Source organism: Enoplosus armatus, chromosome 3, assembly GCF_043641665.1.
Source record: "Enoplosus armatus isolate fEnoArm2 chromosome 3, fEnoArm2.hap1, whole genome shotgun sequence".
In the NCBI taxonomy this organism is placed as follows: Eukaryota; Metazoa; Chordata; class Actinopteri; order Centrarchiformes; family Enoplosidae; genus Enoplosus; species Enoplosus armatus.
In genome coordinates this window covers 6616283-6685552 of record NC_092182.1, presented here as the reverse complement: position 1 = coordinate 6685552, position 69270 = coordinate 6616283, and the positions used below count along the sequence as shown (strand labels likewise).

General features: G+C 43.9%; 6 protein-coding genes and 2 non-coding genes across 11 annotated transcripts; 5 read left to right on the top strand and 3 right to left on the bottom strand.

Annotated features, from left to right (window-relative positions):
- Nucleotides 1-16148: 16148 nt before the first annotated feature.
- Nucleotides 16149-29302, bottom strand: gata2a (GATA binding protein 2a). 2 transcript variants are annotated; one of them, XM_070902254.1, is made up of 6 exons: nt 29043-29302; nt 24544-24971; nt 23248-23817; nt 20378-20523; nt 18043-18168; nt 16149-17363 (listed from the first exon to the last, which is right to left on the bottom strand). In XM_070902254.1, exons 2-6 carry the CDS (start codon nt 24770-24772, stop codon nt 17064-17066), a joined length of 1371 nt encoding a protein of 456 aa, XP_070758355.1. In that variant the 5' UTR covers nt 24773-24971; nt 29043-29302; the 3' UTR covers nt 16149-17063. The 2 variants fall into 2 exon arrangements, with proteins under 2 accessions (XP_070758355.1, XP_070758354.1); XM_070902253.1 differs by lacking the exon at nt 29043-29302 and adding an exon at nt 25200-25292.
- An 8460-nt stretch (nt 29303-37762) lies between these two features.
- On the bottom strand, nt 37763-43173 carry rpn1 (ribophorin I). Of its 2 annotated transcripts, none has more exons than XM_070902457.1 (10): nt 42922-43173; nt 42125-42189; nt 41500-41806; nt 41199-41408; nt 40903-41095; nt 40681-40780; nt 40448-40586; nt 39209-39328; nt 38856-39101; nt 37763-38773 (listed from the first exon to the last, which is right to left on the bottom strand). In XM_070902457.1, the coding sequence occupies exons 1-10, from the start codon at nt 43171-43173 to the stop codon at nt 38591-38593; spliced, it is 1815 nt and encodes a 604-aa protein (XP_070758558.1). In that variant the 3' UTR covers nt 37763-38590. The 2 variants fall into 2 exon arrangements, with proteins under 2 accessions (XP_070758558.1, XP_070758559.1); XM_070902458.1 differs by having other exon boundaries at nt 37763-38764; nt 38847-39101; nt 42922-43162.
- A 928-nt stretch (nt 43174-44101) lies between these two features.
- On the top strand, nt 44102-44174 carry trnaf-gaa (transfer RNA phenylalanine (anticodon GAA)). The gene has a single exon. It is a non-coding gene; the product is annotated as a tRNA-Phe (tRNA).
- Nucleotides 44175-46043: 1869 nt separating this feature from the next.
- Nucleotides 46044-51353, top strand: rab7a (RAB7a, member RAS oncogene family). The gene is made up of 6 exons (XM_070902397.1): nt 46044-46351; nt 48095-48157; nt 48334-48460; nt 49095-49313; nt 49510-49638; nt 49725-51353. The coding sequence occupies exons 2-6, from the start codon at nt 48105-48107 to the stop codon at nt 49818-49820; spliced, it is 624 nt and encodes a 207-aa protein (XP_070758498.1). The 5' UTR covers nt 46044-46351; nt 48095-48104; the 3' UTR covers nt 49821-51353.
- Nucleotides 51354-51364: 11 nt separating this feature from the next.
- On the bottom strand, nt 51365-53395 carry hmces (5-hydroxymethylcytosine binding, ES cell specific). 2 transcript variants are annotated; one of them, XM_070902395.1, is made up of 6 exons: nt 53207-53395; nt 52911-53054; nt 52587-52811; nt 52107-52261; nt 51827-52019; nt 51365-51718 (listed from the first exon to the last, which is right to left on the bottom strand). In XM_070902395.1, exons 1-6 carry the CDS (start codon nt 53393-53395, stop codon nt 51533-51535), a joined length of 1092 nt encoding a protein of 363 aa, XP_070758496.1. In that variant the 3' UTR covers nt 51365-51532. The 2 variants fall into 2 exon arrangements, with proteins under 2 accessions (XP_070758496.1, XP_070758497.1); XM_070902396.1 differs by having other exon boundaries at nt 52107-52245; nt 52649-52811.
- A 1485-nt stretch (nt 53396-54880) lies between these two features.
- LOC139282976 (tubulin monoglycylase TTLL3-like) lies at nt 54881-60086 on the top strand. Its single transcript, XM_070902904.1, has 13 exons — nt 54881-54989; nt 56144-56247; nt 56346-56517; nt 56610-56650; nt 56789-56917; nt 57015-57129; nt 57261-57365; nt 57448-57640; nt 57739-57887; nt 57966-58209; nt 58959-59218; nt 59305-59480; nt 59595-60086. Exons 1-13 carry the CDS (start codon nt 54881-54883, stop codon nt 60084-60086), a joined length of 2289 nt encoding a protein of 762 aa, XP_070759005.1.
- Nucleotides 60087-61556: 1470 nt separating this feature from the next.
- uqcrc1 (ubiquinol-cytochrome c reductase core protein 1) lies at nt 61557-67100 on the top strand. The gene is made up of 13 exons (XM_070902290.1): nt 61557-61649; nt 62845-62985; nt 63135-63221; nt 63781-63910; nt 64156-64354; nt 64641-64720; nt 64830-64945; nt 65162-65305; nt 65886-66046; nt 66167-66252; nt 66323-66411; nt 66557-66632; nt 66727-67100. Exons 1-13 carry the CDS (start codon nt 61587-61589, stop codon nt 66789-66791), a joined length of 1437 nt encoding a protein of 478 aa, XP_070758391.1. The 5' UTR covers nt 61557-61586; the 3' UTR covers nt 66792-67100.
- Nucleotides 65365-65485, top strand: LOC139283516 (small nucleolar RNA SNORA26). The gene has a single exon (XR_011597320.1). It is a non-coding gene; the product is annotated as a small nucleolar RNA SNORA26 (small nucleolar RNA).
- Nucleotides 67101-69270: the final 2170 nt, after the last annotated feature.

The window sequence follows — 69270 nt, the reverse complement described above, 5'->3', positions numbered from 1 at the left end:
ATTAGGAGCCAGCCAACGGATGGGCCGCGGGACAGAACTCCCTGGTCCAACCACTTAAGACCACATCACACCAAAACAGAGCAGTGGGATGTGAGGGAACCAGTAGGCAGTAGTGGGGTGGAAGGGTAACTCATTTCCATAAAAGAAAGTGACTAAGTTGTGTACCATAAGTTACCGCCAACTCATACATCACCCTGGAGTTCATGGAAATACTTTGTAGCTTCTAGGACTTTTGGTAAAATTCATCTGGCATACAGTCAAAGGTGCTATTTTATGTATTTGTTCCCTATTTCAGAATGTTTGTTAACTTTTTATCCTTTTTTATAATGTAATGTGGGCAGAGACACCTTGTGCACCATAAAGAAATATGGACTAATACAGGAGAAAAAAGGCCCCTTAAAATATGGTCTCAATTAATATGCATTTCTCTAGTACATTACATATGACTAAATAAGCTACAATTAAAATAAATGCAAATCTCCTCCATAACTTCAATAAGATCTGACTGCCCCTCATTTGTTACTAAACAACCTATGATGGATGCTCCTTGTGTAGTTGTCCATTATTACTTTTTACCTTTTTGTTTTTATTATTTTCCATCACAACCTTCATTGTGATATACTTCGTACTGAGCAGAAGGGAGGGAGGGTGGATACTATCTGGTGTAAAATGAAAATGTAGACTACGTTCTCATGTCTCACATCTTGAAACCCTTCTATAATAAAACATACTAACCAAACAAAATGTTGCTGAATTCTGATTGGTGCACAGAAGTATGTGACATCATCCCCACTGGGCCCCACCCACTTCAAACCAGTGAGAAAAAACACACGTACAGAAATCTTTAATATGAAATAACCAGATAATGTTCCAGATCTGTCAGAACGCTGCATGTTCATGTCAGAGAGCATTGTTCACATCGATTGAGGAAAGAGGTTTTCAAGGCCTTTTAAAGTAGTTTTTATTTTTCATTTTCTTCTTTTTTTGGATGACAAAAATAACTGCTTAGTGTGATCTACTGACTGAACACATAAAAGAAAGTGTTTCCACCTACTAAAACACAAAAACCCAGAGTTGTGGCATTACTAGACAAACTGATTTAATGGCAAATTGTTTCTGGGAAGTGCAGTACAACAACAACACAGAAATGACCACCTGGATACCCCCCCCCCCCCCCCCCCCACTCCCCACCCCCCAAGATTTACAAGCCACTAGTTTTTTCCTTCACATTGTTCTTCCTCATAGACAAAATAATAAGAGTAACAAAATTTATAGTTGTTTCAAATGAGGTTTTCTCTTTTGGCTGATAACATTTTTAGATAAAACCGATAAAAGTCTGTGTAATCCATATTGCACAGTAGTCACATTTCCGTCTAACTGAGATCATGCTGTCAATTTGTAATTTGGTAAAATATGTATGTACAAAATAATTCTGTATTAGCATGTAATGAAAATAATGGTAATACATCATATACTAACACAAACCTTATTATTTGATACCAGCAGAATCATACATTTTACATACAGTACGAGATGGGTGGTTCACAGGAATAAAGCCATTTGAAAGTGTCAGGTTAAGTGTTTGAATGATCACTGTCATAAACAGACTGGTATGTAAGCTCTCCTCGCATCGTCCCAGCCCTCCCTCCCTACCTCTCTTATCTGGCTCTCTCTCGTGTCACATTTTAAGACTATTCGCTGGTGATTTACATGTCTTTTCTAAACAGGCAGACAAAGATCACAGATCTCCCCAGCACAACCCCTAACACCATTATCTCCCCGTTAGATATTAGTCACATGGGACATTAAAGTGTTTTATTACATAGAAAGAAATTTGGTTTGTTTTTAACTACAATGATTCATTTGTTATTATTAGTCATCTGAACATGTTTTCATAAGAAGGTTTCGTAAGAAGAACTAAGTCAAACTATCAGACTTTTTCCCCCGCTAAGTGTACCTGAGGTTTTCCTTTTGTTGAGTTAGCTACGCAGTAAAAGCACTGCGGCGCTCATCTGATTGGCCTTTTTGAGTGAACGAGGGGACAGGAGTTAAAACAAGGTCAGGGCAGCACAGACATGTAAGAATATCGTTTTCAACGTTTTGAGGAGGTAAAGGTGGGGTTAATAGTTTGAGACAGAGACAGGGTGGGACGTTCCTCAGAGATCACAGCATACCAAGAGAGAGGAAGACAGAGATGGAGAGAGAGGAAGACACGTTTTAGTCCTACACTAACAAAAATGTTGTTTGATGTGTCAGACACAGTAATTCACAACAGTAAAGTTGAACACTGTTTCATCTCCCTTCCCCTCGTTTCCTATTAGTTTGATACCTAAATCAATCTCCTTGCTCCTTTAGAGATCAACACCATATGAATTTATACACAGTTTACTTTAGGGTCCTTGAGTGTCTGTATGAAGAAATTCAGATAATTGAATTTATGTTACTGATTATTGAACTCACTTATCTTGCAGTCACATCATGGTTATTAAACTGCTTAAAAATCAAGCTAGTATGTGTGATATGCTGGTGCAATGTATTATATGAATTATATTATTTAATGTTGTTAGTTTATTACCAAAGTAAAAGCAACCCACAACAACATGGAGCCTTAGTTGACAGTTGTGGGTGCTTCCTCATTGTTGCCATGCACTATTGGTCAATTTGAATCAATTTGAAAGAACCCATCGTTGCGCACCAAAATTCATCAGCCATGCCAACACCAGACTGGCCTTACAAACATTACCGTTAGAGATGATACCCCAGGGGACAGAGGGCGGGAGAGAAAATGGGGGGGAAAGGGGGAAATGGGGAGAATAGGATGCGTTAAAAAAACCAAAAAGGAGACCCCATTGAGTCATTGAGTATCAGGGGAGTTGTATGGATCCGTTATGGTGTAGCTGTAATTAAGAGGAACAAACAGAATGTGTAGAGGGAGTCCTGCAGGGTGTAAATGCATTAGGGCCCCCTGACCACAGCCTGCTGGGATCAATAAGTCTCCATTCACATCAGGCTGGACAGGAGCTGTCCAGCTCTCTGAGTGCTGAGCTTCACTTTCTGCAGCATTAAGTCTGACTCAGGCTGAGAATGCAGGGAGGGGAATAACATGATGTATAAAAATGTGTTATGTAATGAGATATTTAACACACTGTGCATGCAGCTCACTGAAGGGAGTTCATGTCAGACACCTGTTGAAGGCAGCAGAGTATATTCGAATAGGAGAAGACAGAGGAACCAGCAGAGGAAGATAATAAAATAAAAGTGATCAGACAAGAGCGAAGGAAAAACGGGAGCCCACATTGAGGAGATGATGACAGGCGGAGGGAGGAGCACTGATAACCTTGCTGGCTTAAAAGCTTCCTCCAGACCCTAATCAGGCGTCCCAATTACAAAGACAAGCTCCCAATGCCCCCCCCCCCCCCCCCCCCCCCCCCGCCATAAATGGCATTATTAATTAAAAGGCTCCAATTGAATCTGTCTGATGGACGAGCCTTGGGACGATTAGCTACAAGACCTGACAGAGCTTACTTCTGCATGATGGAGTCTGCTGATAAAGAGAAGGAGACAAGTCAACACACAGATACAATGTCATACACACTGAGAGGTGGACAAACACACTGATAAATCGTTCACTTAAATACAAATGCTCCATGTGATACCTGATATCACAAATATCATCAATGTCACATAAGAAAATACATTTTAGGAAAAAAAGGGAAGTTTCTATTTCCATTCATCACCTCAGAGGTCTGCTTGTTACACAACAGTACAGCCTTTTTAAGATGATCTTTTTGGCCATTTTTGCCTCCATTTGACAGCTGATGGTAGAGATAGACAGGAGGCAGGAAAGAGAACAAGGAAGATGACATGCAACAAAGGTTCCCTGAATCACACTGGGGAAATTGCAAATACATGGGGTGCGTCTTAGACTACATGGCCTGTGGGACGCACCCAGTGCAGACTAATTTCATCTGTAGTCGCCCCACGGTTGCTAGTTGTCATTAGTATTTTGTAGAAAAGAAAAAACATAAAAAATATATTTTAGTAGATTTTTGTAGACTAACACTAACATTATCACCATTCTAACGTAAATATAATGGAAATAAGACCAGGACAATATTGTTCTGTCGATTACAAAGTCTGACATGTTTTATATTTTATAAATACAGTGGTTAATACATATAATTGGCTAATGGCTAATCAATTTTCAACATCATTTAAACAAACCCATCTTATGACCTTTATCACATTTTATGGCCCCTGTGGCCAAATGTTTGTTTGACGTCCTCACTTTATACCATCTATTAAAACCTTCTCACGGTTAGGTCGCACCTCTCTGGGTGAAAGTTTTGCGGTAGCTGTTTATGGGGAGGTATGTAGACATGGCTTGGCTTGGCTTGGCTTGGCTTAGGACGCCCCACCTCTACCCCTCCAGCCCCCCAGGGAGCCCTGGGGGATCAGATAAGACCGGGTTCCCAGATCAGGGTCAGATTGACAATTGAGTGCCTGAGGAAGAGTGATGGGTTTGGGATTGAGATTGGGAGGAGGGTCCCTTATACCGGAGGGCCCCTAAGGGACCTCCAGAGCCCACAAAATATGTTGACCATAATGATACAGATTACTGGTGACGATTCAATAAAAAAACTAGACATTATTATTATTCTATCAGCATTAATTTGGTGTTTGGCTGAGTCTGGATTCGATCGTGGAACTGAACTGTGGCTTCACTTTTGCTAATTAGTTTGATTGTATCCAATTGGCTCAAGCTTGTGAACGTAGTAATATGTTTGTAGCTGATGAGATTGGAGCTTGACAAGAAAACTGATTGTAATTAAAGTCTCCTGGGGACCCTTCCTCTTCCTCCTCCTGTTCCACGATAAAACGCGAAAGCTTTCCCACATATGTATCAGCCACGGATGCACCAACATGTTATAAGAAGGGTCAAAGGGTGCAAGGATTTTATCTTAAGAAAACCATTCCATGTGAGAAGTGAGAACCCCCCCCCCCCCCCCAGGAAAAAAAAGAAATGGCTGAATTATCTTTTAAAGTGAGATGCTAATGGTAGATTATAATCAGCAACAAAATGGACACATTTAACACTTTGGTTAAGTGTCTTAAGTAAACTTATAAATGTCCTGTCTACAAGTAGTGGCTTTGTGATTAACTGTTTGTGTTTGGTAAATTGCTCCTTGTTAAAGATACTTATTTCAGATAGTAAATTAAAGGCAGAAGTAGCTTAAACTAGCTTGTAAAATTCATGTTTATCGCATCTGAGAGGGAATTGTATTCTGTTTTATTTAAAATGTAGGAAAAAAAACAGATTATTCAGGGTTTCTAAGAGGCGACGCACGCTCTGAAGGCCATCAAGGACTCCTCCAGGGTTTCTGACTTAACCAGAGAAATAATGTTGCTGCAGACACAGACTGCATTATTGTTCTTAGCCTGCAGACAACCTTTCACATATTTTCCCTTTTGGTGGATGCAGCTTTGAGACTCCATGTCTCTGCTAGACACACAGACACACACTCGGTTATATACACATACATCATGCCCCTTATAACCGTGAACTGACCTATTAACCCAGTGCACATCGGCATTTACATTCAGTCATACACATTCACATATGATTACACACTCATATATTGCACTATGTACACAGGCAGAGTTATGGACGTGCACATGCGGTTTCCTTCTGCCGCACACACACACACAAGCAGAAACGCACACAGTGTCGGTCAGACAGACTAACTGGCTCTTGGGCTAATTGAGTAGAGTGTGTGGCCCCGTGTGGCCCCGGTCTGACCCCTCTGTAGCCAGGGCCACCACTGAGCCGCCACTTTGATACATTTGATACGGTTTAAGTGAGGAATGAGGGACCTAAGCCTGTTTACATTTGAACTGGGTTAGTGTTGGGGTGTCAGTGCGGTAACTAGAGAGAGAAAGAGAGAGAGAGTGAGAGTGAGAGTTGGGGAAAGCAGAAGCATTAGAGGACATGAAAAGAGGAATCAATTGCATTTATTGTAAATCTAACAGGTGGTCGTGTCAGTTTGTCTGTTTCATTTGCATTTTTAGTCATCTTTTCAGTTAATGTGCAGGCGTAAGGATGAGAAGGTTGTTTCTGCTGTCAATCCATGCTTGTTCAGTTTGTATTTTTATATAAAATGTTTGAAGTATGTGACTTTACTTTTTGTTTTCTACGTGTGCATGCTTGTATGTAAGGAAAGGCCTGTCCACAGGGAATGTATCCAGCGCAGTAACCCTTTGGTCGGTGATTTCATTTACCGTTTACTGTATTATGGGTATCATTCCGTTATGTATTAGTAAAATGGGTCCCTGCACATTATTGTAATGGAGTGACTGAGAACAGGAGACATCTGATATCTTTCTCTGTTTCTGTGTGTGTCTTTCTCGTTCTTTTTCTCTCTATTGTCATTGCTCCTCCCCACCCCATACCTCCCCACGCATCGCTCTCTCTCCCTTTTCCTGAAGTAATGATTTGATGTTGCTAATGGCTTCCTAAATTTTGTAGAAAGGGCAGAACCAGTGCTGTCTAGAGTTTCAGACATTGGAGGTCTGCCAGACAAGGAGGGAAAGTGAGGAGGGGAGATTTGGGGGGGGTGGCGCAAGCCGTGGCTGGGGTGGATACTGTAGGTAAAGAGGTCAAGTAATGAGTATGGGGATCAACAGGGTGTTATCCTCATAATGGCTTCCTTTCAAGATATTCATATTTCCTGTTTGTTCTGACATCCATACGTCACAAAATGGAGAAATCCCCCAAATAAATCAAAGCGCTTGAAGCCTAAACTGTCTCTTTTCTCAGAAATATTAATGGCAATGGAGTCGTGAAAGGACAAACCATATAAATACTTTGGAAACACTCTGATTCATGACCAGCATAAATTAACTTGTCACATAAAAAAACAAGTAACAAATCCTAGATTTGGCAAGGCTGTAACTACAGTAAGTAAGCGATAACATTTAGCCTCAAGGTGTGTCTGGCCACTGCTGCGACTAACACACATGGACACAGAGCCTCGACCTTGCCAGTAGAATGGATTCTATTGTTGGACGTCTCTACTGCTCATTCAACTTAGCCCACATGAAAGAAGTCAATGGAAGAGAGAATGACGAATGAATGTGTTGGTGCTTGTAGTTTACATGCTTGCACGTCTGCTGATGTGTGTGCGTGTGTGCCTCTGTGTGCGCGTGTTTGTGTGTGTTTGCTTGTTTGTCACATGATGTCCTGTGGCAATCCCTAACTAACCGTACAGGCGCCAGTAGAAGGTGGGGGTGGGTGGGGGGGTGGGGGTGAGAGACTGGCATGAGAAGATGCAGAGAAGGGAAGAGGAGCTATGGAGCCGCGGAGGGGGGCGCTCTGGGTGACTTCTGTCACATGATGGGCATATAATGAAGCCAAACTACATTCAAACTGTTGAATAACAGTGACTCATGACCTGACTTAGCACTGTGTAAACAAGGGGCTTCAGCTCAGTCTTCTGAGTAAACCGCCATATCAAAGGATACACTTCTGTCAGCACTGAGAACAGAATAAATTGATGTGAGCTTAACGTTTACACCCGTTAAAAATCTAATACACACTGAGAACCTTGGACACAGATTTTGGACTTGCTAATGTTCGCACTGTCCTTTGGTACTGTGTGTGTGTGTGTGTGTGTGTGTGTGTGTGTGTGTGTGTGTGTGTGTGTGTGTGTGTGTGTCTCCTCGAAACTCGGGTCTGCTGCCAGTATTCAGTATAGAGCCTGTAAAGTATAATGGAGGTATTAAAAATACTTTACCAAGGCGGAGCATTTCATCACTGTCAAATTAAAAATGAAACATTATGCCAAGGTGGTATTTCTGAGCAAAAAGCCTCGCCGGCTTGACGGGGAGTCTGGAGTCAGTGGACAAAGGATGGACACAAGCGATGGGCACAGAAACGGCTGAAAGGAAACAGAGTGGCTGTGTGTGGCTCTTTATCACACAGGCTTAGTAATGCTGTCATATCTAATGCTCACACTCCATTAATCACACAGCCTGTATGTGTGACTGGGGTTGCGTGTTGGATGGCACTCTGGGAGTGTGTGTGAGGCTCCATGTAGGCGAGGTGGTAGTGTTTACCCAGTGCATAAGCAGTGGTTGGCCGCAGGCCTGGTACGCCTTGCCATGATAGGCCACTGTGAAATGTGGCTGACAGTGGCAGCCTGTTGCCCTCTCCACTGTAATTTTGTGTGTCTGTGTGTGCGTAGTCTGCTGTGTCTTTGCATGAGCGTGCATGATTTGTATGTGTCTAATTTAATTGTAGGTTTCGTAGTTGGCATGTACAGATTGTCTCTGTCTTCATTGTACAGATCTCTATGTGTCATTCTACAGAGAGCAACCACTCACCTTCATGTTATTCCTTCCACCAGGCCAGAAAGATGCTTTTTTTAATGCTGAAAGGAACCGTGACCATGTGGCTAATGGTTGTGTAGTTACAGAGGAGAGGGGGAGAGAAACGGAGAATGGTAATAGGGTGGGAAAGGGGAAATGAATCAATGGAAGGCCTTGCCATCCTGGCTTATTTAGCAGGCCTCTCTCCCCTCGTCTGTCGTCTATTTTTTCCCCTCTTTTCGTTCTTGAGCTCTTGATCACTTCTCTTTCCCCTCTCCACTGCATTCCGCACAGTTTTGTCATCCTGCCAAGGAAACGAATCAGAGAGCCCCTCTCTCAGCCACCACACTTTTCCTTTGTCTCACTCTGCCTTTCTCTGCCTCCGTCTGCTCGTAGTTCGGTCTGCGCCCTGCACTGTCGCAGCACACTTCACTTTGACCCCACCCCCACGGCCCATGATGTCACACCGGGAGCAAGGGCTGTTGGGAAGTGACCCGAGGTCGAATGAGCTTGTGTCCAGCGAGCGTTTCTGCCTTCTAAAAGGGTGTCGTAAACTGCTCATTCTTCCCTTTCAGGAGAGTGCTTCTCTTGTTTGGAGAAAGTGTCTCCCCTTTCAAGAAGTCTCTCCTGCCCTTTTAAAGAGTTTCAAAGTGGCTCCCTGATTCCATATTTTTCTTCTAAGCTAATTTGATGTGTCTGTAAGCGCCAGTTATCGTGCCACAGAGCTTGTTATTTGCACCAATAATTGAATGAAGCCGTTTACATCACTGACTTTTAATTAATTTTCATGTGTTGTTTTCTTTTTTTTGGAGATGATCTCCAGTGAACCATGGCAGTGGTGAAATGTTTTAATCAGACGCGTAAATGGAATAATTCTATCAGTCAATTTGGTCTTGTCTTTATTTTTACATGGGTGATTAACCATGTTACCAGTTGTTCAACTGGCAGGGTGGATTAGCTGGATTAGATGCTCTGTATTTGTGTGCGTGCATGCATCGGTGCGTGTGTGTATAATGTGTTTGTATGAGTGTGTGTGTGTGTGTGTGCCAATTAATGATGGTTTGGCAGGCTAAAAGTCAATCAGAGGCATAAACGTAGCACAAAGAAAGAGAGTCGACTTCACCAGAGCAAGAGAATTTAAATTACACCTGCCCACGTGACCTTTGGCCCCTTTAACAACCTGACCCACCTGAAGGAGGAGATGGGATGTTAGACAGGATCACATGGAGCATTTCTTGTTGTTATGAATGTTGCCTTGTGTTTGTGTCAGGAACAGTGTACACGTGTGGAGAGGCTGTTTATGACACTTAAACCCCTCTCACCATCGACTCCGTCTATATTCTTTGCAACCTTTAGTGGTGTGAGCAGCTCGGTGGTAAACGTGTCGCTCTGCTGTCTCTGTCCCAGCTCTTATCAGGCCAGATAGCCCTCAGATAGACACTCATACCCGCACAGTCAGAGGCTCAGCTAGCCACAGCAGCTGATGGAACTGATGCGAGGCCGCTATGACGACAAGAGGACAGGGCTTTATCTGTCGTCATGGAAATGGCCATGATGGAATGGTTACAATCTGCTCTTGGCTTAGTATATTTTCTTACAGGACGGCATGTACACCTGTGCAGGCACGCAAGCCTGGCACAATCAGGTGTACTGTGACATCCATATGCAAGAAAACTGCAAATACATAATATCGTGCGTCCATAACTGTTGGACGCGTTTGTCTCGAACGTCTTCTCAACCAGGGAGTCGACACAGACAAGCAAATGATCATGGTCATGCACAAACTGCAGGGACGTGAGTTTATGTTGCTGGCCCGTTTTTTTTGACTCATCGCGCTCTCACCGCGGTGTCTTTTCTTTCCGACAAATATGACAGATGCATATCAAGCTGTGCAGTCTGCTCAGGGGAGATAAGGACCAGTTAGGCGCTGGGGTTGCAACATCCCACTGAGCCAATGAGTGAGCACAACGCCTTTTTCATACCGATCCTCGCCAGATAGGCCGGCAGTGCGTGTGTGAGTGCATGCGTGTGTGATGCCCCTGATAATTTCTGTCTCCACTGAATTCTGGCATCTACTGTGTAATGGTTGCACACGTCTCCCGTCCTGAGACTGGTTTAAAGTAAAACAGAAGTTAAATAAGGAAAGACAGTTGAAGAGCAGCTTGTCTGTCCAATGCATGCATGTTAAGGTTATTGATGCTACAGATGTATTTAAAACATTTTGAATTGTTAATTACAAAGTGCTAAACTCCTGCTTACTCTCAGAAAAGAATAAAACATTGGCTCAGTAATGGGTATCAAAAACTTTCTTTCTTCCTTTTTTTTTATCTGCTGTTTGGATCTAATAGAGCTCTTCACATCCACAATTTTGCCCCTTAGAAATATCACTTTCATCTTTCTCATCTCTCTCCAAAAATGTCCCTGTGGTCCTTTAATGGTTTAATCATATTACAGTAGGCTTTTTTAAAATGAAGCACACTGTGTTTCATTGATTCTTCCCTCTTCTAAAAACTGGCCTGTGTATGTGTCTGTGTCTGCCTATCTGTATTAATCTGACAAGTATTGGGCAAACAAAGCCATAGACACAACAAAATCTCGTTCGGAAGGTAAACACTGAGAAAAGTCGTCAAGGAATGCCCTCACCTCATACAGTGTTTCTGCATGAGTGACAAGATGAGCAGGACTGAAATGAGGCCTGGTCGGCTGGCGCCTTCTGTGAGGTTGAGCAGTCATGTCAGCGTTTCTCTGGTGTACCGCTGTATACAGGTAAAGTTGTCTCAAGCAGAAGTGTATTCTGCGAGCAAGTAAGCTAGAAGCACCTGAATACCTCAGTACATTAAGAGGAGCTACGCTTTGTTGTGAGGACGACTTGGTCCATGAGAATGAAGTAGGCTTGAGAGTGAATTCGGGGCAGCCACAGAGCAGCTCTGTCACTTAATCCACCACACAAGCAACCATCGTTCGTCTACAATAGCGAGCTGAACAGCTTGGGATTCTGTGCAGGGCACGGCAGGTCTCTATGGGCTTCTACTGTCCTCCACAGTCCTCCCGTTCTCTGTCTGGTCATCAGTCCCTGTGGGAGTGTCCAGGGGATCCATCCAGGGGTAGGCACCTGGGTCCCATCCTCTCACTCCTGGCCGTGGGCCAGGGTGCCCTCGACTCCCCCACTCATGCCTTTCTCCAGTTACCTGCCAGTGAAAGCGAGTGGAGCGGGGCGGGGGCTGGGAATGGCGAGGGACATTATACAGGTGCGGAAGAGGATGGCAGGTCCAGACGCCCACTCCCCTGAGCCCTCCCAGGTATTAGTACTGTGCTTGCCCCCCGGTTTGTCAATGGGAGCCTCCAGATGAATGGGCTCATTTGTCCTCAGACAGTGGGGATGAATTTGTCTGTCGGAGCAGGCGAGCAGGAGGGCCTCAGCACAGCAGAACACGGCATGAATGAGAGCTGAACACTACCTGTCCCAGGTGAACATTCTGAATGCTCCCTGTCCCAGGTGAGAGGAGACTGACCTCATTTTCAGGGTGAGTCGAGGGAGGGGTGCTCTGCATGTCCACACCCTGCTTTTGACAGCTACTGTTTTAGCAGATTACACCCTCGACTACCGTAGAAAAGAATGTGTGAACTGACCAGAATGGGATAAACGGTCAGATGACTGATGCTAATTCATAACGGTTTTAGTTCGAATTGCAGCAACTTCATATGATTAGGGGAGCTGAATGGTGTCAGGATTTTGTATCCGCCTCACTTCAGGGGGGATTGTGTGCAGACGGAAGAAGCCAGACACATTAGCATGGCAGGAACATCCCCGTCAGCAGAGTGATGCAAGTGGATACCAAGTCAGAGAGGGGGTAATCATCTGGGAGCACAACATAGCAGCCACAAAGACCTGTAACTCTATGCACTCATACTCAACTTCTTTTATTATTACTGCACTCTACAGAAACCCTTTTAAAACCACAAACTGTGGCTAAAAGGTCTATCTCCAGCCACTGATGAATGATATGAAACACTCTCCCTGTTTCTTTCCCTCTTTCACTTCTCTACTTTCTCTACTCATATTAACAAGCTATTCCACTGATGCTGGTAGTAGTCTTTCTAGGGTAAAAACTTATTTTCAAATGAAGTTGCCATTTAATTTGACATTTAGAAATTCCACTATTACATGGTAATTTTTTTTTGCTTCATGCTGAAAATACAGTAAAAAATGTCAAACATTAATTTCAATTAAGCCTAAAGATATATTGAACACTAGTGGTTAGCTTTGTCATATGATTAGCTCATGTGTGCTAGCATAGTCTGTGAGTTTCATAAAGGAAACATGTTCAATAGCCCAAATAATTCAACAAATAATTAACATATACATATTAACAAAGCCGGTGGTAGACTGATTCTAGTAGTGGGTGCTCTTACTGCGTACATGATGTTACCCTGCAGGATGAAACCTTTAAAAGAATTACCCTTAAATACTTTTCAAAGCTAGTACCCCTCATAATCAATCTCTTTTCACTGTCTCTGTCAGGCCACTATGGTCTTAATTGGTCCTAATAGTACAACATAAGTATTTCCTGTTTGAACTTCTCACTTCCTGTTTTGTTTTGTTTTTTCACTGCTTTGAAAAACTATGTCCTCAGTCAAGCTTGGTATGCAGCTGTAACTAGTGTAGCAGCCTTTCAATGTGAAAAAAAAGATGCTTTGGGGTCATGGGGGAGACAAAAATGAAGCAAGCTCAAAACACTTTTCCGACTAATTTCTGACATTTGGAGAGATCATCAGTGAGATTTGGCATTCTGGCAGGTCAGGATGCAGTTATTTCCTGTCAACAGAGGTCATCAGTGATAATCGGCTGTCAGCTCGGCTCTTCTCCGAGTGACAGTTATTACTGTCAAAGCTTTGCCGATCACATCATTGCTATGTGGTATGGTTGATTCATTTTAGAAGTGGTAAGAGTTGCTCAAGTGTCAAACGGTGCATCTGCGGAGGTTTCTATGAATAGTGTTCACCAGGTGCTTTACTGAACGTACCCACCTTTTTCCTGTTACGCCCTGATAGAGGGGTATTTCTATGAATTTCTCTTGATCCATGAAAAGAGGAAGTTCACGTGTGGGTCTTATCATAGCACATTCACTATGACTCGGTGGCCATTGCAATTCAAACAGTCCAGAGCTTAGTTAAAGTAAGTGGCATCACAAAGCACAAGTTCTCTTTTGTTTCAACAAACAAGCAACTTACTAAGTGACTGAACTTTATGGCAAATAAAGGCAGTAATACATGTTTGTATTATATAAATACTGTCCCGTCTCGCAGCTTTAATATCCTTCTAGGGGTCTGAGGAAGGAGGGATGCTTTTTTAGTTAGGCCCAGGCAAAGGTCAACCCCCATTGCAACACACACGCTAAGAGACCTGCATCTGAACTGCACTCCACTTCCTTTCATCTTCGTAGTCTCTCTCTCCCTAACTCAACTTTGTGAGGGGATGGTCGGGATACCTTTTGATTCTGCTAATTCAATTTGATGGAAAAACAAATACGCTGGGGGAGTGGGAGACAAGAAAAGAGTGGGAGTAGTAGGGCGGTGGAGAAGGGGGGGGATTAAGAGATGGAGAGTAACATGGAGCTCGGAGAGGGAATGAGTGTTTGTGTGTGTGTGTGGGGGGGGGGGGGGGGGGGGGGGCGAACGGAAGAGCGGAGGGGAGGAAGAAAAGGAGGTAGGGAGTGGAGATGAGTTGAATCATCCAGTTCCAGGTTGAAGTCGTAAAACTCTCCGTGCTCTGATCTAGGTGGCCACCATGTTCACCCCGCCGACGCATCCGAGATCTCTCCTCTTCATCACTTCTATGGAACGCCACTTTGATAGTGAAGATAAGTAACATCCTATTTTATGACTCTTTTTTCGCATCACATAATTCATGATGTGAGTTAGGAGGGGATGTCATATTCAATGTAGCTGCTGGTCTAGCGGGGCTTGGTGAGTAAAAAAAGTGCACAAAACCCTCACATTACAGAGTCGGTATGAATTTAATCGGGTAGAAAGTGGAGCAGCAGTGGCACATGCTGACTACCAAAGACTTAGCCAAGCATTCATTTCAAGAGCATGTCATGTGCCTGCTACCTAATTTCTTTTCAGGCCTAGGAGATGAAATGTCTCCCTGTTTTCCACAAACACAAACGCTGCCTCTGCGTCAGACATGAGAAGCTTTGTCACTCCCCATCCTTGTATGTGTGTACACATGCGTGTTCATGTCTGCGTATGTGTGTGCTCAGGCGAGGGTAGCTCTGGGAGTCGCTGGCCTGGCAGACTGCTGTATTATTTTTGGGAGGGCTGCCCCTTCCCTCTGGAGGGCCTCATTGAAGAGTGCTGGCTCTCTCCGTCTCCCCCTCTCAGGCTCCGGGAGTCCGGCCAAACCCGGCCAAGCAGGCTCGCTGGCTGCAGCAGCACACAACCCGCTGGAGCCGTGGCCTGTACACGGCCCAGCACCCACAGCACTACGCTACACACAGATGGCGAGACTGCTTATTGGCAGTCGAGCGTTACATTTTCGCCGGTGGTCAGCAAGTGAATCAGGGGGATCTGAAAACAGACACTCAGATGCGGTGCTCCAGTCTTGTATCCATGTGTGTACAGCCTGTCAGTGTTGTGGGTTGACGACGCAGTGGTCCAGCCACACTGGATAACAAAACAGCACCTCTATAAATCCCTGGATAAATATTATTTTCAATTTAAAGTGATCAAGCCTCTGGGAAATCCCAGCAGATCAACCTCCACAGCGGTCCAGCAGATGTGAACAGGGTGGAGGGGTTCTGGGAGGGGTAGTAGTCCACTTTTAGCCTGGACTGTTTAATCGGATGGTTTGTGCCGTGGGTGTGTGAGGGTATGCTGAACTCGGCGATGATGACCTCAAATTGGCCCTAATCGAGCAGAGTCATTAGTGGCTGGCTCTGTTCAAAGTTTCTTCAGTCCCTTTATTTTTATGTAATCGTCCAAATGGGAGGGAGAGACAGAATGACCAACATAGAGAGAGAGAATAAAAGACAAACAGAATAAATGGGAGAGTGAAAAAAAAGAAAACAAAGAGAAAGAGGACGAGGTGAGGGAGCAACAGAGGCGACGCCTGCTTCCTGGCAGCCTCAGCTGCGTGCACATCTGTGTGCGAAGGGTCTGAGCAGACCCCCACGTGTTTGCTCAGGTCGCCTGATTGCCTTTCCTTCCTCCTCTCTCTCCCACTAAAGACCCGCTGTCCTTCCTCTCACTCCAATCACTGCAGGCAGGAGAGAGGGCTACTCCGACAGACACAGCTGAACTGCACTCATGACTCAGTATTTGCCACGTATAAATTCATGAAAAATGTGGTTGTTAGAGATATATAAAAGGAGTGACTTTGCATGGGTTAAATCAGGGTGTGAATTAGCGTTTGTGTTTGTTTTTTTCCAACTGTGTGTGTGTGTGTGTGAACATGTGGGTATGTGCATATGTATGACTGAGTGTGACGGAGCCCTTCGCTGGAGCCTGCTGTCTGGGCACAATGGTCCAGCCTGGGGCCTCAGCTCCACAAAGAGGCCTTCTCTTAACAACGCGCCATCACAGATAGAGGAGGAGCCTGACCAAAGCATTACCACGCTTAAGGGATCACAGAGCTTCCCATGATGCATCTGATATCACTTATGATTTTCATAATCAAGCACTCTTCATTAGAAGGAGAGTTTAGTCCAACGGTATATGCTGTGTGCATGTATATGGATGATAGAGAGAGAGACAGACTGAACTTGCGAGGCAGCGACAGATTTGACTTTAGTATTAAACTTTATTTCCTTTACTTTTTGTGAGATGGAAAAATGATAAAAACGTACAGCTCAGGGACTTTTCATCTAAGATAGGTCAGTGTTTTTCTTTACATAATAACCATGAAATTAAAATCATAACAGTTTCCATGTGTCTTTGACGAAAGCTTAAAGAGTGAAAATAAATTATCGTAGCAATAATTATAACATCAAATATAACAACAATAATAGCAATTAAGCATTTATAAACACTCTATTTACTGTGTCTTTTTTCCATAAAAGTCCATTATTAAAAACAGGTGAGCGTTGTGGTGGTGTACAATCCAGCATGTGGGGAGAGCACTGGTTTGTGGGTACTGCAGTCTGCGTCCGACTGGTTGCTAACAGAGGTGAACGGGTGCTGGAGCTGTCTGCCAGTCTTAAGACTCCCAGCACTGAAGAGTTTGTCTGTCTGTGTGGATGACAGCCTGGGGGTGGACAGGGTGCATGTATCTCAGTATATAACGAGATGGTCATGAGGTGAAAACAGCGGTTCTTTTTAAGACCTCTCGTGAGTCTCCTGTTACAGGGTCAAGGAGAGGTGGGTACCAAAGTGACTTAGTAAAAATAAGCAAAAAGAATGACAAGCGTCTCCATTCACTCCATTCCTGCAAGCCTCAGTCACCCCGGGACTAACAAACCCCTCGTCACATTAGCTCTTCACAGAGTCCGCTAAAGTCCGGCTCTGCAGCGTCCCATCAGTGAGGTCAGGCATGACGCGACCTTCAGTCATTAAGTCCAACTGAAAGTCTCTCCCCTCCAACCACTGTACATGATGCAACAAGTCTGCTCAGCTTTCGACGTGATGTGGAGGCCATTTAGTGTTCATGGCGATGTGGTGGCTCCTACAGGCGGAGCAGTTCCGGGCCTGGAGGAGCCTCAGTGAGGCTCAGCCCAGACCGGCGAGCGATTGGAGTGGTGGGGGTGACCGAAAGAAGGGTGAATGGGCGTGGGAGTAGGCAGCATGTGTCCCGAGTGGCTGAAGGGGGGCAGGTGACCCATGTGGGTCATGTGGCTGTGGAGGCCGTGTGGACCGCCAAAGGGAGAGGCCTTGTCCTGCATGCACTTCGACAGCTCGTCGAAGCCGTCCCCTGCTCGCTTGTTCCTCTTGGACTTGCTGGACATCTTGCGGTTGCGTGTCTGGATGCCTTCTTTCTTCATGGTCAGGGGCCTATTGACCTGTGGAGAGCATCACATTAGCTCAAGGCAAGCCAGACAAAAGCTGCAGTGAATAGTACATTATAGAGGCTAAAGTTGATTTTGCTGTTCCAGTTCATAATTTCAAAATGTCACCAGGATGTGGATATGTCACATTTTGCATTGCCAATTAGGATTCTCATGCGTTTATTCCAGGGGAACCCAATATTGTGAGTTACACCAGTGTGAAATAAATGCTATAAATAATGAGCAGCTGTTTTGCATACAGCTCCATTATAAGGCAAGTCAGGGGCGTTGCTGAGCTTTTGTCTCATTTAAAACCAAACAGAACCGTCCTCAATATGAATACATGGGGACGAGGGTCTGGCTGGAGCTGAAAGGAGCAGCCTCAGACAAATCCTCATCAGTGTAACCGACGCCGTTACACTGAATGACAGTCCCACCCTGCAGCCTCTCCGGGGAGTAACGCCCCCATTGAAACAACGATGGATTAATAAAAAAAAGACGACCGGTGGGTTCTGCTCGACAGGGTGAGCAGGCTTTGCCTCCACACTCTCTCAGCTCCTCTGCTCCTAAATCGATACGAGCTGTCCGCCCACTTGACCAGTTAACGACCAGCACCGCTCTTCCCCTCCTCCTCCTCCTCCTCCCCCCCAAAAAACCCCGCACTTGAGTGCAGCGTTTTTTCCAGGCTACTTACATTGTGCAGTTTAAAGTAAAGGCCGCAGGCGTTACACACCGGGTCTCCGTTCCCGTTGCGCCTCCACAGGGTGGTGGTGGTGGTCTGGCAGTTTGCGCAGCAGGTGCCTGCACGTCTTGCAGCGGACTGGAGGAAGCAGAGAAAACACATCATGAATAACATGTTGAGGAGAGGTCAGCGCGGACACTGAGCTGCACACAAACACAGTGAATGTCACGGCTCGTTAGACACCTATAGAAGGCCAAAGTTATGTTATTAAAGCCGCAGCGCTGACATGACACGCAACGGCTTTGTGATTTCTGCCTCAGCACAAAATCAAGAGGAGAAAGAAAGTTGTTCTTAAATTAAACGGCGGCACGTGGATTTTCATGAGGTTTCAACACTGACCGCAGAACCGTGTGCACACATGCATCAAAAGAAGCGACACTCAGACTGGAAAAATGACTTAACTCCTCTATTAAATCAATTGCATGTATGCAGACCGCTACAACCATGATCACATTTTCTAATTTGCGCAATAAGATATGGGGACATTTTTTTCCTAGAGAATGCCTGATTCTTTACACGCCTGTCGGTAATTATCACATTTAATGAATTAAAAAGAAGTCCGCTGGTATTAACAGGTTATAGTGCAGGCCTCGTGTAAGCCCTCTGTTTATCCTGGTCCAGGGGGGAACTGGGCTACAAGTCGTGTAAAGACCCGGTGTCCTGCCTGGCAGTGCGCCCCTGCGTCCATTGCGGATCAATTCTTCACACATAATAAGAAACATTAGCTTTACATGCAAGAACCCTCCGGCTCTTTGCTTTGCAGGCAGCATCCAGGTTTTTCTTTTAATTAATGTCAGGTGGACTCGTTGCCATTGACCTGGAGATCCTCGACAAACCCTGGTCATTTTATTATTCGAAATCAAATATGTGACCATAGTCTTTGTTAAGTGCGCGTTAAGACTGTGCCACTGGCCACCGAGAATGACAAACAAGAGAAGAACATAAATCCATTTATTTTCCAGTCCCCGCCCCTCGCTCCGTCTCTTCACACATAAGCGGCTCCTCCAGTGTTGTGATAATCTCTTTACAGTATATGTCAGTCTGGCCATAGAGAATGCAGCGCGCTGGTTGAAGGCGGAAACAGCCGGGAGCCTGACTTCCTTATCTGGGCCGGGCAGATATCCGGATAGGAAACAACTGGATGCCCCTTTGAACACAACTCTGAAAAACACTTGAGCTGAAAATGCAAAAAGCTACAGCCACATGGGCCGGACCCAGTGGAAAATCTAATGGACGTTTCACGAGGAGGAACGACGTGGTCAAGGAACAACACGAAAAAATATCATCAAAATATATATTACAATAACAGGCTTTAGTGTCCAAAATATCTTTGCTGATCGCCTGATAGCGGCCAATTTATTTGCAATTAAAATGACCAGCTAATGTTAATGAAGACCATTAGACCCAGACTCCAGCCCCCGCAATCATAATTAGCCCGGCTAAATGAGAAAGCCCAGACCCCCTTTTATTAAAGTTAAAGGTTATACCAGTACTAAACTACCAAAAGGTTGATCATTTATGATGTTAAAGCCAGTAATTAATTCGTAATAATTTAGACACTTATTATTATTATTATTATTATGTGTTGCTGTGTTTCTGTTTACTTATTTCAATCACTAATACTTATTAAGATATAAGTAGCTTGTGCTTATAATGCCCATCATTTTTTTTGTTGACAAAGCAACAATTTCAGTAAAAAAGAAAAGAAAGAAAGAGAAATAAAACTCTTATTTCTGCAATAACAAGAAAGGATTCAGGAGTTACTGTAAAATGTCAAGCCTTAACAAAAAAAAAATAATAAGGCTATCAAAAGATTAAAATAATTAAGAAATAAACACAGATTTTAAAGGATAGTTAAAATGCTTTTTTAAAATGTATAACTTGATTTGAAAGCCGTAAAATGAATAAAGAGTGGCACAGAGAAATGTGTCCAGCTCCAGTGGGGTTAATGTCAGAAGTGTCTGCAGCAGAGGTACATCCATGGCATGAATGTAATGTGTCCATGCTGCTTTTCATTTACTCAAGCATGGTGTTAACTAAAGCAGCATGGGCATTGGTATCAGTAACAGTATCAGAAGTACCAGCAATAATGATAGCAGGAACAATGGCAATAGTAGCAGTATTGTAACAGGCCATGAAGGCGGCTCATCGGGGGGTGAGAGGGACAAACAATTCCAGGAAGATCATAGGGAAAATATAACTTTCCTGGAATTGTGCTGCCGGCATCTGCTTTGTGCTCATATTTGGGTGCCTTCTTTCAGAGTAAAGAGTGAGAAGCGGGACTCACCAGTCTGCGTTTGGGCTTGATAAGTGGTCGGTTCTGGCCGTTCATCTTGTGGTACAGTCCGCAGGCGTTGCACAGGTAGTGGCCAGTACCATCCCGTCGCCACAGAGGGGTTGAGGTGGCACCGCAGTTTACACATTCACGGCCCTCTGCATATAGTTCAAGAGGAGGAGACAAGAAGAATTTTTATATAATTAAAAAGTTCACCCTCTGGCAGAAGCAACACATAGCAGCTGCCCAGCCCAATCAGGCGACTATACACAGCACTAGACGAGCCTGGATGGCCCTGTAATATGAAGTCAAAATCTGTCTCATGATGGAGACAATGTCCATATCAAAGTGCAGGTGTGCCAAGTGTGCACGGCTGTCATGGACACAGACACCTCTATGTAAACTGATCCAGAGAGGGGAGGCCAGAGACAGCCAGAACATGTCCAGAGGTGTCCAACAAGAAGAATGAGACACACCATCAAATTAGGACTACATTATTCATCAGCTCAGTGGGCGCTCATGAGAGGAAACATAAGTGTGTGATGGCGGTGGTATTAAATGTGTCGGACGGTGTTGCAGTCTTTGATGAAAAGCTTGCGTGCCTGTTGACTGCAATTAATAATATAGAAAAGGCCAACATTATTTTGGATTGTTCTTGAACAGTGACCGAGTCTGAAACAGACTTCCTGTGCATTCTTGTGCTCTTCCATAGAAAAACCTGCTTTTTTAGTTGAGTTATTCCCACACGCTTTCCTCTCCCTTTTCAGGTTTGACTGACTTCAAACAGCCTGTTGCTAAACCGACCGACTCATTTAATTCAAGTATCCCTCTCTCCCTAGAGCATCATCTCATTATTCCTGTTATAATGCCAGCGACACCCACAGTCCCACCCTCGCTCTACAATGGAATCTGACCTGAACAAAAAGCTATGTTCCTTTTGAAATGCATCTCAACGCTTTCTTTTTCTTTTTTGTACCTCCCTTCTCTTCCTCTTAAGTGTTTCGCAAGTCCAGCAACCACATTAAAGCGGGTTCATTAACACTTAAAATATTCATCAGCAATGACTGCTGTATCATGTCTTATGCAACGTTTAGTGTTGAAATAAGATGGTCCAAAAAACATGGTACGCTTCACATGAAAAGGCAGGTTAGAGAGGAGGAGGAGCTCTGGTTTGAGGCTAGTTCAACAGGATGCCGCACCACTGTAAGGTATATGTGCTGACAACTGAAATGTCATTGTGGCATTTTGTACAACAATCAATCACCATTACTGGCACTGGACACCGACTTTGATAGATAAGAGCCTTTTTAATGCTGCAGCTGATATGTTTGTGTTACTGATTCAGGCGCAGTCTGGCCAGCTTCTTTTTAAATGTCACAGTATAACATTTCTCTGTACAGCAGCTCACATTCACTCAGATTATCAGCCAGCCAGCATTCCCCAGGTGTATTAAAAAAAAAGGCATGGGGACAACGGATGACAGTGTTGACAATTATACAACTACAACAACATTTGGAGCAGCGTGTTAATAGTCTACGATGTCTGTCTTGTCCTCTTTTTTTTGGCCATTAATTCACAGTACAACAGCTGGAACAATGTAGGGAAATTACAGAGCCATTACCAGACTGTTTTTCAAATGTCTGCACATTAATGTCAGCCATGAAGTCTAAATATTCCCCTAAATATTACTCCCAACACATGCAGTCTATTGAATCAGGTGCCTATCCAGACAGTCTGATAATGAGACTGTTTTATTATAAACAATTTCATTGGCTCTGAGAATTTTGTAATAAAATGGAAAACCAATAATGGGCATAAATGTATAATCAGGATTACCCAATGCACTTTGAGGTGATGCATATACAAACAGTGTTGTTGAATACCCTTTCATCTACACATAGGAGCAGATCTGCTGTGGGCTTGGTCCCCTCCACTTCATGTCAGTGCGCTGAGCCAAGGCCATGCTTAAAAACACAAACAGCAGGGCTCTGTCGCCTGTGCTTTGTTAGTACTGGGAGAGAGCTGTGGGCGGGGTGGAGGTCGTGATTTGTTCACTATAGGTATACAGGATATGGCAGGAGCCAGGGCGTCGTGACTCCTTCATTTTTTAAGTGCAATAAAGGCCACATTTGAAAGAAAACAAACCTGTGGCACGAAGAAGAAGCCATTCGACTGTCTGATCACAGACCTACAGTAACTCACTGAATAAGTTTAAAATAATATAATAAAAAGTCTCCGGCAAGATGGAGTCTACACGTTGTGTTGACCAGTACTCATTGCGTTTATATTTCGCCAAACCAACAACAGAAAAATAAAGATATATGAATAATTGAGTAGTTTAATTAGGTATAATCCCACTTTCCTTTCTTTTAAATCACCCCCATGATCATGCGCATAATGGCCCCAGCTGGACATTTAGTAAAATAGTTGACCCCGATTAGTCTGATGAGTTTCATCTAAGGTCGGTTCTTGTCTCTCGAGTGAAGCTTTTTAAGTAGATTGAGCTTACAAGTGGCGAGGAGTGCGATGGGACACGGATAAGACTTGTCAGGACCTGTTTTAAAGAGAAGCGCTCGATATGGAAAAGATCCCTGTTTTGTGAGTTAGAGCAACAAGCAAGTGGCCCCAGAATTAAGAATCGGCACAGAGCTGACAATTAAAAAATAAATAAGAATTTAAAACAAACAAATTCACGCACTCTTAACAATAGCAGGCTATAATAATATTACTACGTGGAGACATCTGAAACATTTTTCTGCTGATGATTGGCTGTGTAAACTGTAGTGCGTGACGCTTCAGCTGAATAAACCATAACCATTTCATTAGGCCTTATCACTTTGATCTGCCATCTGATGTGAGCAAGAAACACACGTGAGACTCACCTGAGCTCGACCTGGCTTTGCTTTTGCATTTGGGCGTAAAGCTGGAGGAGGACCCGCCGAGCAGGCTGCCGGGGTGGAAGAGGCTGCCGCTGTACTCGTGGGGTGTGTGCAGAGGGTAGGCCGGGTAGGTCGGGATGGGATGATGCGTGGCCTGGCCGTTCATCGAGGCCAGGCCGCTGCGCAGCGGACTACAGCTCTCCATTTTCATGCCGTCCGTCAGCGGCACCTGGTACTTGATCGACTCCTTCTCGTCCATCCTGGTCGAGGTGGAGGTCGGAGAGGTAGGGCCGGGGTCCGGGGACACGTCTTTCGGAGGGGTAGGGGGGAAGCTGTAGAGGTGCGGGCTGGAGTGGGACGCCGGAGTGAGCGACGACACCGGAGCGGCGCCGGTGCTGCTGCTGCAGGGGTAGCCGGAGCCGGTGGGGTGCAGGCCGGGTTTGCTGAAGTGGCTGACCGCCCATGCGTTATGGTGGTGGGCAGCGGACAGGGCTGCTTTCCCGGGGTCCAGCCAGGGAATACCGGGACTGTGGATGAGGTGTGGTCGGCAAACCTGGTTCCCAGTGAGGCGAGCTGAAACCCCAAAATAATGTATTTAATACACGTTTTATTTTAATGCTTCAGTTTGCAGAAACAGAAAGAGCTTTATCTTACCAGATAAATACTCAGAATGACTCGAGTCCGACATTTAGCTCCAGATGAAGATAAAACACTGGTAGTTAATTTTAAAAAATAGATTTTCTCACCGATTAATTATCCAAAAATGTTTTCAGTTAAGTAACAGTAGCCTCACACATCTCAGATAGAGATTGAGGCCTGTTGACTACAGAAAACACACTAAAAGTAGCTTCTCGTCAGGACGGTATCTTTTCATCGGCTGCAGCTCTCGGACTAAAGATTGTTATTAGTAAATTTGCGGTTTTTGTTTTATATCCGGGAAGTGCCTCTCTCTCTCTCTCTCCCTCCAGAAACCCCTGCCCCAACAGAGAGGGGTTAAATGACATACTTCCCTTTCCTCTCGCTGTCATTTGCTAGAAATTCCTTTTATGTTGGTGACTTGGTCCAGAAAAGCCAAGGAGGACTTTTCAAGCAAGTTACTGCACATAGCATGTTAGGATTTATGTCCTACTAAATTAATAGATCTATTCCACAACCACACAAACAAACAGACATACGCATATAATGCAGGCTTTGTTTGGTCATTGGTGAACTATATAAAGCTATCATACATTAAACATACATTTTGTTTTTCAAACATGCTCCTCGTCTCTCAGATTAAAGTCTCACTTGGCATCTTACCGTGTGCTTGGCTGTATGTGACCCTTGCCCGGGAATTGGTGTAGTAGGGGTTCCCTTGAGAGTCCAAGTGGTTCAGAAACATGTCAACTTCGTCCTGGGGCAGTAAAGGCGCCATGGGCTCCATGTAGTTGTGGCTCAGACTGTGGTGGTGGGAGTCCGGGTGCTGGCCGTTGAGCACTGCGTGATGGTGCGCCATCCACCGAGACTGATCGGCCGCTGCGACCTCCATGACTGAGCCGGCCGTCTCCTTTTCCTCTGAAGGCGTCTGTGTGCGTGTCGGGCTACTTTTAGGCTATGTTTACCTCCAAGTGGAAGTGAAATCCTCCTTACAATATAGTTCCTGAGCTGTGAAAGTCGCGGCTGTGTTTATTTACTTCAGAAATAGAATCCTTAAATAACCCGGTCTCCTTCTGTCTCCTCAGTTATACCTGCAATGAGACGAAAACAAAATGTTAATTCACAGACACCGTGGCTGCTCCACCCCGCCTTCCATGCAAAGAAAACGAGTCCTATATATTTTTATCTAGTTGACACGTGAAATAAACTTCAGGGTCCTAATGATCAAAAAACAAAGTAGTGCACAGCTGTCTCGCAACGCATCCCGTCTTGCATAAAAAAAACAACAACACACACACACAAATGATTCCTCTGGATACCTGTTGCAGTCTCGATCAGCTGACGGCAAACACAGCTTGGATGTGTAAACCTCCTGATCCATGCAGTGCTCAGGCTCATTAATGAGATGTGGCGCAGACTGATGCGGCTGGCGCCAGTAAATTCCCATATCAAGCCACGTGGGGCGGGGCCTCGGCCTGAGCCAATCACAGCCAGCCCTGCCACAATTGGCTCGCTGCATCCCTGCTCTCCTTCTTTCAATTTCCATTTCCCCGCACCGAAAAAACTAAAAGACTTATCAATCAGCGGTGTAATTTCTCGGGGGTCTTTCTCTCTCGTGAAGCTCACACTGAACGAGCAATCGGCCCCTGATAATCTGCCTTTTTAGCGGCAGTTATAAGCCTAAAGACAGACATGTAACATGAAGGGGAATTCAGCCTGCACAATATATGGCTTACTATTATGATGATTTGGAAATAATAATCTATTGTAAGTCGCCTTCACCTGTTTGAACCCATCTGCGAAATATTTTAAGAATCTAAATGATCTGAGACACATTTTCAAGACTGAATGACTAAAATGTCGCACCCACTTGTAAAATGTTTTCTTTTAACAATTAAAGTAGCTGATCGAGCTTCACATTACCAACAATAACTGTAAGTGTTGTTTTTCGCATACTGCTGTTATGTAAATAAACAACGTTTTCAGCACCTCCAAAACCAACAGAGGAGGAGTCGATTTATGACCCCGAAATTGGGCCCCATTGTTGGGAGCGCCTAATTGTCTTTAATTAGTAGCAGGGCATTCCTCTCGTGAAAACAGTGGTTTTGTCTCGGGGACAGAGCAATCAAACTCAGTTTGCATACTAATGGCTCCTCTTTCTTACTTGGCGGCACCAGGGATGGGCGCGAGGCCTCACCTATGAAAACCAGTTGGTGATCATCAAAGTGTCTCTTGACGCCCTCCTTCAAAACTCACAGTACGAATCAAAACCCTGAACAGAGACGTATTGATTAAGTTTATCATTGTTGTCATCATCATCATCATTATTTGCTGTCTTTAAGGACACAGTTCTTATTATGTTCCTGCCAGTGTGAATTAAGAAAAAAGGCTCTTATGGTGAGTAGCGTTAAGGCCAAATATAACTAATTTCACATGCACTGTTGATGATTGACAGGGAATAATTGGTGGGTGCTCGGAGCCCCAGACTGGCCGCCACGCTGACGCCTGGGCCTGACGTCACAGAATCATGGGGGTAGGTGGGAGTTTGCGGGGTGTCACGTGGAGCTTATGATACCTGAGCAAATTCTCCAGGTAAACGACCCCTCATAACTGTCTCCACAGTCTCCACCATGCAGGTCATTAGGGCGACAATCCCTCTCTGATCTGATGTTATAACTGCTGTGTAAATGTGTGTGTGTGTGTGTGTGTGTGTGTGTGTGTGTGTGTGTGTGTGTGTCAGTCATCAGTCATTAAATCACTGGCACGTTGCCAAGGGCAGTGAGTTGATGAGCTCAGCCCTTTGAGCTTGTCAACTCCTAAAACCAACAAATTAGTGCATGTGGGGCAGCAGAAGGCCGGCTACCTGGATCACTGACATTCCAGTGAAAAGAAGTATGCAGGTGGAGTGACAACACCCTCATCTTAATGGTTATTGGTTATTCCATGTCCTTCTATAAATATTGCATTAAAATACACAAAGGATCAATCATTAATAATACACTATTTGTATGTCTAATAAAAAGACGCTATTTTATGCTGCAGAGTAATTGCTGTCACATTGCTTGAACATGAAGCAACAACGGCTCCTCTGTCCAAGCATGAATGGATGACCAGTGATGCTCTTCTTCTTGAGGCTAGTAGTGAAAGGACATTTTTTTTTCCTCTCTGCACACTGTAAGATGACAGTATATAGCCTGCAGTGGTCAGTCTGTGTTGCTGTGTTGCTGTGTTGCTGTGCTAACCACTGGGCCTTGAAGAGTGGGTCAGGCTCGGGCTAGCTGCTGCAGCATGCCCATTGTTGTTTGCATGTTTGCCAAATGGATTACTCAGCAGGATTTAGCCCCTCTGTAATTTATACCTTCATTAATCCCATTTGTATCTGTGCTGGAACAAAAGATGGGAGAGGGTGACGGAGGTGGAGAGGGGTAGGGTGTGTGTGTGTGTGTGTGTGGGGGGGGGGGGGGGCTGTTGCTTTCCCTCTGTCTTTCTCAAGGACACAGCAGTATTGTTTCACTCAGGGATGCTATCCTAGACTGGAGAACACTATCCCCTCTCACAACACCTCCTGCGCTGGGTGAGAACTGTGTGCAACAACTGTATCGCTGTGCAGCCACAGCGGCTAATGAACAACAAGATTATCATTCCGATCCATGCTGTTATTAAATGGGATTGGCTTTATCTACCTGTTTGTTCCCATTGGGCACGGTCATCCATCATTATCCAGAGTGGAGGTGTGTGACTGTGCGAATGTGTGTGTGTTTGGGGGGAGTGTGAAGAGCCACAGTGGGTCTTGTGAAGATAAGCAGAGCCAGAGAGAAGAGAATGACACAAACCAGCTGAAGCATTATTGTCCCCTTTACTCACGGCTAATTAGATCGAGCCAGGGCACTGGGGGGCTTTATAGACACAAGCACCATATAACTGCTGGGAGAGAGGGGGCCTGGATGCTGCTATGAGAGCAGCACTCACTCCCATTTAAGCAGTTTTGATCTCAGAATAATAACATTTCAGAATAGGGCAGCACATAACATGCGGACTGCATGCACTTAACAAAGAGGATTATGGAACAGAAGATGATTCTTAGGTTTGCAGCCTAACCCCCTTATTGGAGCTATAAATACAGAACAATTTGGGAAAAGTTCTCTATAGCACAACTCTGGAGCGGTTCTATGTAGAAGCTGTTTGATGAAAAAGTGTCCGAGATGCAGCAACAGCTCCTCAAAGTTCTGTTCATTCATTCGGCCTTTCATTCATTAAAAATAACTAGAGATACTCCCATTTCCTACAAATCTCTATTCCCACCAACACAGAGCTTCACACAGCCCATAAAGCATCATGCAGACAGCAGCACAGGTAAGAGAGAGAGAGGTTGGTGTAAAAAGGTGGCTCCTGCGTGCCTGTGGAGACCCCCCCTCCTCTGCTGCTCCACCTTTTACATTTCTGCTCAGGTCTTTATGCGTTTTAAAGCGTGACCATTGAACACTTTTGTCGTCGCTAATATCACGCTCATCCATTGTAATCTATTTTATGATCGAGTTCTTTTTTTTTCTTCCAGGAATAGAACAACATGCCCACGGCAGCAGAAATTGGGCTTCATTAAAATTGATTATTGATAATATTTAGGAGTCCGCGAGAATTCCTCGAAATTGTAGGTTCTTTAAGTATTAATTTGTATTTATTATTAGACAAATAATATCGGTTTGACTACTGGTATGAAAATATTAAATTAAAAGCAGACTATGCCAGTGAATATAACAAAAGTAGCTCATACCGCAGTTTTACAGTGGCTCAGACGCGTTACTGACACGTTTAATTCAATATTTTGCCGCCTGTCAGATGTTATGGAGGTGTACAGTTCATATCCGAGGAGCCGTGACACACTGAGGCGGAATATAAGCTGCAATTATGAACAAAGCTAAAACCAGCAATTACCATTACTGAACAGTGAAAGCGATAACTCAAGCAATGTAAAAAAATATATATATGTTTTTGCCACAACAATGTTAATAAAGATCGATGATTGAGGAAGATTTTTTTAATCAATTATTATAGCCAATAGGTTTGGGTAGCCTACGTGTTATTTTAATTTTTAAACGGCAAAAACATTGACCAAAGAAGCCTTAAAAATGGCAGAAATATAAATGTTTGAATAAGTGACTTACCTGCTCCGGTCTTATGTGAGTCAAACAGCCGAAAGTGAGTCCCTCGGATTCACCGCACAGTTACGGCGCTTCTCTCCAAAATAACGGCGCAAAATAAACGGCCGATGGGGGAAAGGTGTCCAGACAGAGCCCTGCTTCTTCTTCTTGTTTTTTTTTTTTGTTTTTAAAAAGATGCTGCCGAGACACGTGGAACAAGCGGTGCTGTGCGTCTCGTCAGCCGGCAGAGAGCCGTGTGTGTCTGCGCTCAGCGTCTCCCTCCTCTCTCGCTGTATCCAAATATGAGCACACAAAAAAAACTTGAGTGGCCGTGAGAGAGGCTGCAGCAACACAGCAACGTAATGGCACGTCAGCCAACAGCCCCGTCTTCCGGGTCCCGGTTTAAATGGACAGAAACTGGCATCAGTAGCTACCTGTCCCCAAGAGGTGGTCAATAACTGGCCCCCTACAGAGGGTCCCGGCTTTTTTATCGTTTCATATGAAGGAGCCCAAGTCTACACGCAGCTGCAAACCCCTTCTGACAGATGTTTGCTGTTGGTTATTAATGAATGCAGAATTGCGTGCAGGCCAACGGGCTAAAGGTGCTGACATTATCTTTCACTCTTCTGGTGACACATTAAAGAAACTAAATAATTGCATTTGGTTGAGGACTCCCTGCGGTCTTTCAAGAGCCAATGGGTGTCCCAGGTCCCCACTTGTCCCAGGTGAAAGATAATACATGCACAATCACTGCGAGCAGTTTGGAAGTGAGTTGTAAACGACCAACTTTCGCATTTTGTGGCCAACAGACTGAGCTGAGGGTAAAGTCGACATTTGCAGAGCGGTTTGTCCAATCCTTCAATAAATACCCCGAGGCGAGGCGACACTTTGTTTATATTTGGTACTCTTGTGTGTTTTTTTTTTCTCTGTTTTGTTTTCATCAACATTTTGTGAAAGACTGACAGCCTCGGTCCTAATTGACTTCCCGAGATTCTGCCCCACCACCACCCCCCACCCCCACCACCCCCCCAGTCCCTGCAAGCGTTCAATGTGTTAAAGAAGAAAAGTACGGTCCCCTCCCTCCTTTTATTTCTGTGCTTTATATCCCTCACAGTGACAACAACTTTGTAAAACATGCAAAGCCCCTAAAATCTCCTGCACGCGACCAAGGGCTCGTGCGCGGCGCTGGAGCCAGGCAGGTGCAAGAGGCGCACGGACCTCTGCAACTCGGGGCTCGTGCTCCCCAGAGTGCACACGCACACAAAAAGAAATGTGAAGTCTGACTGGATTAATAACATTTGTTTCAGTGTTTAAAATCACCAGAGCAAAGATGCGAGAGCTCCAAATATCGATATGTGGCAGCTAACGGATGGAAATTCAACTTTGTTCAATATGAATAACGGAAAGAGCTTTACGGCTTCTACAAGTAGAGGCTTTTTGAGATGAAAAATCTCTTTTTTTGAAGTTTATCCAGGCTCTATATCGTTATTGTCTGGACTGTGAAAGGAATGTGAAAAATATCATTATTAGTTTGACTTGTGATTATTTTGACTATTTATGTGAGGTTCTTTATTTTAGTTACAACATGTAGACTAGTCAGTATTCATATGATTAGGCTATTCAAACTATACATTTTAGGCCACATTTATGACTTTTAAAATGAGTAGTCAATGAGAATAGAATTAGTTGAGAATTGTGACAATCAATCAGGTTAGAAGCAGATGGTCAAATGAATAAATAAAAGTTCATACAAATGTTACATCAACAATTGTATTTTAGGCATTTTATTTTGTTGGGGAATAATTACCACTGGAAATGACAACCACCAAATTTAGTCTATTATTTTATTATTATTATTATTATTATTATTGTGTTTTTTTAAATAGACCGATTATCTCTGTCAATAAATCAAATTCACACCAGTATGGCTCAATGTTATATTTGTGTCTACTTGCACTTGTTTTGTTCAATCAATTTTCTGCACGAGATTCCGTGTGTGTGTGTGTGTGTGTGTGTGTGTGTGTGTGTGTGTGTGTGTGTGTGTTTGTGTGTGTGTGTGTGTGCGCGTTTGTGCACGGTCTTCGTCAGGGGCGATATTATATGCACACTGCATTAGATGCCAGGGCCCTTCTCCTTCTGATTATTACCAGGGGTAATATTTCATCGGCACCACGCAATCTTTGTTCTCTGTGAAGATAATAAATGGCCTAATCGTTATCAGCAAACTGCTGGGGGTGTTAGCACCGACCGAGGCTGGAAGCGGGGTCCAAAGTGCTGCTGAATAAATTGGTGTTCCTTATCTCTCACTCCCAGATTATCGCCGCCTTTTCAAACTTGCACAACAAATACATTCAATGCATCTAATGCATCATTTGTGTGCGTGTGTGTGTGTGTGTGTGTGTGTGTGTGTGTGTGAGGAGGGGGGAGATCCCGCAGGTTGATAGAGACAGATAGGGGCAGGGAATGAGAAATATTTTCACGTTTTACGCGCTGCAGCGGTGCAGCCAATAAAGGCTTTCTTTGGCAGCAGAGGGAGTTTATTGGCCAGACCATCGGTACACACACTTTACATATCAATACAAGCTATATTAAACACACATCACTGTGATATGATGCCTATCTGTCTGATTAGTCCCATTACTACTCTGGGATGTATAGCCACCTTTTGGAAATATCACATATGTTGTATGATAAAGCTCATTTTGAGTTTTTACAAAAACACGACAATGTTGTCACACATTTACACACTTGGAAAACTTTTGATTAAGATGTCCATTTTTAAGTCTGCTTTCTGTATTTTGTTCTGTATTATCTCTGGATAACAGCACAACATGCAGATCACGCGATAAGCTCAATATCCAATTATAATTATACTTGTGAGAATGATTCCCTCCTAATAAACACATCGAAACGTGATAGCATTATCTTCAGTTTCACAACAGGCCAAGCCGCTCAACATGCACCTATAGTTGTTCTCTGATCAGTATAGGCCTACTTCTCTCCAGAGCAAACGGGCCTCACGTTAGGCCTGTGTTTTTATTTAAATAAACTGCTGTGGCATTTGGTTTGGTATAATTCAGGATATGAAAGACCTGCTACATTTTTGTAATTGACGTCCAGCGAGTGCAGTCTCATTGAACGAGCTGAGCATGGCCCCCTTAATTCACTTTTCTCGTGACTGACCTTTGCCTATATGTCTTCAAAATTGAATTTATAATTTCAACTTGCTGTAAATAAATAAATAAATACTGCTGCGGGCCAAACGTGGAAGAAAAAAAATGGCCGTACGTCCATAATGCAGTATTTATGAGTGACACTTGTGACAAAAAAAAAAGAAGATTTTCCAATACGCACACCCGCACACACACAAACACACGCACTCCCCTGTTAATACCGTAGCATCTCCACCGGCCCCGGTGCTCTGATGGTCTCCTAGACAACCGAGATAACGGTGCTGCAGTTTTCCATATCGGTCCCGGAGTCTATTATAGCTCGGGATTAGCTCTCTTTCCGAAAAGGTCATACACAAAGTCACCAAACCTTGCTTTTTTTTCCACCCCATATGGCCCCTCGCGTGAAGGCACATTTATAAACATGCATGTGCCATTTCATTTTAATGCCATTAGACTAATGGCACTGCGGATTTTGTCCTGCGCTGAAAGAAAAAACACTAGGAATATAAACGAGAGCCTTCTGAGGAGATAGGAGAAGAACCCAGTAGCCCCAGCACTGAGGCGGAGAGGTTCTGGCTGCAGGAGAGACAAGGTTAAGTCACGAAGGAGGGGGATGTGCTGTTATGTAGCGACCCCTGGCGAGGAGAGGATGCAGTAGCACTATACGGCAGCAGCCCTTAGTATGTGTGTGTGTGTGTGTGTGTGTGTGTGTGTGTGTGTGTGTGTGTGTGTGTGTGTGTGTGCTACATAGATGTGCATGAAAAGACCTTGAGGGATTGAGCAAGTAAGAATAATCATAACCCGGAGAGGGAGGGAGAGTGTTGCACAGCTGGAATGTTCCAGCTGGGATTCCCGGTGGTTGGACAGGAAGTTAGAGGAGCTCTGACAGGAAGTGTGTTCTCAGGGAGGGCCAGCATCGGGCGGAGAGAGAGAGAGAGAGAGAGAGAGAGGGTGATGTTTCCTGTTGGGTCTCTCCACATGTTTAGACGCCTTGCTTATTCTGTTCTCCCCCTCCCCTCTCTTTCTCGGTTCACTTCACACCCAACATGAGTACATACCACTATGCAAATGCTTTTAGCAGCATCCGCCTGTGCTCACGGTGTTAAATTATAGGAATGCTATTAGAGGACAGTGGTAAGCCAAGACAGTAGATCATGTATGCAGGGTAGGATTGTGTCACAGGATGCAGATGTCACCACATGAAGTGAAACTTCCTGCCCATCAAAGCAGTCGGTGCCAGTTTAATGGACTCACGTTCAGCAGCCCACAACAGAAAGTGGGCTCATGGAAATAATAAGGCAAGAAAATTCAAGAAGGAGAGAGGGTGGAGGAGAGGAGGAGAGAGCAGGCGGAGAGGGAGATGGTAGGTAGAGATGTGATGGAGCGATATGTGGATTGCAAGAGGAAAAATCTCTTTGTCTCTCCTGAGCTCAGTGGACAATCAAAGTTTCCTATCAGCTCTGGAGTAGGGGAAATTGGCTGCCCTGGGAAGGAGAGGGCCACTCTCACAGCCAATGGGAAGTGCCCCTGTCACTCTAATCAGGTCCAATAGACAAAGTAGGAAACGTGCGTGTGTGTCTGTGCACGCTCTCAGAAAAGAGTGGGGGGTTTTTTTTAGAGAGAGAGCAGCTTTGTTTCACTCGCCTTCATGTGATCTGAGATGATACAAAGTCCAAAGTGGCATTAGACCTTGATCTGCCGCTCATCCTCTGCACTGAGGGACATATATGAGCCACGTGGGTGCGTTTTTTTTTTGGCAAAACTTGCCCTGAGAGGCATGACCAACAGTGCTTTGATTGAGCGCCATGTGGCAGAGATCAGTGGGTCTTAGTGGGAGCTGTGGACAGTTGCACACACGGGCGGCAAGGGAAGAGGATTACTGTCTCATCGATACAAATCCATACAGAGAGGGAGGCTGACATCAATATGCACACAGATATAGGCAGAGCACAGAGGCTTTGAGCAAAAGTGAGCGCGATGTAAACATCTGCACGAGAGGAGGACGAGGCCGCCTTTGGTGCTCACCTTTTTTTTTGTGCCATCCATCTCTCCTGCTCTCCCTCTGTCCCCACCTCCCCTGTGCCAGACAAGAATGCGTCTCTCTGCACCCAGGGCCCAATCCTCTGTTTGAAGTCCCATCTCCATCTTTGCGCTCCCCTTCGCTGTCCTTCCCCTTCCTCCGTCTGTCTGACTTGTCTTATCTGTCAGCCCCGCTCCTCCCCGCCTCCTGCAGCTGCAACAAGGGCCACAGACGCCCTCATTGTCCTCCTCTTCCTCACCCTCGCGCTTCTGCGCCCGGCCAGATCACACCTGCCACCTGCACAGGACGCAGGGCCCCGGGACCTTAGCAGCGGGGCTTTCATCCGTCCCTCACCTCGCCCCTTCAGAGCCTCTCATCCCCTCATCCCGGCACCCTGTCACTGAGGAATGGCCGGTGCAGAGGGCCGGGCAGAGCGGCACACAGAGCGGCTGTTGTGAGCATGTGTGTTTTAAGCAGAGCCAGAGGGAATCACCGCAGGTGAGGTGTGTTTGAGGGCGAGTTTTGAGTTTAGATCCGAGTCATATTTCTTCTTTTCGATGACATCCTTTTATGGCTGGGTAGCAGGATTGACTGAATTGAATGAATGCATGTCGTGAGGAACGTGGGCCTGTGTGTGTGTGTGTGTGTGTGTGTGTGTGTGTGTGTGTGTGTGTGCATAATAACATGCTGACAGTGAGGGTGGTGGCTCTGTCTCAGTGATTTATGAGAGTGTGCTGTGAAGGGTCTTCTGAGCAGGATATTGTTCCCTGACTGGTGACTTCTGCCTCTCTCTTTGTGTGTATGTGTATGTGTGTTTCAGAGCGAGAAAGATTAAGAGGAAGAGTACTGCAGGTGAGCCCTCTATGCAATCAATCACTACCACGTCACAAGACCCAGGGGCTTGTGGATTTAGTTTGACTCCACATTTTTTTGCATATTCATTATTTTTCTGGCAGATAAAGAAAGAACACATTCTGCATCATTACTATACTTCAGGAAAGGAAGATAATAATCAACTTCACGTCTGAGGGGGGGACCATGACAGCCCAACCACATGGCCCAACCAGTCCAGCACCCTGCACGAACCCCCTCATCCACCTCAAACACACACACACACACACTCACACACACACACACGGTTTGCCACATCAGGATACAGTGCTGCACATGAATTCCGGTTTAAACAGTATTCTACTCGGCTTACGCCAACAGATAAACCGCAGTTCTTCTGCGACCGGTAATCACATCCTGGGCCAGAGGACAGGGCTGGGGCTGAACAGACTGAAAGGCCAAACACCAGTACCACACAAGACAATGCCCTGTCAATGATACAACAAGCAAAAGGCATCAACAAAACCATGTATGATAACTTGAGCCTCCTTCATGAAGCAGGTTATAGTCCAGCAGCATGATACTTGCTAACAGTATCACTCCAGCAGAAAATTCAAATACTTTTCAGTGGCTTCATGAAAGTGAAATGCTCAAATGTGTTGGGTTAAGTTGTGACATTGGCTCTTCAAAGGCCTCGCTTCTTCCTCAGGATCAGAGCTCATATTCATCTAAGCTTTTAAGAATTACACTGAAGAATACGCTAAAGAGACAACTGAGGAGTCAAAAAAGTTATTCGCTGAAAGTGAAGACCAAGAGACATTCATCAAGTGACTTTCTCCTACTTACAGACGATGATGATCACATGATTAATCACCTGGATGCTCTGAGAATGAAGAGCCAATCAGAGAGACAATAGCCTATTATTCTGCCCAACAAAGACAAAATGCATTAACAACAAATATGGTTAAGACTGAGACCAGAATCAGATTTTTGACATCTGTTTTACAATATTAGAAATATAATACCATAGAAGTGTGTGATTTATTTTTCAAGAATTAGAAAACTGGTAAAAACCAAACTGGATAGCCTGGAGAGATAGTTGCTAAAAGCTAACTAACCTAGTTTAGCAGGGTAGCAGTAACTGCCATCTCTGTAGTCTCTGACTCAGGTGTAATTCATGTTGTTATGATTTCTTTAAATCACATGTTTAAATAAAGATTAATTTATTACACAAGTTCATTAGCTCAAATGGACAAGAGAGCTGCTGAAACAACAAGAACATATTTTGTAAGATGTGTTTTCCCTCTGCCTTTTGGATTGAATAACAAACTGTGCAGTATTTAAATGCATTTTTTTAGGTTTTATGTAAAGACTGACAATGAAAAGAAAATAGGGATAAAAAGGCAACTTACAACTTATACATCTGTTACACATTTCGGTGAAGAGCCTTAAAACGTCAAACCTTTTTTCCTCAACTTCCCTGTTTCTGTAGTTACTGCTGTCTGCTTTTGTAAGGCAGTATCATTATTAGATTTTTTAAAAGTAATTTTATGTGTCATATTGATGTTTAGTATCTCCAGTAGCAACAGAAGAACTAAATAATCTGTATATTGATGATATATAAATATAAATAGTTGTGAAATAATATGAAATTGGCCAAATGGAAGCAGGGGGATGCTGCTGGTGGAGGTGGTGGCCTACATTAGAGAAAACAAACATACAATGAGGGTAATGTAATACTACAGTGACAAGTGTAGATCTTGAAAGTGCATCCAAAGTGATTTCAATCAAAATCAATGCCAGCTTAATTTTGTTCTCAAATGATTTCTCAGTTCCCAAAGGGATCCTTCACTTTCGTCAGTCCAACATTCAAACTCACACAGTGACCTGACGGCATCATCGTTACAGAGTGGCATGCAGACGTGAGCTCAGTGGTTTGTTTCGACACAGTCACTGGTGTTGAGGTGGAACGTGTGCGAGAAGCAGCAGTCCGCCTGAGAATGAGACTCGGTGGCTCTCCGAACTCTCGCCACACCAAATCTCCACTCAAGTACAAACACGCAAACAGAAATGCTATTGTGTGGCCTTTTCAGCAGCACTGAGCATCAGCGCTAACAGACATTGTCTTTGCTTTCCCCCCGCTGTGTATTTTCAGAATGATTATTGTATGGCACATACAATATGTTAACATTATCATTGTGAGGGGAACGGGGCTTGTTATTATGGAGCAGGAAATGACCCGCCAGGACCCCTGGTGACCTCGGAGGGAAAGCGATGACCTCAGACTGACCCTCGTGTTTGTCCTGGGCTCAGACTGGGATCGAGGCAGGTCGGCTGCTCTGCTGACTGAGGAGGAGAGGGCGATAGGTGGGGTTACTCTGAAACAAGGATTGCAACAATGTGCTGGAAATTCCCTCTGAGGTGCCAGTTTTAAAAGGGGCACCAGTCATAGTGCATATGTTATATATGATCTTTATTTTGGGATGTTAGGATGACATACTTTTATCTATATGTCAGCAGAGTATTCAACAGGGTCAAAATGCATTTTGTTTTGTTGAAGAGAAAAAAGTGGTGTTCTCGACACAAGTGCGCCCTCTTTTGATTGAACGAGGGTATTGCTTCCCCAAATTAACAAATACAGTCAACACCAGAAATACACAAAAACTCCCATCATCCATCTCCATACACCCATCATGTCATCTAAAAAACGTGCTAAATGATGAGTTCCTCAAAACTTTATTTCAAATTTGACAGTTTTCCATATCATTGCCCATTTCACAAACATCTGTGTCCCATCTCCCATGTCTTTTCTCGCATACAGCCTAATCTCATGTATTCACTAATCTCATGGTCAAAAAAAAACACCACTTACAAAACAAAACAAAAAAATCATACAAAATGTAGAAAATATGACTGATGAACATCAACGACAAGCATTTGGGATGACACAGAATTAGAGCTTCAAATTTGTTCAAATATAAACGTCAGTCAGGGGCAAGTAGAAAACATTTGTAAGTGCAAAAGAGATTGGAAAAGATTTTCACCTTCATACTCAAGAACTGGAGATGATTCAAACTCAGAAGACAGTATATGTGAGTAAAGACATGAGACCGAAAACACTTGGGCCCTTCAGCTATTTGTTTCAAAAACAGTCCCGTAACCATACATACTTAGGAGGGGGAAAAAAAAAAATACAATGTCCAGATTTGAACATGAATATGAAGTGTAAAGTCTGAGCAAAGTGTGACACAGTTTAAGTGTGGCTCAATAAACTCAAAAACAGACCAACAAGTCAAAAGTTGTGACGTAGCTGCTGTAGAGCGGAGCACGCAGTGACCTCGAGTTTATCACAAGGCACAAGATAAACCCATCACTAGCATAAGATGAGATGTTAACAGTCCATGTCTGGGTTCCAGGATGGTAAAAAAAAAGATGTTTAAGCATTTGTGTCACATTTAATTGAATTCTCATACATACAAATAGTCGGTTGTATGTTGTAGCAGGGGTGGTGTGTGCCTGTTTGTGTGTGCTTGTGTGGCAGGAGTAGTTTAGAGGGCATCCAGCAGACTGTCGATGCGGCCGACGAGCTCCTGTCTCTTGCTGGTCAGAGTCTTCTCGCTCTCGATGTAAGCCTCCTTCTTGACCTTGCCCGCCACCAGCCGCTCCGCCTCTTGGCAGGAGCGGCACACCAGCTCCTTCACCTGGCCGTCCAGCTTCTGCACCTCCCCGACCTGAGAGCACAGAGAAGGGGGGGGGTGAGCCTCTCTGTGCATCCAGTTCATTTAACACAAATTCAAAATGCACATCGCTCACCTTGTCAGCCAAGTCAGAGCCCTCGGCTTTGAGGCGGGCCTGCAGGGAGCTGATCTCGTTGGTGAGGGCGCGGTGGTCGGCCTCCAGAGTCTTCCGGCCGCTGTTGAGTGCCCCGGTGTCGCGGGACTGCTTGTAGCGGTTGACCACCTCGTCCATGTGTCGGTACAGACCCAAGCGCTTGTTGACCAGAGTCAACACCTGCTCCGTGATGGAGGCAACCTTCATACGCACCTCAGCAGCAGGGTCCTGAAAAAGAAGACAGATGTAAAAACAGATTCACAACACATAAGAGTGAAGTGACAATTACTGAATGAAGTGTAGGAGAGGATGCCAAAAGAAACCAGACTCCCTACCTTTGTGATGGCAAAGTCCAGGCGCACGTAGATGATGACAGTGAAGAAGAGGATGTAGAAGGCTCCTACAACCAAGAGAGGCTCCTGCAGCATCAGGATCTTATTGAAGTTATAATGAACCTGGTAAAAGAGGTTTATTCATTCAGACTTAAATACACATCACAGTTCATATCAAATTCAAACAACTGATAAGTAGGTTAAGAAGGTTTTTCCCCCTCACAGTACATATGAATAAATTGATGTTTGAATAAAAACATTAAAGTCTGTGCAAAAGCATGTATCACTTTATACCTTTATTAGACAGCGACAGTAGAGAGATGAGAGGAAATGAGGGGAGAGAAATGGGGAACGACATGCGACAAAGGTCCCCAGCTGTACTATACCCAGGGACGTTGTGGTCAATGGTCCTATAAGCCATGAGGGCACCCCCCCTTGTCCCTGAACTGAAACTTGAGAGCTAAATAACCCAGAAGTGCAGAAATTCAACACCTTGTTTTGACTGTTGATGCTGTGAGGATACAATACTTTAAAGAATGTATTATTATTAAGTACAGTATAGCATTAGATATATTCATAACATTATTAACATCTACATTCCCACAAGCAGCCCCTGAAGACTAAGACATTCATTAGATCCCAGAAACAAAAACATGTAATTTAGCTGTTCATAGAGGTTTTCCAGAGCCTCTTTCCAAAAAGCATGTTTATCAATTTATCTAGATAACTTTGCTCCTCAAATCTGAAACATGGACGCAGTTAAGTTATCCAGACAACTTGGCAAACCTACTGTTTGTTTGTCTTGACAATGGCTTTATAGGCAAGTTCATACAACTGTTACCACAAAGTAACTCAACTTATTCAAAGATATCATGTGTGGAAGGTTTACATTGTGGCCTGAATGTGACAGAAGAAAGCCGACAGAGTTCCCAGTTGTGAGATAATTCAATCAGACTAACATTTTGACTGCTGTGGTGCAGTTACTTTAAGTAATAGTTAAGTACATTTAATGCATAAGAGGTTTTTTGTTCAACATTTGTCAAAGATAAAAAAAACTGTCAGCAGCTCTGCAGGTTATCTGGCTACAACATATCTGGACATATGGTTGATAGCAATGCAGTAGCTACATGTTATGTTAGTCAAAGTGATCTTCTGCCAATCTGCCAGTAAATAATGCATATATAGAGTATGTATATAATAACGCATGCCCAAATTCCCATACTTTTCTACCATTTATCTCACCACAACATCCTGAATGTGATGCTCCACCAGGTTGTTCTTAGTGGCGACCAGCACCGGTCGGCCGAAGGTATCCAGGTACGTATAGTGCAGCTGGTTCGGCATGCGATCAATCTTGTAAGGTGTATCCACGTGGATGTTTCTAATAGGACATGAAAAGGTGAGAAATTAGAATCAAGTACTGCAAAAATCTCTGCTCAACCGAACATACTGTAGATTTGCTTGCCAACACTGACCTGGCTCCCTCTGGCAGGATGATCTTCACAGTGAGGGAGTCAATGACCTGGTCATCATACACGTGGTCAACTAGTCTCATCTTCAGTGCATACTGGTCACCTAGAATATGAAATGATGTGACACATTAGCAACACACCCTGGAGTGTTCCTTCAGTACATGTGTACGAATCAAATGTATCTCCAATGTCTGGGTTAGTTCGGGTTATCAGAGACCAACTAACCCAGGGTGTAAAGGTACTCGTAGCTGGGCAGATTGTAGCCGATGATGTAGTGGGTCTTCCAGCCTCCGAACAAGGGGAAGCGGGGCCTGACCTCCACCTCGACAGAGTCATCCAGAACCTGCAGATGGGAGGTGGATATGTTTCCAATCTCATCTCTGTAGTAGACGTCCTGGGCCGAGGCAGGAAGGATAGTCTGTTGAGGAGAAAGCATATATAGTCATCATCATCACCAACATCGCCATCACCTTAACAGTCACAACAAGTCAGGGGCCAGTGGTTTGTGTTTAATACAACACCTTGAAGGATTTGACAGATGAGATGCCGCTGTCTGACTGACGCTGATAATCATAACGTGAAAAGGGCCCCTTCAGGATGGCTCCTGTGTGCCTCAAGTCGATGGTCTCTTCCACAGCAATGTTACCCCAGTGAGAGACCTCAATGGTCCGAGTGATGCTGCTGATGGTGAGGAAGGGCGAGTTGTTTTCATAATGGATCTTCATTGTATCCTGGACAGTAGAGAACGTGCATAACACAAAATGTTTTAGCAACTTTCCCCCAGCTTCACCTGAAGCTTGTCAAATCTGGTCAGAGCTCTACCTCACTAAACGGAGCCACATCGCGGAAGGGTCCATACTCAATGATCTCATCAATCTTGCTGGGGTTACCCAGCTTGGTGTAGCTCTCCACCGTCTTGGAGGCCAGGCGGACACGGGTGGTCTGGCTGCGGGTGGGGTACGGGGAGTACAGGTAGTGGTTCCCCTGAAAGACCACCAGCTGGCGCTCAGCCTGGGTGACGTGTGTGGGGAAGGGCTTCAGGACATGGCTAAATGTCATCTCCACCTTCGCTTTCAGCTGAGCACCTGCTGCCAGACTGGAGGGCAGCTGCACTTTGTAAAACTGCCCACTGTACACATGAGACATGACACAGAGGAGCATGGATAAGAGACATGTGCATAATGATGTGAAGCTGATTCACAGGAACTACAAAATGCAATCTTGTTTTCAGAAATTCATTGTTGAATTCTTGAAAAAGAATTCAGTTTTATTATTTTACATTATACATGGAAAATGCTGCCAAAAATACCTAAATATTTGTTAATATGTCCGTTTTTTCATCTAACAAGTATTGTTTTATAATCAAACCCATATTTGTTCTCATTAAAAGCCACTGGACTGACATAAATCACTTGGATGACAATAGAGAAGAGTCTTTTACTCTTACCTTTGGCCCTGAATTGTTGTCTGTTGGAGTTCAAGTGCGCCATTCTCCTCCTCATCACCCTTCACCTGTGGAAACATGGTGGTTTGAGCATACTGTCTTTGAAATGAAAGATCACTTACAAGCAAAACAAAAGGACACAAGTGAGGGGTTTATAATGCAATGGATAATAGTTCCCTGAAGGAGCCACGTGTAGTGTATTATTCTGTCTAAAAACAGAGCATTGCTATAGTTTCATTCATAGTGGAGGGGGCAGGCCTGCGCAGTCACACACGGAAGTGAGCTGCCCAGCGCATACGTGTCATTCAGCCACTGACAGAGCGTGCAGCGCTGCGGAAGTCAACGTCTTATTACTCACATCCTTAGCCATTCAAAATGAATTTATCTGGTCTAGGTTAAGCTGTTTGCGACACTTATGCTCATAGAAAATGAGCTGGTGCCAATACCTTGCAGTAAGCAATATGCACCTCGAAATGGTAGCTAACTGTGGCTGTTTGACTTCCGAGCTTGCAGAGCTCACTGTCTGCAGGACTGAATCACATCACATAACCCTTAAGAAGTTAGCTAGCAACTGTGATTTCGTGCATTCAGTGAATACATTGTAACATCTCATGGTAGCATGCTATCTGTGCACTATTTCTGCTGTCAATAACGTAGATTAATGCAACATTTGAGAGCAGCAAGATTTTGCACAGCCAGGATGTGTGTAGTATACTATGAAGTGGCTAACAAGCTAAAGCTAGCGAGCCGGTTACAGGCAGCGGTGTTGGTGTTGTTTCATTCACTGATGTTCTGCTCACCGAAGCTCCGATGTATGCCAGGTGCGGGACCAAGTCATCCTCTACCGCTAACATGAAGCTGTGGACGGCGGAGTGTCCGTGGTTGGACAGCACGATCTCCGCGGTGATCTTGGCCAGATGAGTGCTCAAGTCCACGACCCTCTTCACCTCCTCGTTCACCAAACCGTCCGCCGAAACCTCCGAGCTGAGAGCAGCCAGGAGCAGCAGACACGCGGCGAGAAGTGGCGACTTTCGAGTCATGGTTAAAGTCATTACTAGCTGGAATACCGGGATAAGAGCGGAAAACTGGGGGAAGTGTAGAGCAGCAAAGAAAGGCCGCCGTGCCGCTCTACATCAGAAAGAATGACGCTTCATTCAGTCCGGCGCGATGACGTCACGTCGCGCTTTTTACAACGCGCTGTGCGTCGGAAGCGATTGTGAAATCTGACACAGAAACATAAAAACAATCATTTAATATGTTTTTACAAACGATAAAACCATTTAAACATAACCCGCGAAAAGTTTTAGCTCTGAATTTTGGTAGTTTGACTGTCAGAGCATGAAATAATTGTGGCAGTGACATTTCCCGTCCTGCTGATGGCGCCCGTGTCAATCTACTGTTAATATATCAATAACAGTTGTGTGGCGTTTGATAGACTTCTGATAATGTATTTTTTTCTGTGGCATGTTTTAGTTGTCAAGCCGAAATAAAAGAGAAAAAAAGCAAAATTTCGACACTAAATGGACTTTTGAGGGCATCGGCGATATGAAATATGATAATGTGAGGTTGTGCTTTGGGATGTAACATAGATGACAACAGTGAAGACCGAAAAAATAGAGTTGAGAATCTGCTTAAGTGGATCTTTATGCAGTGCAGACCGAGCATCATTGGTGAGAAATACACACACTACACCAGTGCGTGTTATGAGATTATTGAGAAACTTACAGTATGAAATAAATGTAACGCCACAGTTAGTAGCATGTTTGACACTATAGTGAAAGTGTGAAGATAGGCTATTGTATATTCTTTTTGTGAATGTAGCCTGATTGATTTGCAGCATTCAGTCATATGTTTAGGATTGAAAGGACATGAAACATTAATTGAAAAAGTTTTTAAATATATTATTATTTATTAGTTGAACACGACTGTTCTTCTCTTACTGACTTTTCGTCACCTGTGCTAAATACTTTTTGATTATAAGCCGAAATAGCTCAGTTGGGAGAGCGTTAGACTGAAGATCTAAAGGTCCCTGGTTCGATCCCGGGTTTCGGCAATTTGGTGAGGCTTTTAAGTGTTTGTCATAATTGTATTTAGAGATCAATATAGATAATATTTGAAAACCAAAGCTCACAGTCAAAAATGATTTAGAAATTTAGCGGCCTCAGTCAGAATCAGGTTTATTGTCAAGTAGGTTGTCACATACAAAGAATTTTCTGTGGTATTGTGGTGCATGACAATAAACAGTAAAAGGAAAAAACAAGGAAAGTACACATAAAATCCACACAAATCATCTGCTGCACATTGATTGCTGAAGATTGCGTCACCCTGTAACACTGTGACACTGTGGTCATTTATAAAGGGGGGGTACAAAAAGTTTTTTTCTAGGTGGAGGATTCGGAGCATTGAGATGTAGCTGACTTTCATGTGTAAATGAAATGTGATTTAAAAAATTTGGTATTAGAATACAATCTAGAACAGTCCATTGTTGTGGTGGTCATCATCAAATGCCCAGATGGTGTAGTAAACTGGTCACGAGAGAACATGGAAGCTGCTGATAGAGCTCTTGGAGACCTGGAAACTATTCATTTCATTCATCATTATTGCACCCAAAGTCGAGCACCCAGACACTGTACCAGCTGGAGAGGAAGCTGGACTTAGGGAGTGTCAAGGTCCACTGTCCTAATGAAAAAAGAAACATCCCTGGATACTTCAGTAAACTGGTTTCCAATGATCAACTGCTAAGAGAATGTCAGAGCTGTCTGATAGGAAGCAGCGCGTGAAGCTGGGGAAACACGTCTCAGACTTGCGGACGATCAGCACCAGTCCGTCAAGCTCCTGAAGTTCGCAGACGACACCACCCTCATCGGACTCATCTCTGGAGAGGATGAGTCTGCCTACAGGTGGGAGATTGACCATCTGGTGACCTGGTGCAACAGCAACAACCTGGAGCTTAACGCTTCAAAGACAGTGGAGATGGTTGTGGATTTTAGGAAGAGTGCAGCCCCATCCGCCCCCATCACCCTGTGTGACTCTCCAGTGGACACTGTGGAGTCCTTCCGTTTCCTGGGCTCCATCATCAGCCAGGACCTCCGGTGGGAGCTGGAGCCCCCACACACACACACACACCCACACACCCACACAAACACAAGTTATACGTTATATTAACGTACACCACCCTGTCTCCCCTGCATTACATTAACGCACGCACCCCCTACTGGTCAATACTGGACACTTTACCTGGACACTTTATTTTGGTCACTGCACTGTTTGTTATTTATCTTATGTTATTCTTTTACCTTTATATTTTTACATGCTTGTTGTCTGTCAGATTATATGTTACATGTTAAAAAAAAATGTAGCACCATCAGGCCACGGCAAATTCCTTGTAATGTCTGTTACTTGGCAATAAATTGTTTCTGATTCTGATTCTGATTCTGATTAAGAGCTAGCAAGAGAGCCACGGTGAGCCATGGCAAGCCAAGGCACTCCTTGTCTGGCACCACTGGCAGACAGCAAAGATGGCTGACATCAGGATATCCTACAAGTGGCAGTAAAAGGCTGTGATGAAGGACAGCAATGAGGCACCAGTAGCATTGGGGAGCGGGTGGGGGGTAGGTCACGTTTTTGCCCCAGACTCCCTTGCAGGTTATTCTGTTAATTGGCCCCGCGTCAGTGGAGCAGTAATTCACTGGAATTAGTCTGGAATAGTGAGCTGTATGGACTAAGTACTGAATGATGTATAGCCATGCGTATAATGTGCAAGATAGATGTCATTAAATCTATGTTAGGATTTATGACATCTGTGTTGTGACTCCTCAGCTTCTGTTGAACAAGGCGTGTCCAGCGCGTGACGTCAGCCCTCACCGACAGGGCTTGTTTTGGAGGAAGTGAGCACAGCTCGGCTAGCAGCTAGCACGTTAGCTTGACAGGAAAAGCAAGCGTCAACGGGAGCAGAGCGAAACAGACCATTGTACCAAATTGCTTGTTACACGAACGGAGACATACATCGGCAGTGGCAGCGTTGATTTTGATAAGTAGAGTTAGCTGCGAGGCTAGCTATCAGAGATTATTTAACTGTCGACGCTCTTAAGTTAAACGAGTTGTTTTCTTACGGCAGACATTTATAGGAGCTGTTAGCCAGCCAGTTAGCCTACGCGTTAGCTAACGCTTCCAACCGAGGCAGAGGAAAAGTCCACTTTTGATATTTTTCACCGCAGGATCATCGCCCAGGTTAGTTTGCGGTGACTTTAGTTATTGGTTTTCACTAACGATTTATGTTAACGATATATCTGTTGTGAACTAGCTAAGTTTCCCGTTCTGTAATAAACCTTACTTAGCTAACTGACATTAAACGTTAGCTTAAATTAAGAAGTGTCACTGATATGGTAATTGTTAGTGGGCACGGAATCCAAAACGCCTGGCTTTAGTTATTCTGAAAATAATCTGTATTTAATAATGATACTCTTCTCTGACACAAACTATGTTCAGTCGACTTCTTGCATTTGCAGAGATAGCTTTCTAGTATTTATCAAATGTAGTGTTTATTCTACCTCGCTAACCCTTTGCAAGTCTGTTTGATGTCTTTACGGTCGTTAGGTAAAATGTAGAGACAAAACTCTCTACTACAGATTATAGAGAGGAAATATTTACAACCAGGTGGGTTCACAGGTTTCACGATCACAATTATAGACTTTACCGGTATGTGTATTAGTACTACAGCATTTGCTGTGCTAATCATGCCTGCCAAGTCATGGTTCCGTTAGTCCTGTGTTTTAAAACCATGTGATCAGTCCCTGACACAGTGTCATGGGGTGTAGATTATGTGAGCCGCACCGATAGCTCTTTGCTAGGTTTGTAGCTCTGATATGGATTCAAACAGTGGCTTTTCATTCACATAAGTGGCTTTAAACGTTGAGTGATGTCTGGATAAAACCTCTGACTTAATCTTTTTTTCAACAATGCTTTCTCCAAGGTCTAACCTGAATGGAACAATGATTTAAAGCCCATCGGTAATAGAGTGTGGACTTTGGTCATTACAGCTGTATGTGGTTTATTATTACAACGCACACTCAGCTAAGGTCAGAAATGCTTGGGGTTGTCTTGATCAGCCGTGGATTTTAGTACAAAACTAATCTGTATTTCTGATGATCCAGACCATTAATTGATATTAATATGTGGTTCCAATTTCAGAGGTTGTCATTAAAGAACAGGACATATTGCATGACATTATGTGAACAGATAATGGAAAAGTTGGGAGGAGGAATTTAGTGGTGTTTATTAGGAATCTTATATGAACGAAATAGAGATTAGTCAATGGGGGGTTACATTTAAAGAGGAAGAGTTGAGGATATTTCAGGTCTACAATGAATGCACCTTTTTTCCAAATGTAATGCTTTTTATTTGTAGGCTCCATTCAGTATGTTTTTGAATAATTGGGGGGGTGTTCAGTTTTTGTTTTCAGTTTATTGTAATGTTGGGAGTGAGACAATGCAGTTTCTTTCCTTTGAATGCTTTGTCAGCAGCATAAATTTCACGAAATCAGCGCTTTACAGTATAACAAAAACAACCCGCTGCTGTTACAAAATTAGTAGATGTCATCACAGCAACCCCAGCACTGCATTGTTCAACATATTGTGGAAAAAAAACCCAAAAACAGTCAATCGTTTGTTTCATGAGTTGTATTTAGAAGCTTGTGGTACAATGCAGTGCAACACATTGTTTTACCCCTATCACTGTATTTTTCTTTGTGAAGTGAAGGAAACGCAAGTATAGGAGAGATTTCATTCCATTTCTTTTGAGTGTATTTCGAGACGCACACGGACCATAACATCTTTCACTGAAACCTGTTGGCCCTTATCAAAAGGGTCATCACTAGGGCATGGCTGGAGCCATCTTGTTTGAGCAGTTCCAGCGTTGGTCTGCTTCTATTAGGAGTATTCTTCCCCCCTCTAATCTAATTTTTTGTCTTTACAGCTGCGGCACAATGACGTCAAGGAAGAAAGTACTACTCAAAGTCATCATCCTCGGAGACTCCGGGTGAGTGATGTTGAGCTGTAACCTCAAAGAGTTGGGACAGAAATAAGGAGCAATGCCTGCTAACTTTTTTTGTAAATAAAACACTTGATTAGGGTATTGAACATAATAATCCGCTCACAGCAATCAATCCACCATCATATGTTCTGAATGTCGTCCTATGATTTTCTTTTTCCCAGAGTTGGGAAGACCTCATTGATGAACCAGTATGTCAATAAGAAGTTCAGTAACCAGTACAAAGCCACAATAGGTGCTGATTTCCTGACGAAAGAAGTCATGGTGGATGACAGACTTGTCACAATGCAGGTACTGAGGAAAATAACACTCATAAGCATGCCACACTGACGTATCTCTCATTGAAACACAATTATTTATTCCTGTTCTGTAAAAGCAGTTTGTTCAAACATTTCATCATGTTTACTGTACATTACCAATGTCATTATAATAATAACCTACTAATGTAAACTCTTTAATTGAGTCAAGGTTAAAATCAGAATTAAAGTTAACCTGATTATTAGAGCTGGACAGCAACCGGTCAGTTGGGCTTGCTTTGGCTTTTTTCTTTATTTCCCAGTATTTTTATTCAACACCTCTAGACAGAATGAACTTGTTACAAAGCTGCATTTTTCTAAACAAACAGCATTACGGCTAGTGATGCTGGATTAAGAAATAATCTTAAAAAGGCAAGCAACAAAACTTTCAATCAATTTTAGTTCCTTCATTTTCTTAGAAGTTTCTTGTAATGTACCACACATAACTCCACTATCAAACAAATAGTGTAAACACGGGTGATTAGGAAGATCTGCTTAATGTGAACCATGTAAACTCTACAGTCAAAGTAGTACCTTAATCTCTGTATTTACAGTAATCTGATTATTTTGTGCATGTAAACACAGCATGTCTTCTTTGCTGCGTACTTCCTCTCTATTCTGTACCTTAGATTTGGGACACAGCAGGCCAGGAGAGGTTCCAGTCCTTAGGTGTAGCGTTCTACCGCGGAGCAGACTGCTGCGTCCTGGTGTTTGACGTGACGGCACCCAACACCTTCAAGACTCTAGACAGCTGGAGGGACGAGTTCCTGATCCAAGCCAGCCCCCGAGACCCGGAGAACTTCCCCTTTGTGGTGCTGGGCAACAAGATTGACTTGGAGAACAGACAGGTGGGTCCCGAAAAACATATTTGTGTTTGCCAGGGGTGCCGTTATGTGCACCATTTGTTTGTTTGTTTTTCAGTCATGGCTAGTCATTTTTGAGGCCTTTAAAAAAACAAAACAAAAAAAAAAACGAAAGGGTTGAAACGCTCATTATCTTGTGTCTGATGCCTCGGAGTATAACATCTGCTCCTTTGTGTTTCAGGTAACAACCAAGCGAGCACAGGCTTGGTGTCAGAGTAAGAACAACATCCCATATTTCGAAACCAGCGCAAAGGAGGCAATCAACGTGGAGCAGGCCTTTCAGACCATTGCACGCAACGCTCTTAAACAGGTAACGGAGGCCAACAAGAGATCCTAGTCGGCAGTTTGACCCAGTCTCTAGCCGGGCTCTCGCTCAACTATGTTGTCTGATTTCAGGAGACCGAAGTGGAGTTGTACAACGAGTTCCCTGAGCCGATAAAGCTGGACCGGAGCGAGCGAGCCAAGCCGTCAGCGGAGACCTGTAGCTGCTGAGGACTCTGAAGCTCTTCAGGGGGGGTTGTCACTGCCCTCACAACCCTGTCTTGCCTTGTCTATATATCCCCTTCCCCATGGCCCACTGTGTTAATCCTTAATGCCCAACATACAAGCAGCATCCCACTCATAGAGTATACTACCACACACACAGACATGCTGCAGTCACCTCCGTATGTATACAAAACATTTTCTATAAAATATGAGTCTCCTAGCCCAAAGAACACCGTAAGGAAACATTATGGAATTCACTTGTATGATGCTTAGTATTTCCCAGTGTTTCCCTGCGTACTTTTTCATGGCGGTGGTGGTTTGGGCTAATCTCATTTTTGGTTCCGTGTATATCACTACTTTCACACCCAGTTTTGGTTCTAACTGCTTTTATTTGGATACTTTAAGTGTTAGATCCAAGCATTATCTCTACATGTTTGTGTCGATGAGTAAAGTTAGAAAACTAATGTTTTTTTGTTGTTTTTTTAATTGAAGTTTCTTTAGCAGTGGTGGTTGTTTTCTTTCGTTCACGGCCCGCCACTGCTGCATGAATAGAGGAAACACTGCGCCCCCCCCCCATTTTACTCATTTGTGTTGTGGCTTAAATTTGTGTCACTCTCAAAAAACACTTTGTTACCATGGTTTCACTGATACTTTAAACAGGGAGTCAGAACTGAAGTAGTGAAGGATGAGTGTGTGTGAAGGTGCATGTATGGATCACATTAATATGCTGCCTGCTGATTCTCATTCTAATTGGTACAGAATTGAAAATCAAGTTCCATGATAAATTCATCAGACAGGTGTGTACAGATTTTCTTTTCTTTTTTTCTGCACTTTGCGGTCATCCACAATAATTTAAGACTTGTTCAGACATCTCATTTTGGAGCCACAATAAATGCCATTGTAGCTCAGGTTGAGGACATCGTGTGAATCCAGACTCAGCTCCCTGATCTCAGTGCTGTCCCTAACACTATTTGCTGTTCCTCTATTAAGGAAATGAAGGTTCGTCTCGTAATCAGCTATTCTTGGTACAACATTTGACGTGGGAATGAACCAAATCAAGACAGTGTGTCGTTCTACCTGATAGGCTGGGAGAAGAGGGTTTTTTTCTCAAGTATAAATATCATTCATAACAGTACTATTAGCTAGTACATTTCTTTTTACTGTCAACTATTGCAAGACTTTGTATATTTGCAAACTTCTCAATCATTGTGTGGGGAAGGCAAAAAGTTGTGTTGTAAATCTCCATATCTGACTCTGCCAGTTGCTCGTGTTGGCAAAAACAATTTAAGTGCTTGACATTTCTTTTAACCGATCAGATCTTTAGCCGTCTGTTCGTATTATGTTAAAACTTTGAAATGCATTATAGATTACAAGATAGCATACATACTGTAACTTTGAAAGAAGAAAAAAAACGGGGTGGAGGGAAGTATTGGCATTCATCATTATTATATTATTAATATGATAAATGCATAGCATCTACATTGTTTCAAAAATGTCTTTGCGTTTCAAGTAATAAGGGTAATAAAAATCTTGAATAAAGCATACTGTGATCATTTCTTTTATTGATAACCTTTTGAAATGAAATAGTATCTGTGTAGCATATTTTATTACATTTAAAACAGTTACTACTGCAAAAGAAAAAGCAGTGGTAAAGTGGAATACATAAGAACTAAACGGTCTTTTAAACACTGCAGAGTTTTCAGTCCCAGTTCATATCTTCAGTTGGTTCTTGGTTTTTTATTGGCTCCCTGAAGCCACTGCTGCAGTGCTCCTGCAGACTTGCTCTGAGCCTTGTGTTCTTGCTCTTCTTTACTCTCACATGTGCTGGGCTCCTTCCTCTTTGACGGTGTGCTGCTCGCCAGCCAGCTCATCATCATCTTACTGCTGGCTGTGGGCTTGGGTTCCTAGATGTCAAGGGTTAGACTTGTTAGCTTTAAATCTTCCTACTTGCCTGACAACTGACACTATATTGCTAAATGCTGAGTAAAATAGGTTACCGCAGTAAATGATACCTTTTTGCTGTTAAGGTCCACTGGCTGAAGGCACTCTGGAGAGTTGTTGCGAGAGTTGTTTACAAGTGAAGAGACAGGATGAGAAGTCAAAATATTTTTAGACTGGAGCAGTTTCAAGGCATCTAGAGACTTCACCTCCCCAAAATCAAGCCACCTTCTCACTTCTTCCTCTCCATCCAGGATTGCTGGCATCCTAAAACACAACAACAACAACAACAACACAGTGATTTAGGATTTCATACAGACAGATGAAAAGAGTTTCCCTGTTAACTATCCTTACCTATCATGGATGCTTTGCAGGTTTGGGGAAGCATTCACAGTGATGACACTATATGTGTAAAGGGGTTCTCCGTCACCTGGGGGTTTCCAACAGTCAAACAGTCCAGCCATAGTCAGCAACTTCCATCCAGTCCACTCACCTAGTTCTTCTCCTCCCTGGCCAACACATAAAGCAGAGGGGCATGGCCATAGCATCTTTTAAATGGTAAAAAATGTGACAGATTTTGTTGGTATGGTTGTCATTTTGTACACTCCTTAGCTTGGCACTAACGTCAAAACTAAAGTAAACTATGTATCATGGCATTTTGAATGCTAAAGAAACACCTGGTGGACACATGCACATTTTTGCTTTGGCTCCTCTCCCACACAGGATATTTTCAGCCGTGGTAATTTCCGCCACAGCTGCATTCTCTCTACCTCTGCTCTGGATGAAAGCACATGTTCATGGTGTTTATATTGCTATAGAAGACCTGATATAAACCTCTGTCAAGTCTGGGGAGATCTCCTCTGGAGGGCACACTGTCTCTGAATTCTCCTTATTGCGAGCTGAGGTCATGGGGTCATCCCGACCTTCTGTTTTCTCCTGACTGGGTCCCCGATTCTGAGGGAAGTATATGAAGAAAGGCTGCTTGTCTTTTTCTTGCCTCTTCCACTCATAAAAACCATCGGCCAGGATGACACAGCGCTGTCCTTTTATCAGGGGATCCTTTTGGGGAGAAGACAAAGTGATTAGACACGCCTGTGTGCATAGACATAAAACACAGGAAAGATAAAACAGCCTAGCAGTGCCTCAAACTGTGTGCACCTTGTAAGATTTCTTCTCCAATATATTCTCACTGCGGCAGTTGCTGGTGCTGTATTGCATCTTGCTTGGGTCATTCTCCTTAAACCAGGCAGGTACCAGACCCCAACGCATCGAGGCCAACACACACTCATCCACAGGAGCAGTCTGAAGACAAACAAGGAGGGAACACAATAACATGAGCACCCAAGTTTTTTCAGAGGTGATTCTACACGTTATAGGGAAAATCTATTTGACGTCCTTCACTTGCAACAGTATATGAGTCTCACTGAGGCAGGGAAATATACTGTAGTTTTGACCTTATCGAAATGCCTCTGGGACAGCAGGACGGGACTCATAGACTGGGGGCTCTTATTGTAGGACGGTCGGTATTTGTCTGCATCTCCATCCCTCCAGCGGGGCTGTCTCCGCCGCCCTCCTCGGTTTCTGTAAGAGCAGGCTCGGCTCACCTCGTCAGGAGCAAGAGTACACGCAGTCCTGCCACACATTTTACGGCTAACGTGGAGCTTTTCAGCCACCTGAGAAAGAGGTTCAAGTTAAGCTAAATTACGTTACGTCAACACTTCTACATTTAGCATGTTAGCATAACTTCATTTCAGGAAACAAAACATTTATTTCTGGCACCGTGAAGGCACCGTTCGAAAACATTGCTCGGCTTACCTGTTTTCGAGAGTTATGATATATATATATATATATATAGATGTATATATCGTAAAGTTGCACTTAGTATGTGGATTATGAGTGTGTGTGTGTGTGTGTGTGTGTTAAATGTAGTGTGGAGATTTGCCTGGGCAGAGACTAAAGCGCAAGCACGTGACACCGTGACGTGCAACCCCCCCCCCCCCCCCCCCCCCCCCTTGTTCCCGCAGCCAAGATGGCGACAGAGCAGAGAGAAATATTCAAAATACCAACAAAAAAGAAAATATATCAATATTCAAAAATGTGAACATTAACTAAGAAGACAATATTTCGATATTCAATATGTCAGTGAAAGTTACAACACCACAATGTTTATTTAGAGGCCTTTATACTAAAATAATATAAGCAGCCTACAGAGTGTTGGGCGGAATACAGAATTGTGCATTCCATAAAATAACGTCAGGATAAACTCCAATATGGAGTCTAATATCTCCACAGAAGTAGTCTGTAGTCTGAAATATTATGGTATGATATTAATACGTCAAAATAAACAACGCCACGGTCGTGAATACATTTTAAAGTTTCGTAACCTTGGCGTCTACAGATAACGTTGAAAACACTGTCAGTGTCTGGTTGGTTTTAGCATCAGATAGCTATCCAGAGGTTGCCATGGTAACAATAAACAGGTCGAGCGAGAGTCGGACGCACCGTGAGTTCCTCCGGTGAAACTCAACCGGCACCGGAGTTAATACACCTGTGGACCTCAGCAGGTAAGAGGAGCAAACACTAAACCATGATGTCAAAGCTTTGCTTAGAATGGGATAGGTTTACTGTGACATACACTGTATGGTGGTGTAACCTGTGGTGGCTTCATAGCAAAAAATAATGAATCTTTAGTGTGTTCTGTGAATTGGCTCATGTGATTGATCTCTATGGAAAAAGTAGGATTTTAATGTGCATATCTGTTGTTGGGATATGTGTCCGGTTTTGGGCCTCTGTTCAACAGGTAACTGAAGGAAATCAGACTGAGTGTCACACCCTGCCTGGGGTGTTAGATACAAACTTGACAGGTGTAGCCAAGCTGTCTCCTGCACAGCCATTTGACCCACTTTATAGTCCACTGCACTTGGGGAGAGACTGAGCCAGACCAGTAGGCAGAGATGCATGACACCTGCAGCTGTTTACAGAGTTTTAATCACTGTATATGTACAAATCATTTGTGCACACCTTTACACTGTATGATTGTTGCCCCATAAATCCTTGACTGTGTCCTCTGCAGCAGTTCGTGTCTCACTAAACCATGAGGCAAAGCAAAAGAAAAGGTTCCCCTGAAAATGAGAGCTGATGTTAGTATGGAGGCCACCAGGTCTAGAGAGTCTGTCCAGCTGGGCCAGGAGGGACACCAGGCTACTGATATACCCTGCACACCATGCCCAGTCAGTGGTGAGAGACAGGAAGCAACAAAATGAAATGCAGTCCCTGCCTGAACATCCCAAGGAACAGACAAATAATACTGGAAATCACTTAAGTGTATCGTCTTCAAGTGTCTTTAATTTGAACTATTTCTAAACTGAAACATGAAAAGTTATTACTGTATGACTTCACACCTCCAGAGGACTTGGCCTTTGCATTTATAGAGTCGGCTTATAGATCCTGAATGCTGAATTAATCATGAGGTCACACTCAGGACAGGTGGCCAAATGTTTGAACTCAGAAGCCATGTATTAAAGTTTCATGACTTTGTTGTTTCTGGCACCAAGCTGAAGATGTCAAGCCTTAAGCTTTAGTTACATTGCCTTTGACTTTGTCGTGGTAAACCTGTCGTGCATACACATTATATCTATGTGCTGTCCATTTATATTTGGCTCATGTTTTGTGCATTTAGATGCATATACTATTCATCACATAATTTGTTTGACATTTTGTAATAGACATATTACAGTTACAGTTGCAAATTATTTGTTGCATGTTGCAAGAAACTGTATCCAGGTATTTGTGAATATTCTCCTGCCTCTCCTCCTTCATGCAATGGACTGCTACATGTTGGCATGTTATGCCACTGAAGAAGGCAACGCCATTTATATAATGATAAGCTTACAATATGGCCTTCTGGCTCAGTTCTGTCTCCCATTGGGTCTAAACATGCTTTTGGTAGATCTTTTAGGATGTGGGATGGGGCTGAGAGAATTGATTGATGCCAAACTCATTCACAGGATCCGTTGTACTGATGTAAGATGTATGACAGTGTGCTCTTGGTGTTACTGTTACTGCAGGAGAAACAGAAGGCCTGTCTAAGGATCAGAAGGATACAGCTGTGGTCCGGCAATGCAACCAAGAGGAAGGCAAAAGCCTGCAAACAAGTAGATATACCCTGCAAGACGACAGCCAATATCCTTGCAACATTAATAACTCTTACAGCAGCAGTTTGTAATATGTTTCATTCTGTGATTGAGATTGCTCATTCACTTGTTATACTAGCTATGCTGAATTAAACCTAAGATATCCTGTAACAGCATGGGCAGTTTAATCACTAATGAGCTTTATAAAGACAACTGGAAGTACAGTTTACTCTTTATATTTTCAAATGTGTGTGTCAGCTACACCTCCTGAAGGCAGAGTTCGCCGCAGTTTTGTCAGCCTACCTGTTCTTAACCCAGAGAGAATGAGGACAGCTAAAGCCCTGGCGGACAAAGCTGTCAAGGTGAGTTACATTACTGGATGTATATTAAACCTTTCCATGGTCACATTCATTTCTAATTATTGCCCATCATTTCTGTGTCTTCTGTCTTGTCTGCTCAGATGCACAAGGTGTTCTCTGTCCAGGGCCCTTACCCCGTCATCCGGGCAGCATTGAAGGCCAGAGGCTGGGTTGAACAGCGCATGCGGCAGCCAAACCGCCATGCTCACCAGCGCCATGGTGATGAGAGCAGAGCCAGCTCCAATGACGCCGGTGACAGCGATGACGATGGCGGTGAGCTAGACGCAAATTTGACTGTTTCAGAAATCATATTTCTCTGTTTGTATCCATTGATTAACATGGCTACTTCTTCTCAAACAACGCAGAGGATGTTGAAAAAGAGCAGGATGGACTATGTGATCTCATGGTAAAAACAACTTTTAAGATTGTTGCTGACCTTGATTACCATGCTTTCTATTTATTTATTTATTTATTTACCAAATATAAGGTTCAACAGCAAAAATTCAACAGATTCCCAGATCCTTTCCCTCTTCTCATTCCACAGTCTCGCCTGGTGCGGAATGAAATGGTTTATTTGTATTGGACAAACCGTAGAGACGCTATCAACACCAGCAGCTTGCAAAAAGAACAGATCACCAATCATTTTGCAAAAGCAGGCAGCTTCACCACCAAGGTACATTGATGTGCTATTATCCTTTCTTACAGCAAAAAATGACAATTCAGTGAGCTCCTGTCACGCCCACCATCAGTGTTTGTCTTTGGTTTGTCAGGTGGGGTTGTGTGTGAACCTGAGGAACCTACACTGGTTTGATTCAGCAGACCCAGACACATTCTTCCCCCGCTGTTACAGACTAGGAGCACAGGATGAAAAGCACACTTTCATTGGTCAGATCTGACTTCATGGTCCACCAAACTAGACTAAAACTTGCACTTATCTCTTTCTAATGCATCCTTCTACTTCACTCATAACGAAAGCTCAGAATACTTGCCTCTGTCTGCCTCTGCCCTTTGTGTAGAGGACTACAGGAGGACAGCCTGCACCAGTCTCTTGAAATACATTGTGGAGAGGGAGCAGAGTGTACAGGGAGACAGAACGAGCCACCACATTCGGGCTGTTCAGGGTACGACCATCTATCACATGACCATGTACTCACTCAGTGTAGCTAAATAAAGAGGGACATCACTTTCTTGCTTCCCCATCAGATCAGAGGAAACGAAGCAAACAGGGATCTAGACAAGTGGTCCTTTCCCAAATGATTGACAGCGCTCTCAAAGTATGCCAGGAGTTCCTTGAGAGTCTGGAGCATGGCGACATAGACATAAACCAGGAGACACCACCAACGCTTACAAAGGAGGAGTGGGCAGAGTTTATTGACAGTTACTACCTTGTTGTTCAGTGAGTACAGTGTGTGCCTGGGAGAGATAAAACTGGCAAATCAAAGTGCTCTTCAGTATCTCACTACAGTCCCTCCCTCTCTCTGTTTCCTCACTCAGTGGTGGAGCGGAGATCGAGAACAGTGATCATTTTGTGACCTGCTGCAAAGCCATGCTGCAGAGGCTGGTGGAGGTCAGTCCACAGCTGGACATAGACGGCATACACAACATCTGGATCATCAAACCTGGAGCTAAGTCCAGGGGCCGAGGTGAGAAATCACACACTATCAGACGGTGCACATAACATCCACCATAGTCCCAGCTGACCCGCTGCACCTGCCCTCTAGGAATCAAATGCGCCAAGCGCCTGGATCAGATCCTCCAGCTGGTGGACGGTGATCCGACCCTGATGAAGGAAAGCAAGTGGGTGGTGCAGAAGTACCTGGAGCGACCCCTGCTGGTCCATGGCACCAAATTTGACGTGCGGCAGTGGTTCCTGGTCACTGACTGGAACCCTCTGACCGTGTGGTTCTATAAAAAGTGCTACTTGCGCTTTTCTACACAGCCTTATTCCCTGCATACACTGGACAGGTAAGACAGTGATAGCCATAAAGGGATGGGAGAAAAAAAAGAAAGAAAGAAGCAGATGTGAAACCAGATGTACGGTAAACTTGAAAAACAGGAAGTGAGAGAAAGATACAGAGTAAGGAAAAGGCTACACAGACTGTGGTCATGCTTGTTGTTTTTGGTGGGAGATCTGATTTTATGTGGCTTGAAAATAGCTGTTATCCTCTGGGTATATTCAAATCTCTGTGTATTTGCTGTCCTTGACATTCAAATCAACTCCAAAACTGCAAACTGCCTCTTAAAACACCTGCTCACTTACAGTATATAAAGGAAGGGTTCTACCTACACCAAAGTTGCACAAATTATAAGCAACAAATGAGAAATATGCCAAGTAAATACTGTAAAAAAATAACTTTAATACTCTCTATAAGCAGTTTACCTATTCACTCTCTACTTTCTTACAGTTAATTTCTTGTAACGTGGTAGAATTATAGAAATAATGCATGCCTGATTACTTCCATGTTTCATTTTGAAATGTATAATCAGATTGTTGTGTTTTTATACTTGTCACTAAGTGTGTCAAAACCTTGACCACATGGTAAATATTACCTTAGCCAAAGAGGTTTAGAAGTAGCTTGATGGCAAACTGTGGAGTAGAAGTAGTGACAAGCTTGTGTAATTTCTCATACTCATTATACTTATACTATAGTGTCCATTCTGTCTCACCAATTTCCTCTCATTTGTCTTTCCAATCTTGGCCCCCATCCTTTCAGCTCTGTCCACCTGTGCAATAACTCCATCCAGAAGCACCTGAGGCCCTCCCAACAACGCCATAGAGGCATCCCGTCAGACAACATGTGGTCGGACGATCAGTTCAGGACCTTTCTGTCCAGCCAGGGCCGGGATGCTCAGTGGCAGGCTGTGGTTGTGCCGAGGATGAAGAAGGCTGTGATCCACGCGTTACAGACAACACAGGACCTAATGGAGTCACGGAAAAACACATTTGAGCTCTACGGTGCTGACTTCATGTTAGGTAGGATGGGATTACTGTAAATGGTAGAAGGACTTCACTTATATATATTTAAATTACATTTTAATATTGTTTATGTACCTTCTTAGGTTGTGACCTGCGACCATGGCTGATAGAAATCAATGCCAGCCCCACCATGGCTCCCTCCACCCCTGTGACAGCACGTCTCTGTGCTGCTGTGCAGGAAGACACAATACGTGTCGTCCTGGACCGGAGAGCGGACCGCACTGCAAACACTGGAGACTTTCAGCTCATATATAGGCAGGTAGGAAAGGGAGAGTTTTCCCTCCTCTTCAGGTTATATAGTGTACATTTACTGTAAGTGGCCCAAATTGTGAGGGTGATACACGGTTCTTGAGATATCACTTTTGGTCTCTAGGCAGCAGTAGAAGTGCCACAGTATGTAGGAGTCAACCTACTTGTTGAGGGCTTCAAGATCAAATGCCCCTGCCCACTTCCTCCACTGCGGTCCTCCAACCGTTCAGTACCAAAACACCGGGGCCCCGTCAAGGAGAAGGAGCCTGCAGCAGATAAAGTAAAGCTTCTACCTAAGATATTGTTGAAGAGTGCAGAGACTCGGCTCAAAAGCACTGGCAGTGGGGTTCCGTCACCTCCTCATCATCCTCCTGAGCCGCCTGTGCCCGTCCCTATTGAACCCTTCACACTTCACCTGCCAATGGCTGTGAAGTCCATCCACCTGCCCATTAGTGCCCAGTCTCACTCTGTGCTTTTGTGGAAGAGGAGACCAGAGGTGTCGAAAGTCTGCTCAGAGAAAGTCCAACCCTGTACCACAGAGAAGCACCAAGGTTCTTTGGAGATCACTGTTCCAAAACAGTCCAAACCACCAGCCACCAGCAGCTTGAGTGCCTAAAAATACTGTCAAAAGAAGGTTTGTTGACCAAATCATTCACATGCTCCTTCAGTATGGACTTTCAGGGACCTACCTCATATTAAAGTCAGAATTTTATAGATTCCAATGTCTTGTTTTTCACTCACTACTTTCTTTTACATTTATTTTGATATGATCATATGATTTAACACAACAGTCCCTTGTTGTTTTGGGTAATCCACAGAACAGGTTTTAAACAATTTATTTAGGGACTATTTCTTTGGTAGATAGTAGTAACTCACCAAAGTAGTAATGTCAGGTTTCTGTGTGTCTGTTGACACTGACGAGAGGACCGATTCATCTCAGTTGAGATATGGAAAGGAGTCAGTCAAATGTAGTAAGAAATTAGATGTGTCAAATTGTCAAAGTGTCAAGACCAAATAACTTTTTTGTGATAGTAGTAATGACAAGGCATTGTGGTTTAAATACTAGAGACATGAGGAACACCCAACATGTTTATGTGAGTGTCAGTGGAGTAGCCATTGTGGTTTATAGAGAGTATTATGCACAGGGCGAGATAATGAGGGCTAAGAGTCTGTTGGGGTGATTGAGGTCTCTTATGATCCTGTCAGCCCTGCACCTCCTGGTGTGTTCAGCTGACCCCACCACCCTCTGCAGGGCCATGTAGTCTTTCTTGGTACTATTCCCAGCAGAGGGGCTGCCTGAAGTCCCTAAAGGCGGCTGAGGTGGTAGAGACGCTGACAGGCTTTCTTCACCAAGGTGTCGACGTGAGGGGAACATGATAAGTCCTCTGTGATGCAGACACCGAGGTATCTGAAGCTGTCCACTATTGATCCTCATCCTCTCATGCTTCTTCCCAAAGTCCACTATCAGCTCCTTAGTCTTGCTGACATTCACAGTGAAGTTGTTTTCCTGGCACCAGGTCTTCAGATAAATCACTTCCTCTAGGTAGGCCTTCTCAACACTATCGGAGATCAGGCCCACCACAACTGTGTCATCAGCAAACTTGATGGTGGTGGTGGTGGTGGTGGTGGAGTCAGACGTGGCCACACAGTCGTGTGTACAGGGAGTACAACAGGAGACTCTGCATCCTTGGGGGGCTCCTATGTTGATGATGAGGAGGGATGAGGTGTGGCTGTCCACCCATATCATGAGATGGGTTATGGCGTTGTCTGTGGATCTGTCGGAGCTGTACCAAAAATGCAGCGGGTCCAGAGTTAGAGGTATTGAGGAGGTGAAGAAGTCCTCGAGGAGCAGGGATGAGGTTTCTTCGAGACAGTATGTTGGAATACCGGACTGGGAAGCCTGGTTTATTACTAAATAACAATAAACTCTTCAACAAAAACTAGAACAGAGTGGGCATATAGACCCAGACCCACAGACCTCACCCTCATCAACACACACCGAACAGTAGGTGGCGATAATACCCTATTGAGAAGGTAATACACATTTTCAAATGACAGCGAAGAAGAAGCGATACACGAGAACAGCCGAGACTCCCCCACCCAACTGTACTGAGAAATGGCGGCGTCCGTGTGCCGAGTTGGGAGCACCGTGGGTCGTACCCTCGCCAAAACCCGCAGCGTAAGTACAGAGTTAAAGGCTTAGCAGAAAAACCTTTTGTAATATACAATGCCTAAGCGGAACACCGGTAGTATTCTTATTTTGGCGTAACGCTGAAAGTAATCGAAGTGGATTGACCGCTTGCTAAGTTAAAGCTAACTAGCTGTCTAAGCTATCCACAGTACAGCAACGGAAAGGGGTTAGCTAACCGGTTAGCATTAGGTAGCTAGCAGTGAATGCAAGGTCAACTGTCAAATGAGGCAGTACGCCTTGTAACAACCACTTGATGTGTAACGTCCACATTATACACGTGTTATTCAGATCATCTGGTCATCGTTTCAGTTATCTTTGGTATTTCACAAGGTCAGCAGCTGTAACATTAGTCATTTGTCCTCACTTGCCCTCATACCGCGGCTGAGCCTCCTGGCTAGCAGCGTTAGCATGTTGAGAAACGGGGCTGAGCAACGTCTACCTTTACATAAGCTTTAACAGCTAGCTGTGTTTCCAGATTTTGTAATTATCTCATTGTCCCAGTATCATTGCGTCTTCTAGTATAAGTTTGCTATAAACTGTCAATGTCATCTTTGGTTGCTCTCAGAAATAATTAAAAATATTGAAAATACCATCTGAAAATGAAAATAGTTCAATAATGACATCCCATTACCCTACAGTACTGTGTGATGGATATGTCAATCTAGACAATTTTACCTGTTTTATATCTGATATATACTGATATTGTCTTCTGGTTTTGTCTATTTTTAGTCTTGCCATTGGTAGATAGCAGAAGGTGGCAGTGGTGTCAATGTCAGCTGCCGCATTTGAGTTTAGTTGTTGTCCTATGCCAAACATTTCTACTCTTGCCTTGCATGTGATCATGTGAGTCTGTTTAAACCATTCAGTACAGTCTGACTCAGACATCAGTATCCTGCTAATTAACATAGCCTCCTTTTGCTAGGTAAGAATAATAACAAGCTGTTGAACCAGCCAGCAAGCTACCGCTAACATTAGAAACCTTTCAAATGTGCACAATGCAGGGCATTAGAAATGTGCAAAATATTTATCAATAACATCTCTTAAACATTCATATTATGGAGGATGATAATATATTTAAGTGGTTTTCCAATACGTTTAATGTGAGCAGAAATTCCTGTTATTCTAACAGTATTTTTAAATGTACAGAATTTTAAAGTGACTTGTTGCCTCTTGGTGTCTCCAGCCCATCCTGCTGTCTCTGAGGCGTGGACAGGCCTCTGTCAGCTATGCCCAGAGTCTGGTGGGAGCCCCTGAAACTCACCTCACTGCCCTGGACAATGGTTTGAGGGTCGCATCTGAGGAGACTGGACATGCCACATGCACTGTAAGAACACAGCAATAGGTTTATGACCATATGGGATATTGTTATATCACTTTGTAAACTCACCATTTCACTGTCATTGAATTGTATGTGATAAATGAGAGTTGTAGATTAACATTAACATTTCCTTACACATCTTTTCACTATCATAGGTTGGACTGTGGATCAGTGCTGGCAGCCGCTATGAGAGTGAGAAGAACAATGGAGCAGGCTTCTTCCTGGAGCACATGGCTTTCAAGGTAGACATTTGTAGACTTCATGACCTTAAAGGTAACCTATGGAGTTTTCCTGTAAACAAATGATAAATTATTATTATTATTATTACACGATAACAATATAACAAGGCTATAGTCTTGAGGTCCAACAAACATGTTGATTGCATTTCCTTGCTCACAAATTTGTAAAAGCAGATTTTTCGTAAAAGTTTGAAATATGCATCCTTAACATCCATGTTTACCAGCTAGCAGGCTTCTGCTTCCCTGCCTTTGTTGGTGCATTAATGTCACCTCATCAGCTGAACAGTGTGAAACCATTGGCAGGACCGTATTGCATCACCCGCTTGCCCATACATGTGTCCTCGTGCAATGCATGAGACACAAAAACAAGGACCCACTCATAAATAACTGCTCCATAGCAGAGGAGCACTAGAGGTCAAAAACTTCACAGAATACCTTTAAGTCTCCCATGGAACTTTTCATCTGTTAAAGCTGAATGCACTTAAGCTTTAAGTATTGGTATTGTTAGCCAAACAATACCATTACACAGTTCCTTCCATTCACCATTCTTCTCGCCCCCCAGGGAACCAAGAACCACCCTCAGACAGCCTTGGAGCTGCAGGTGGAGGCTATGGGTGCTCACTTGAGCGCCTACACCTCCAGGGAGCACACTGCGTACTACATGAAGACCCTGGCCAAAGACCTGCCCAAAGGTGAGATGACCTGCTTACAAGCAGTGAAATAAACTAATTATCCCTTAGTTTTAGCAACAACCTGATTTCAGAGACATCCTTGTAAAATATAACCCATTCTTTTTTGGAAGATGAATGCATTAAGAATAAACAGATTAACATATATTCATGTCTGATGGAGAATTCCAATTACTTGGACTTGTAGCACAAAGTGTGAGCATTTCCCCTTTTAGTTGTGAACAATCATTTTCCCTCTGTTTTCCCAGCTGTGGAGCTGCTGTCAGAGGTGGTGCAGAGCTGCTCACTGAGTGAGGCAGAGATTGAGCAGCAGAGAGGTGTGGTGCTGCGTGAGCTAGAGGAAGTGGAGGGTAACCTCCAGGATGTTTGCCTGGACCTGCTGCATGCCACAGCCTTCCAGGGCACTCCTCTGGGACACAGTGTGCTGGGACCCTCCAACAATGCCAGGTTGGAGGAACTGCATGCTCTCACACACACACACACACACACACACACACACACACACACACACACACACACAATTAAATATTACTCACAATTGCTTTCATCAAAGGTACAATGCTGTCAAAACAGAAGTGAAGTGTTGTGCTATGTTTTAAGCCATAATTAGCATAACTACAACACTCTTAATTTGTCGTAACAAACACTTTCTTTCAGTATGTCTGTTCCATATTATATTAAATTCTGCACCATTGTGTAAGTTACCAACAGTACTCCTATTCAACTCTCCCAGGACTCTGACACGCCAGGACCTAGTGGAGTACATCAACAGCCACTACAAAGCCCCTCGCATGGTGCTGGCTGCTGCTGGAGGTAGGTCCTCTTCCTCTTAACACACACTGTGAGGAGGCACGCTGGTAGCTTGTGAATTTCTGCTTTTCCTGGAATGACTTGGCATTCATCTGATGTGTTTCCACTACAGGTGTGAACCACGAAGAGCTGGTCGGTTTGGCCAAATCTCACTTCAGTGGAGTGTCATTTGAGTATGAGGGAGATGCCGTCCCTGTGCTGTCACCCTGCCGGTTTACAGGCAGTGAGGTGAGATCTGTTGAGAATGTTTTGCAGGAGTATTTTTGTTGTGTTGTTGTTGTTTTGTTTTATCTCTTATTCCACTGCTATTTCACATAACAAATCCATTATTACCAAAAGGTGGAGGAATTGACTGAATGTGATGTATCTATAACAGAGTAATGCAGCAGTTACAGACTCATTTCAATTTGATTAAAGTTCTGTTCCTGTCCTGCTTCTCCTCAGATCCGTATGCGTGATGATGCTTTGCCTCTGGCACACATTGCCATCGCTGTCGAGGGTGCCAGTGCTACCAGCCCAGACATCGTGCCACTCATGGTGGCTAACTCCATCATTGGCAGCTATGACCTCACCTATGGTGGTGGAAAGGTCAGTGAAATGTGTTAGCCTGTGAAGTGAATTCATCTTATTGGTGTCCCCTTTAAGCTTTGCCCACTTTAGGTTGTTAATGTCTTGAGTGGCCATTATGTGGGGGTAGACCATGATCCTCTCTGAAAACCTGGGTCAGGGGTCTCACCCCTGCCTCTGGACCTGTTGGGAGGAACAAAAATGAGTTTTGTCATGGAGTGCCCATCCCTGGATAGAATAGCAATTTAAAATATTTTATAGTTTGTTTGATTTACTTCAAACTACTTTGAATGTTTTAATAAAAACTAGATTTGTAGGGTGGAAGATGTTTTACTTGCACAACACTTGTTGCTCCATCTTTACCGTAGTTTTTGGGCGATAACGTGAAATGTTATGGGTTTCGGCTTTAAATCCAGAAGAGCATATAAAGTATATAACTAATAATAATTTCTTCATATTCATATTTTCTGTGAACGCTGTTGCTGTACAACTGTCACACATAACACCAGAGATGTTTCAACCTATGACCTGATGCTGGTATGATCTCACAGTGATTGTGAACAGTAGAATATTAACATCCATTCCTTCCCCTCACCTGTAGCACCTGAGCAGTCGTCTGGCTCGCCTGGCAGTGGAGGAGAAACTGTGTCACAGTTTCCAGGCCTTCCACTCCTCCTACAGCGACACCGGCCTGCTGGGCATTCACTTTGTGGCTGATAAGCACTACATCGAGGACATGATGCACTGGTCCCAGAATGCCTGGTCAGTAATGACTCCAGACACACACAGAGGACACCATAACTGCATTATGTTATGTCACTTTTTAATTATAGCACAATGCACGTATTTCGTCTTATTTCCTCCACACTCTGCTCCCCACAGGATGAACCTGTGCACCACAGTGACAGAGAGTGATGTAGCCAGAGGCAAGAACGCTCTGAAGGCCAGCCTGGTTGGACAGCTCAATGGTACGTAACATGTCTGTCATGCATTTATACAAACTCCTCAGAATCACAAATCAACACACCTGTCTTTTAGGAACGACACCAATTTGTGATGACATCGGCAGACACGTCCTGAACTACGGGCGGCGTATTCCTCTGGCAGAGTGGGATGCTCGGATTGATGTGAGTTGACACTTTGAACTGGGGTTCTACCCTGGACTATTTCTACAATTGTGTGAAGCAGTGCCTTTTCAAAATCTGCTAAAATTGTCTTCTAGTCCGCCTCCATGAAAAGAATTCTGACTTCCCTCCACATCTCTCATTTCAGGCCGTGACCCCCAGGATGGTGCGTGACATCTGCTCCAAATATATCTATGATAAGTGTCCTGCTGTGGCAGCTGTCGGTGAGTTCTTTGTGGTTGTAGTCCTTTTGCTGAAAGGTCAGGGCCCATGCTGTAATCATTTCTCTAATCTCTCCCTTCTGCCTTTCTCTACCAGGCCCCGTCGAGCAGCTACCCGACTACAACAGAATGCGCAGTGCCATGTACTGGCTGAGGTTTTAAGATGAATTGTTGTGTTGCTCCACGTGTCCCATGTTTGCCCCTCATCTTCCTCCTCAACCTCACCCCGCTTTCCTCCCGTCATCACTGTGGTAGTGAACACCTGGGGATTGTCCACACGTTGGCTTGACAGTACAGGCAGCCATCCATCCTCTCTCTTCTCACCGCCTTCCTCTCTTATCCCGCCCACTGATCCAAGTTAGCCATGAGGGGAGCAGCCAGTCTGTTCGTTGAGTATTGAAATTACACATCGGTTACCTCTTGATTGTACTACACAGGTCCTCATTACCTTGTTCTGACTTGGGGGGGGGGGGGGGGCGCAATACAGTCGGTACTGAATACAACCAGTTTGGAGCAAGAGTATATTTATAATTTCTGTAACATTTGTTTCTGTCCTCTATTGTACATAGCAGAAGCTCTCATTCCGACAAAATAAAAATACTGTAAAACATTGACTCAGTGTGGTTTGTCTCATTCGTATGTACAGTAGTATGTGGTGTACTACTTTTCAAAGTTTCAAATACACAACACATTTTATATTAAATATACTTCTTACGCTTTAGTTTTGAGCACACCATTTTAGTGTCAAGGCCAAGTGCAATGATGTTTTTTTGAATTGTTGCTTCATTTAGGAGAGGTTTGTTTTAAATTCTAACTGCAAACATGAGCAGCACAAATCAGAATTCCAGCGTCAGTCTGTGTTTGGTTTTCTAGAAAATAAGGACATTGATGAGCATGTTTTCCCTAGATCATAATTTTTCTCCTAAAAGTCCACTTGTTCTCTTTTCATTGTCTCTGTGTTTCATCTGGTGATTATATATCAGGTTTATCACTGATCTATGGTTTGAGGTGCAAATTGTGGGTCACCTACTTGCATTTTGCCACTGAGTAATGTTTTCTCAGAATTTGCTTTTGTCCGTTTGTAGTCTGTGCTTACTACTACCAATAGCTTTGATATGATTATTGTTGTTTTTTTTAATGCAGAATCACATCTTTCTTTAGAGTCGAACCGTATTGCAAACATCAGTGTGCAGAACAATCAGAGTGACATCACTGATCAAACACATTGTGATGATGCTCTCTGATACACTGAGTTCATCTACGTCAGCAGGGTACTTGAAGGATAAATCAGGACCTGCTGAGATGTTCTGTATCTAAAGTATTTTGAATCATAGAGACGACATCATCATCATTCACGTGTAGTCCTGCGTTACGCTGTATGTGTCAATAATGCTACTGGTATACGACCCAGGACATCTCTGTTTGCTGCTGGGTGACATTTGTGTGACCCGTGTTTGTTTATCTGAGGGTAACTGAGACGGCTCGTAATCCTGAGGGCCCCGAGGGCCCGACTATCGTAATCAGGCTGTACTTGTAATATTCATATCATTAGTCAGATGAGGATAAGTCCCTTGATGGGCTGGACTGGAGGTGACTCAGGAAATGAGGTAGGCTTTAGTCTAGTTCAGCCTCCTGGGCCTGACAGCCTCTTCCTCCTTGTTGTTTTCCAGAGGGCTTTCTCTATGACTGCTCCTGCGTCCAACCTCCCAACACTCCTCTCCTCTCCTCCTCCTCCTCCGTGTTCTGTAAATAGAAAGATTTGTGTACTCATACATTATGTTCCCTTAAGTGGCACCAATGCACAGTGTTCAGCATTTTGATTGAATTTTTCCATGTAATACCTGGCAAACACACAGCTGTGATGGCTGTCATTACACAAAATCAGACAAGTCGACAACATCATTACTCATTACTGGATCTTTTATTGGATCTTTTATTCTACCTTTAAAAAATGCAGTCACCTCCCTACACTCCCACGATGACACCACATTTAGTGGCTGTTGCTTCCAACTAAATGCTCCCTGTGGAATTGAATCACTGTCACGGTAATGTGGAAGAATTTGGGCCTGCTCTTTCATGTAGAACTGCTTTTTTTTTGGAGTTTGTGACGTAGGCTGCTTGTTTTAGGTCCTGGAGATCTGACTAGTTGATGATATTATTTTTTTTCCCCAAACTTGCTGTTTTAGTAAAACTACTAACGAAACAAACATGTATACAGCGCATGCATGAAATTCATGTGGCCTTGTAGTATTTAAACTAGCCAATTTGATGCCCTTGTTAGGCCCCTCTGTTCAGTGAGCTATGTTTTTTTCAGTGAGGTTGTTACCCAAGAATAGTGTCTTCTTTTAATAGTGGAGTGTTCATTCTGTATTTAAGGAGAAAGAGGCCAACAGATATTTGGATGATCCTGGACCAGCAGGGAAGGCTTGTTAATGAGGATCTTGGTTCTTTCCGTACATACACCACGGAATGACAGTAAGATAAGGTTAATTGTTAATTAATGAATTAGTGCGCACATTCACTCGAGTCTTAAAACAAGACAGTGTTAGAAATCACACACAAACACAATAGAAACTACAAAGATGATCACAACAATCTGTCATAGAATGAAAATTGGTTGTCTCAGTGACCTCATTGTAAT

Coding starts and splice junctions, on each gene's coding strand:
- gata2a (XM_070902254.1), bottom strand. CDS start 24,772: ATGGAGGTCGCAGCGGCCGATCAGTCTCGGTGGATGGCGCACCATCAC. Junction 20,524..23,247: donor CAAAGCCAGGTCGAGCTCAG/GTGAGTCTCACG, acceptor AACTATATGCAG/AGGGCCGTGAATGTGTAAAC. Junction 17,364..18,042: donor TTTACTTTAAACTGCACAAT/GTAAGTAGCCTG, acceptor TGCTCTCCACAG/GTCAATAGGCCCCTGACCAT.
- hmces (XM_070902395.1), bottom strand. CDS start 53,395: ATGTGTGGCAGGACTGCGTGTACTCTTGCTCCTGACGAGGTGAGCCGA. Junction 52,812..52,910: donor TGGAGAAGAAATCTTACAAG/GTGCACACAGTT, acceptor TCTCCCCAAAAG/GATCCCCTGATAAAAGGACA. Junction 52,262..52,586: donor TCTCCCCAGACTTGACAGAG/GTTTATATCAGG, acceptor TGTGTTGGCCAG/GGAGGAGAAGAACTAGGTGA.
- rab7a (XM_070902397.1), top strand. CDS start 48,105: ATGACGTCAAGGAAGAAAGTACTACTCAAAGTCATCATCCTCGGAGAC. Junction 48,461..49,094: donor ACAGACTTGTCACAATGCAG/GTACTGAGGAAA, acceptor TCTGTACCTTAG/ATTTGGGACACAGCAGGCCA. Junction 49,314..49,509: donor TTGACTTGGAGAACAGACAG/GTGGGTCCCGAA, acceptor TTTGTGTTTCAG/GTAACAACCAAGCGAGCACA.
- uqcrc1 (XM_070902290.1), top strand. CDS start 61,587: ATGGCGGCGTCCGTGTGCCGAGTTGGGAGCACCGTGGGTCGTACCCTC. Junction 61,650..62,844: donor CCCTCGCCAAAACCCGCAGC/GTAAGTACAGAG, acceptor TGGTGTCTCCAG/CCCATCCTGCTGTCTCTGAG. Junction 66,412..66,556: donor AGTGGGATGCTCGGATTGAT/GTGAGTTGACAC, acceptor CTCTCATTTCAG/GCCGTGACCCCCAGGATGGT.
- LOC139282976 (XM_070902904.1), top strand. CDS start 54,881: ATGAGAGCTGATGTTAGTATGGAGGCCACCAGGTCTAGAGAGTCTGTC. Junction 57,366..57,447: donor CCACATTCGGGCTGTTCAGG/GTACGACCATCT, acceptor CTTCCCCATCAG/ATCAGAGGAAACGAAGCAAA. Junction 59,219..59,304: donor CGGTGCTGACTTCATGTTAG/GTAGGATGGGAT, acceptor GTACCTTCTTAG/GTTGTGACCTGCGACCATGG.
- rpn1 (XM_070902457.1), bottom strand. CDS start 43,173: ATGACTTTAACCATGACTCGAAAGTCGCCACTTCTCGCCGCGTGTCTG. Junction 42,190..42,921: donor TGGCATACATCGGAGCTTCG/GTGAGCAGAACA, acceptor ATGTTTCCACAG/GTGAAGGGTGATGAGGAGGA. Junction 40,587..40,680: donor ATCCTGCCAGAGGGAGCCAG/GTCAGTGTTGGC, acceptor ATGTCCTATTAG/AAACATCCACGTGGATACAC.